The 68,781-nt window shown below is 46.2% G+C and overlaps 4 protein-coding genes across 5 annotated transcripts; all 4 read right to left on the bottom strand.

Moving 5' to 3' along the window:
- Nucleotides 1-11,056: 11,056 nt before the first annotated feature.
- On the bottom strand, nt 11,057-16,316 carry HOXC10 (homeobox C10). The gene is made up of 2 exons (XM_086870440.1): nt 15,668-16,316; nt 11,057-11,334 (listed from the first exon to the last, which is right to left on the bottom strand). Exons 1-2 carry the CDS (start codon nt 16,314-16,316, stop codon nt 11,057-11,059), a joined length of 927 nt encoding a protein of 308 aa, XP_086726566.1.
- A 13,193-nt stretch (nt 16,317-29,509) lies between these two features.
- Nucleotides 29,510-32,543, bottom strand: HOXC11 (homeobox C11). The gene is made up of 2 exons (XM_023943229.2): nt 31,883-32,543; nt 29,510-29,742 (listed from the first exon to the last, which is right to left on the bottom strand). Exons 1-2 carry the CDS (start codon nt 32,541-32,543, stop codon nt 29,510-29,512), a joined length of 894 nt encoding a protein of 297 aa, XP_023798997.2.
- Nucleotides 32,544-47,939: 15,396 nt separating this feature from the next.
- HOXC12 (homeobox C12) lies at nt 47,940-51,905 on the bottom strand. 2 transcript variants are annotated; one of them, XM_086870493.1, is made up of 2 exons: nt 51,404-51,905; nt 47,940-48,196 (listed from the first exon to the last, which is right to left on the bottom strand). In XM_086870493.1, exons 1-2 carry the CDS (start codon nt 51,903-51,905, stop codon nt 47,940-47,942), a joined length of 759 nt encoding a protein of 252 aa, XP_086726619.1. The 2 variants fall into 2 exon arrangements, with proteins under 2 accessions (XP_086726619.1, XP_086726621.1); XM_086870495.1 differs by having other exon boundaries at nt 47,940-48,178.
- An 8,714-nt stretch (nt 51,906-60,619) lies between these two features.
- On the bottom strand, nt 60,620-65,537 carry HOXC13 (homeobox C13). The gene is made up of 2 exons (XM_086870405.1): nt 64,829-65,537; nt 60,620-61,412 (listed from the first exon to the last, which is right to left on the bottom strand). Exons 1-2 carry the CDS (start codon nt 65,535-65,537, stop codon nt 61,156-61,158), a joined length of 966 nt encoding a protein of 321 aa, XP_086726531.1. The 3' UTR covers nt 60,620-61,155.
- Between the last annotated feature and the right edge of the window lie 3,244 nt (nt 65,538-68,781).

Here is a 68,781-nt window from a genome sequence, read left to right as displayed (position 1 = left end):
AAAACAAAAATAAAAACAAAAAATAAAACAAAAAATAAAAATAAAAGCAAAAATAAAAAGTAAAAGTAAAATAAAAATAAAAATATAAATAAAACCAAAAATAAAAATAAAAAAAATAAATAAAAGCAAAAATAGAAACAAAAATAAAAATAATAAAAATAAAAAGTAATATAAAAATAAAAAGTAAAATAAAAATAAAATAAAAATAAAATAAAAATAAAAATAAAAATAAAAATAAAAATAAAAATCAATAGAAATAAGAAAATAGAAACTAAACCAAAAATATAAACAAAAATAAAAATAATTAAAAATAAAAATAAAAATAAAAAGTAATAAAAGCATCCCCGCTATCCTCTCATTTATCCCGGTTTTCCAAACGCTTCCCGGTGCGGAGGAAATGGGACGGGAGGAGGAGGAGGAGGAGGAGGAAGGATGAAACCCGGCCGGGTTTTCCCGTTTTTAGGGGAATATTTTGGGGAGGAATCCTGAGAAAAGCGGCCGGGAAGGGGCGAGAGGAGGAGGAGGAGGGAGCGAAGCCGGAGCGGGGCTGGGGAGCAGCGGGGGAATGGAAAAACTGCGGGAATTGAGCCGGGAAAGCCGCGAGGGAGGAGCGGGAGCGGAGCCCGGGCTGGGATCGGGGCGGTCGCGGGAAGGAGCCGCTGTCACACAAAGGCGCCGATTCCTTGGATTTCCACGTGGGAAAAGCGGGATTTATCCACCCCCTCCCTCATCCGCTGGGGAAGGGACTCGTTTTTCCTGAATTCTGATTTTTTTTTTAATTAAAATCGCGCCGCGGGGAGCGCGGGGACGCCGAGGATGAGGAGGCACAAAGCGGCTTCACCCTAAAGCCAATTCAAATCCTCCCCTCGGAGGCTGCGCTCGCCGGGCTGCGGCCAAAAAACGGGATTTTGGGCTCCGGAGCAGCGGCTTGGGGATAAAAAAGTGACTTTGGGGTTAAAAGCGAGGCTGGGGGAGCGTTTCCATCCCCAAATCCCGCAAAATTCCCCGCGGTGGGAATTGCCCCCCTCCCCCCCCGATAAAATCCCGATAAAATCCCGATAAAATCCCGATAAAATCCCAATAAAATCCCAATAAAATCTTTATAAAATTCACAGAAACTCCTGAAAATCCGAATAAAATTCCTATAAAATTTGAAGGTGAAAACGCTGCGGTTGGAGGGGGCGAAGTTTGAATTGAAATAATTTCTGGGAGGGGGGGGAAAGGCTGGGAGGGAGCAGCGAGCCCCGGAAATTCGGGAATTTTCCCTTTTCCCGGCTGGAATTCCGGGATCCCGCGGCTCCCGGGGTGGTTTTTTGGCGGGGATGGGGGGAGGATTTTTGGGAATGGGGGGTGAAAGTGGCGGATCCCGGATCCTTCGCTCCTGGAATCCGAGGGAAAAAGGAAAACTCCGACAGCGCCGAGCGAGCTGAGCCCGCGGCTTTGGAGATTTATTATTTCCTGGAGGAGATAACGGGGAGGGAAAAAAAAACCCAAAAAACATAAATTCGAATATAAAATAATAACAATAAATAATAAAAATAATAATAAAAATAAAAATAAATAGGATGGAGAGGGGAGACGCGGTTAAAGGAAATCTCAGCCTTTGTCTGAGCCTTTCTCGGCCACTTCTGGCACCTTTTTGGAGCTCAAATTCTGCCCTTGGCGCCTCAAAAATTCTCCCGAGCCGGGCTCGTCCCCCTCGCTCCCGAATCTTTCTCTTTTGCTCCCAGAAATTCCGCCCTGAGGGGGAGGAACGGGGGCGGAAAAATAACCCGAAGGGGGAAAAAATTAAATTTAAAACAAACAGGAAAAAATTTAAATGAAACAAAAGGAAGGGGAAAAAGGGCAGGAGAGGGAGGACGGGGAAATGAGAGGAATAAACGCGCTCGTGCTGAGGCTGGCGCTGCTTTTGGGGGGATTTTTTGGGTTATTTTCCGTTGTTTTGGGGATTTTTTTGTTGCCGGTTTTGTTGGGGTTTTTTTTGCGGGAGGAGCCGTCGGGATTTGGGGAATTTTGGGGGGTTTCGCCTTTTCCCGGAGCAGCTCCAGACCCCGAGCGGGGTCCCCAAAACCCCCCGGGACCCCCGAGGTGCCCCGGGGGAGGGGGGAACAGCGAGGGGGGGGGAAAAATTCCCAAATCCCCAATTCCCAAATCTCCGCGGCGCCGTTCAATTCCCACAGTCAAGGTCGGATTTTCCCCGAAATTCGGATTTTGGCTCCTCCGGCCCCAGCGGAGCCGCTCGGGGAGGGCGAATCTGCCCCGAGGAGCCCCCGGGCCGCTTTTCCAACCTTCATCCCGAATAAAATTCCCTTTTCCTGCCGCTCTTTGTGTCCCTTTTTTCCTCTCCTCCTGCCCAAGTTCTCGCTCGCTCCCTTTTGTTCCTCCTTCTCCCTTCCTTTCCTTAAAGAAAAACCCAAAAAAGGGGGGAAATCTCCCCAAAACGGAGCCGGAGGCTGCGGAACATTTCCCGGTGATCGCGATTATCCCGGGATCGCCTCTGGGAGTGAAGAAATGCGGGGTTTGGGATAAAAATAAATCTGAATTTCCCGGTGATCGCGATTATCCCGGGATCGCCTCTGGGAGTGAAGAAATGCGGGATTCGGGATAAAAATAAATCTGAATTTCCCGGTGATCGCGATTATCCCGGGATCGCCTCTGGGAGTGAAGAAATGCGGGGTTCGGGATAAAAATAAATCTGAATTTCAGCCCGTCCGCGGATCTCGCTCTGCCTTTCCCATCCGAAAGCGACAAAAACAAACCAAAACAACAACAAATCAACAACAACAAAAAAATCGGGATTTACCCCACGAAACCCGGGATTTCCCGGCTGGAAAACGAGGCGGAGGTACCGAAAATCCGCCTTTTTTTTTCTTTTTTTTTATTTTTCCGCCGGGGGAAATTCCGCTGCGGGAGTTTTTTACCTGCTCGGCCGCTTCTCCCCCCGCTCGCGTTCCCCCCCTCGGGTGTGAATTCCTCCAGCGCCGCAGCTCCGCGGCCGCGCAATAAATTCCGAGCCGCAATTAAAGCTCCCAACCTTTTCTTTAAGCGCGTTCTGCTTTTTTTTCCCCCCCCCCAAAAAAAAAACCCCAAAAAAATTTTCAATTCTCCGCCAGCCTCCCGAAGCGGAAAAATCCGATTTTTTTTTTTTCTCCCCGTTTTCGCCGGGAGGGTTTGAATTTTTATTTTTTTTTTATTATTTAAATAGAATTTATTCAAACGCGGCGCGCGCGGCGGGTCGGGAGGAGAAAAAGGGAGAGGGGACGGCGAGGCGGGGTGGGGAAAAATATATATAAATAAAAATTAAAATAAATAAAATAATAAAATAAAACAAAAACCTCAAACCCCGCCAACCCCAAGGACAAAACGCAACGGAATTAAATATATAAAAAAAAAGGCAAATAAACGAAAAATGAGCGGGGAACAAGCCTGAACCCAGAGAGGCGAGGCCAACAGCGCCTGGAGAAACATTTTTGCGTCCTTTCCGCCGCCGCGTTTATTCATTTATTAGCTGGGAGGCAGACAGGCTGTAATTAGCATAGATAATCAGCGCGGGCGCGAGTTGTGTCTGCGCCTCCGCTTTGTCTGCGCCCCCCGGGCCCGGAGCTGTCGGGGCAGCGCCCTCGGAGGACACAAAACAACCCCAAAACGGCCCCAAAATAACCCCGAACAGCTCGGAAATAACCAAAAAAAGCTCCAAAATAACCCCAAACAGCTCGGAAATAACCCAAAAAAGCTCCAGAATAACCCCAAAAAGCTCCAAATAACCCCAAACAGCTCGGAAATAACCAAAAAAAGCTCCAAATAACCCCAAACAGCTCGGAAATAACCAAAAAAAGCTCCAAATAACCCCAAACAGCTCCGGAATAACCCCAAAAAGCTCCAGAATAAACCCGAACAGCCCCAAACAGCTCCAAAATAACCCCAAAAAGCTTCAAAATAGCCCAGAACAGACCCAAAACAGCCCCGAACAGCCTCAAAATAACCCCAAAAAACCTCAAAATAACCCCAAAAAGCCTCACAATAACCCCAAAACAGCCCCAACCAGCCCCAAAATAATCCCAGACAGCTTCGAACCGCCCCAAACAGCCCCAAAATAACACCCAAAAGCCCCAAAAGAACCCCCAAAAGCCCCAAAATGACCCCCAAAAGCCTCAAAATAACTCCAAAAGAGCCGCGCCGGGTCCCAGCTCCGGCCTCTGCTCCCGCGCCCCCCAAAACCAGCCCCACCCCGGTCGGGATTCCATTTTTTGGGGTGATTTTTTCGGGATTTGGCGCATCCCGAGCGGGTCCCTCCTGCCCGGGCCATTCCTGCGCTTTTCCCACCGCTCCCGGCGTTTTCCAGCCCCTTTTCCAGCTTTTTTCCCCTCTTTTCCTCCTCTCTCCGCAAAGACCTTGAGGGGTTTTCCCCCCCAGGGACCGATCCAACCCCCAAAACCAAACCCCAGCTCCCCAAAATTCCACAGAATTCCCGGCGGGATCTCCCCGCCTCCTTTTTCCCGTGGTTCGGGTTGGTTTTTTTTGGTGGTTTTTTATATTTTTTCATTTTTTTTCGCCATCCTCTCCCTCCCAGAAAGGAGAAAATCCAGCCCAGGGCGCTGCTCGCCCCCACAGGAACCTCCAGGATTTGGGATTCCACCTGCTGGGAGCGTTCCAGGAAAAAAAAAAAACAAACCCAAAAATCCCTCCAGGAAATGAAAACAAAACCCAAACTGGAGACATCGCCGGTTTTTCACCCCGGGAAAGCGGAATAAAGGCGGAGGACGGAGCCGAAATGAGAGCAAAAAATAGGAAATAAACCCCGCGGAGGCGGCGTGGGGTCCCCGCCAGCGCTCCCGCTTTTCCATAAAATATCCCAGGAAAAATCGCCGAGCCATAAATCCCCCCCCCGCCGCTCTAATTTCATAATTAAAAACCAGTGGGGGAGATTTTAACATTTTTTTTTATGGCGTTTCTGGGGTTGGGGTGGTTGAGCGTATTTTAAATTCCACTCCTTTATTTTTTAATTATTATGATGATTATTATTTGGATTTTTTTTTGGTTTTTTTTTTTTAATTTATTTTTATTTTATTCCTCTCTCCATGGGTGGCTCGGAAATAAAAATCAATCTTAATATGCGGAGAATAGAAATTGGTTTGTCTGCTTCACGCTGCTGGAAAGGAGGAACAAAAAATAAAAAAAAAAGGGGAGAAATCTGCAGATTGTTAATCCCGAGAAGGCGAAACTCATCATAAATGTAATGAATCCTTTAAATCATTCAATTATCACAGCACTAATATCAAATAATTATGGTTAAACCTACCAGTAATCAACATTGTCCCTGTTGAAATATTAATTTAAAGCAGCGCGGGGTCGTTTTTTTCCTCTTCTTCTCCTTTTTTATTTCCTTTTTTTTTCCTTTTTCCGCTTCTTTCGCCCTTTCAGCGACTTTTAAATCCAGTTTTTTGCCCCCAAAATGATGAAAATCCCCCCCAAAAGCAGCAAAATCAGCGACATTCCCCGCGCTTCAAACCGAGCATTTTTAACACCAAACAGAGCATAAAAAGCAGATTTTCAATGATTCATTCATTTTATTCTCCTTTGGGTCACAACCCCCAGCCCATTTTGAGGAGAAAATCGCGATTTTTGCAATCAATTCCTGCCTCAGCCGCCTCAAATCGGCCAAAATCGGGGCAAAACCCCCCAAAATCACAGCACCAAAAATCACAATTCCTGCCGAGCCTCCAGCCGCCCGCAGCCAAAATCCCAAATATTCCCAGTTTTGGGCTCAATTCCAGCGCGATTTTTGGGAATCTCCAAATCCACCGCAAGCAGCAGCAAAACCTCCCCAAATTCCCGATTTTCCGCCCCAAAATTCACTCGGCGCTTTCCCGATCCTTCTTCCCCCGCCATTTTCGCTTCTTTTCGCTCCTCAATTTTCCCTTTTTCCCCCTTTTTTTTGAGGATTCAATGCTGGCGCAACTCCCCCAAATTTCCCAGCGCGTTTTTAGGGGGAAAAAGGGGTAAAATCCCAATTTTTTTCCCCCCCTCTGCTCGTGGAATAAAGTTCAAATTTCCACGTTTCCTCCAGCCCAAATTCCCGAGTTTTTTTTTCGTGTTTTTTATCCCAGAGGAATTCCCAATTCCGCTGAAAATCCGGATTAAATTGTGAAAAATAAATATAAATTATTTAAAATTTAATCCCTGGCTGGAGACAGCGGCAGCAGGAGGAGCTGAAAGCCCCCAAATTCGGCTTTTTTCCCCCTTTTTTTCACCTCCCCGAAACGCTGCGAGGTTTTGGGGTTTTTTCTTTAGGGGATCCTCAGGAAAAAGGGGGCGCTTCCAACACAAACCCCCCAAAAATTCCCTAAATCGCCTTCCCGGCTGAAAAAATGGGATTTTTAAAACATTTCGGAATTCAAAATTCCACGGGGAGGGAGGGAAAGAGGGGATTTTTAACATTTTATGGTTTTTATTATTAATAATTTCCTTTTTTTCTCTCGTTTTTTTTGCTTTTTTTTTAAAGGCGTCGCCCCTGCTGGGGCTCCGCCGATCGCCGCTGATAATTTGGGATGGAAAAGCGCAAAAAAAAATGCGCTGCCTTTGTCCTCACCATTCCAGCAACAAAAGGGGGGAAATTGGGGGCCAAAAAAAAAAAATAAAATAAAAAGGGGGGCCAAAAAAAAAAATTAAAAAGGGGGCAAAAATCAAAGAGAAAAGGGGCAAAAAAATTAAATAAATAAAAAAGGGTGGAAAAATATCAAAGGAAAAGGGCAAAATATCAAAGAAAAAGGGTAAAATATCAAAGGAACGGGGCGGAAAAAATCAAAGGAAAAGGGAAAAAAAATCAAAGGAAAAGGGGAAAAAATCAAAGGAAAAGGGGAAAAAATCAAAGAAAAAGGGGAAAAATCAAAGAAAAAGGGGAAAATATCAAAGAAAAAGGGGAAAAAATCAAAGGAAAAGGGAAAAATTCAAAGAAAAAGGGGAAAAATAAAAGAAAAAGGGGAAAAAATCAAAGGAAAAGGGAAAAAATCAAAGGAAAAGGGAAAAAATCAAAGAAAAATGGTAAAAAAATCAAAGAAAAAGGGAAAAAACCCCGGGAGGGGCGCGCTGGGGGGGTCGGTGCAGGTTTGAGGTCGATCCCCGGCAGGACGGGGATTTTTTTTTGGGGGGAGGTGGGGGGACGGGATTTTGGAGTTTGGCGTTTTATTTCATTTTTCTATTTTATTTTTCTTTTATTATTTTCTATTTTATTTTTTATTTTCTCAGGGCGCCCGGCGGAGCTGCGGGTGCTGCCCTTGATGAAGACGAACTGACGTAATTAAGGCAGTTTCTTGTTGCCGAGCTAAAAGCCCATCCCAACAACATGAAACTACCTAAACCACAGATCAGCTGCGAAATCCACGGATTTCTGTCAGAGCCGGCGGAAAAGGGCAAAAAAAGGAGCGCGGGCAGCGAGAGGAGCCGGGAGGGAGGCGGGGATGGGAGGAAGGTGCGGGGAAAAGGGGGAAATTCGGGATAAAAAAGGGAAAATTCGCCCCTTTGTTGCTGGTCCCCCCTCCCCGCGTCTCTGCCCCGGATTCGCGGCTCGGTTTGGGGGAGCCTGGAAAAGGGAAATCCCAAAAAAATTCCCAATTCCGGAGCGGCGTTTTTGAGGAGTGGCCGTGGAAGGGATTTAATCGCTGGCTCGGTGCCGCGTCTGGGGGGGATCAGCCCTAAAACCAGCTCTAAACCAGGTCTAAACCAGACCAAAACCAGCTCTAAAACCAGCTCCAAACCAGCTCCAAACCAGCTCCAAACCACCTCTAAAACCAGCTCCAAAACAGCTCCAAAACCAGACTTAAACCAGCTATAAACCAGACCTAAACCAGCTCCAAAACCAGACTTAAACCAGCTCTAAAACCAGACTTAAACGAGCTCCAAAACCAGACTTAAACCAGCTCCAAAACCAGACTTAAACCAGCACGAAACCAGACCAAAAGCAGCTCTAAAACCAGACTTAAATCACCTCTAAAACCAGACTTAAACCAGCTCTAAAACCAGACTTAAACCAGCTCTAAACCAGCTCTAAGCCAGCTCTAAGGCTCGGGATTCCCGCGTCCCGAAATTCCCGGCTCAAACCTCGCGGATCCAGCCCAAAAACGCTGCCCGGAGCTTGGGGGCAGCGAGATCCGCACCCGCGCGGGGCTCCGCGGCATTCCCGCAATTCCCGGGGCTCCATGGAATACACCCGCAATTCCCGGGGTTCCGCAGCATTCCCGGAATTCCCGGGGCTCCGCCGCCCCCCGAGCCGCCCCCACGCCGGGAATTTCGGAGGAAAAGGCGGCTCCGCCTGGGAAAACCGGGAATATCCGAGATCCTCCCCCTGCGGAAATCCCGAGCGCGCCGGGAGGAGGAAAAAAAAAAACAACAAACCCCGCAAGAAACCCAGAAAAAAAAAACCAAAACCCCCCCAAAATAAACCCAAAAAAAACCCACAAAAAAACAACAAAAAACCCCCCAAAACTTCCAAAAATCCACAAAAAACCGCACAAAAACCCCCCAAGAAAATGAAAAAAAAACCCTCAAAAAATGAAAGCCAGGCGGAGAAACCTCGCTCCGCTCTTACCTTGCCGCCGCCATCCCAAATCCCGGCGTTTTTTTTTTTTATATTTCTCTCCTGGAGGTGCGGTTCCCTGGGCAGCTCCCCCCCCATCCCCAAAAAATCAAAAATAAAAAAATAAAAATATAAAAAAAAAAGCCCCGCGGAGGGAGTTGCGCATCCCAAGGTCGCCGCGCCGGCTCTGCCTCCCTTCCCTCCCGCACCGTCACCTTTAAATGCATCTTTTACTGCTGCGGCACATTATATTTGCAGATCATAAAATCCACCTCCAGCGCTCGCCGAGACTGTCCTGACATTACTGTTTTATGACCTTGACTTATTGTGGTCACCTGGATAATATTTAAATCAACGTTATGGGCTCGCGCTTTATATTAAAATCCTCTCTCCACCCCCCCCCCCCACCCCGAGCGGGCTCCTGGAAGCCTTAAAAGGATGAGTCTTGGGTTAAAAAAAATATATATATATATATATTTATATTTATAGGGGTGGGGGAGAAGCGGTTCGTGGTGGTTCTCGCCCCACCCGGCGCGCCAAAAAAAAAAAAAAATATTAAAAATTAAAAATTTAAAAATAAAAAATTCGAAATGTAATTTTTTTTTTTTTTTTTTTTACACTTTAAGGAACCCCCACTCGTCCACGGTTCTGTGAAATTTATTTTGGCTCGGTGAAGGAAGATACATGCACAGGATAACACATACAGGATATATTTAAATACCACAGCCACGAGAAATGGACTCTTTCCCTTTTTCTCCTTTTTTTTTCCCCCCCATCCTCAGATCACCCCATAAACTTTGATTTTTTTTTTTTTAATTATTTTTTAACCTTTTTTTATTATTTTTTTTTCCTCCCCCTCCCCGTTTTTTCCTCTATTCCCATTAAATATTTTATTTTATGGATGGCGTCGCTTTCCCTGGAACTGCACAAACCCTGAATTCACAGACACTGATACCAAACCCTTTTATTTATATTTATAATTTTTTTTTTGTCGCTTTTTTCACCGTTTTTATTATACAATAGGCAGGCTACGCTAGGATTTTTGGGGAAAAAAAACCCAAAAAAAAAAAAATAATAACTTTGGGATGCATTTATTCCCTCCTAAACATAAAAACCACACCTGGGGGAAAAGTCCTTCTGCTTTGTGCTGCGCGGAAATAACTTAAATATTCGGTCAGGGCGGGATTTTGGGGTTTTTTTTGCGTTTTTAGCCACCGTCTCCACCTTTTATTTCCCCTCCGAGGAAGCGCGGGGGGCGCAAAAATCCCCTCAGAGCGCAAAAACCACTCCAGGTCCCTTTTTTTGTTTTATTTTCCGACCTTTTCGGCGTTTTTTCGGTTTTTGCGGGCGCGCGGGGATAAAAATAAAAGCGGTCAGGCCCTGAAGATAAAATAATAAACTAATAAAATAATGAAATAAAATTAAAAAATAATAAAATAAAATACTAGAATAAAATAAGAGAATAAAATAAGAGAATAAAATAAGAGAATAAAATAAGAGAATAAAATAATAGAATAAAATAAGAGAATAAAATAATGATGGGAGAAAACGGTGGAAGAAAACGATGAAAGAGGAAATGGTGAAACAAAATAATAAAGGGAATGGGTGAAATAAAATTTAAAGGAAAAAAACAAGGAAAAATTAGATACAGGGTAATAAAGCGGTGAAATGAAATGAAAAATAAAACGGGGAATAAAATAAAAGGAAAATAAAAAATAAAATGGGAAAGGAGATAGAGCAGAATGATAAAATGAAATGAAATATGAAAGAGAAATGAAAGAAAAATGAAAGAAAAATGAAAAAAAAATGAAAGAGAAATGAAATAAAAAATGAAATAAAAAATGAAATAAAAAATGAAGTAAATAATAAAGTAAAAAATGAAAGAAAAATTAATTAAAAATAAAATAAAAATTAAGTAAAAATGAAATATATAATAAAGGAAAAATGAAAGAAAACAATGAAAGAAAAAAATGAAAGAAATGGAAGAATAAATGAAATAAAAAATGGAATAAATGAAAGAAAAAATGAAAGAAATGAAAGAAAAAAATGAAAGAAGAAATGAAATAAAAAATGGAAGAAATGAAATAAAAAATGGAAGAAATGAAATAAAAAATGGAAGAAATGAAATAAAAAATGGAAGAAATGAAATAAAAAATGAAAGAAGAAATGAAAGAAGAAATGAAAGAAGAAATGAAAGAAAAAATAAAATAAAAATAAAATTAAAAATAAAATTAAGAATAAAATTAAAAATAAAATAAAAAATAAAATAAAAATAAAATAAAAAATAAAGAAAAATGATAAAACACACCAATAAAACAAAGCAATAAACCAAAATAATAAAACAAAACGATAAAATAAAACAACAAAATAAAACGCTGGGCTAAACCAACCAACTAAAACAACAAAAAATACAATAAACCAGGGATTAAACAGCAAAAAAACCCCAAAAAAACGCCAGGAAAAGGGGGGAGACGCCGTGCGCGCTCAGCTGAAGCTGAAGTTGGAGGTGAGTTCGCGGATCCGGTTCTCCCGGTTCATCTTCTTGAGCTTCATGCGGCGGTTCTGGAACCAGATCTTGACCTGGCGGTCGGTGAGGGCGATGCTGCGGCTGATCTCCAGGCGGCGCTCGCGGGTCAGGTACATGTTGAACAGAAACTCCTTCTCCAGCTCCAGCGTCTGGTGCTTGGTGTAGGGACAGCGCTTCTTCCTCCCGGAGCGAGCGCTCAGCCACGTCCCGCCCGCGCCCTCGGCCTTGGGCTGCTCTGCCAAAACAACCGCCCGAACCCCGAATTGGCAAAAATCGGGGCTTTTGGAACCCCAAATTGGCTAAAATCGGGGCTTTTGGAACCAGATTCGGGTTCAAAATGGGCTTTTGGAACCCCAAATTGGGAGAAATCGGGGCTTTTGGAACCCCAAATCGGCTAAAATCGGGGTTTTCTGCAGAGAAATCAGCGCTCAGCCACGTCCCGCCCGCGCCCTCGGCCTTGGGCTGCTCTGCCAAAACAACCGCCCGAACCCCGAATTGGCAAAAATCGGGGCTTTTGGAACCCCAAATTGGCTGAAATCGGGGCTTTTGGAACCCCAAATTGGCAAAAATCGGGGCTTTTGGAACCCGAATTTGGGAGAAATGGGGCTTTGGAACCCCAAATTGGCTAAAATCGGGGCTTTTGGAACCAGATTCGGGTTCAAAATGGGCTTTTGGCACCCGAAATTGGGTAAAATCGGGGCTTTTGGAACCAGATTCTGGTTAAAAATGGGCTTTTGTAACCCGAAATTGGCTAAAATTGGGGGTTTTTGAACCCGAAATTGGCCAAAATCGGGGTTTTCTGCAGAGAAATCAACCTTCAGACACTTCCCCCCTCCCTCGCCCTCAGCCTTGGCCTCCTCTGCCAAAAACAACAGCCCGGTCAGACCGGGCCGGTCCCGAGCCAAAATCGGGGTGAAAAGGGGGTTCGGAACCCAAAAGTGGGTAAAATCGGGGCTTTTGGAACCCAAAATTGGGTAAAATCGGGGGTCGGAACCCAAATCGGGTTAAATGAGGGGTTTCTGCACCAAAATCCTCCTAAATCAGGATTTTTCCGCACCAAAATCCTCCCAAGTCCAGCTTTTTCCCTACCGAAATTGGTTTAAATGCGGTTTTTCCGCACCCAAATCCGTTTAATTATCTTATTTAATTATCTTAATTATATATTAATTTTTTCTGCACCAAAATCGGGTTAAATGGGGATTTTTCCGCACCAAAATCCGCCTAAATGCGGTTTTTTTCCTCACCGAAATGGGGTTGAATAAGGGTTTGTCCGCACGAGAATCGGGTCAAAATAAAGATTTATTCGGCACGAAAATGGATTTTAAATAGTTTTGGGGTTTTTCCGGCCCAAAATCGGGTTTAAATAAAGGTTTAACCGGGTCGAAATGGGGTTTGGAAAATGGAGTTTTCAGGCTTGAGAATGGGGTTGAAATAAAGGTTTATTCGGCACAAAAATCGGGTTTTAATAACGGGGTTTTCGGCCCAAAAATGGGGTTAAAATGGAGCTTTTGTTCAGCACAAAAATCGGGTTAAAATAAAGGTTTATTCGTCACGAAAATCGCTTTTAAATAATGGGGTTTTCGGCACGAAATGGGATTAAAGGAAATGTTTTCTCGGCCCCAAAACAGGGTTTAAATAAAGGTTTCTCCAGCCTGAAAATGGGGTTAAAATAAAGAATTTTTCCGCCCAAAAATGGGGTTTAAATGGAGGCGCTGCGGGATTTTGGAGCCGGAGGTGCTGGGGTTAAAAAAAGATGCGAGGCTGGGTTGGGGTGATGGGGTTGGGGAGATAAATCGGATTTTGGGGGGATAAATCGGATTTTGGGGGGATAAATCGGATTTTTGGGGAGATAAATCAGATTTTGGGAGATAAATCAGATTTGGGGGGGATAAATTTGGTTTTGGGGGGAGAAATCGGATTTTTGGGGAGATAAATCGGATTTTGGGAGATAAATCGGGGTTTCGATGAGAAGAATGGAGTTTGAAGGAGAAAAATCGGGGTTTTGGGGGAAAGAATTGAGTTTGGAGGAGATAAATCAGTGATTGGGGAGGGAAATGGGGTTTTTGGGGAGAAGCATCGAATTTGGAGGAGGTTTGGGGGGACGGAAATCAAGATTTCGGGGGAAAGAATCGAGTTTGGAGGAGATAAATTGGGGTTTGGGGAGAGAAATGTGGGTTTCGGGGAGAGAAATGTGGGTTTTGGGGAGAGAAATGTGGGTTTTAGGGAGAGAAATGTGGGTTTTGGGGAGAGAAATGTGGGTTTTGAGGGGAAGAGTCGAGTTTGGAGGGGATAAATCGAGGATTGGGGAGGGAAATGGGGATTTTTGGGGGGAAAAAAAGGGTTTTTTTGGGGGAAGAATCGAGTTTGGAGGAGATAACCCGGGGTTTGGGGACATAAATCGGGGTTTGGGGAAGGAAATAAAAGGGATTTCATTTAATAAATTCTAAATAAATCCGAAGGCGCCTCCACCGCAAAGGTCGCGGGGTGAAGATCTCCTGCCTCCCCCACGGCAATTAAACTCCGCTAATTAAAAGTTCCCCGCGGTCAGGGGTGGATTTTGGGGTTCCCCGCAGCCCTGGGGGCTCCCCCGGCTCACCCCAAACCCCGGAGCCTTTCTGGGCGCTGCCGGGGGAGAATTTGGGGTGGAATAAATCCATTTTCGGGGATTTTCCCTGAGCGGCGGGGGCAGGAATTGGGGGAATTGGGAGGAATTTCGGGCGAGGCGCCCGCGGTTCGCACGCCCCTAAATAAACAGCGGCGGATCCTTGAATTTGGTCATGAGGAGGAAAAATCCGGGCGGGATCCGAGCCTCAATCCCGGGGAAAACCCGAGAGAATCGCAGCAAATCCTGGGGCCCGCCTTTGGGGCAATTCCGGGAAAATTCGGGGTCGGCCCCAGAACCCCCTCCCAAACGCTGAAATTCCGCCAGAAAATGAGTTTTTCATTAAAAAACCACCGAAATTTGGGCTCGACAGGAACGAAAAGCGCACCTTGGAGAGGTTTCCAGGAGCGCAAAACACCCGAATCCGCCCCAAATCGCCTCCAACCCAAATTTCACCGACAACGACCCCAAAAAAATCTCCAAAATCCGCTCAGCCCCAAATCCAACTCCCGAGCCCATGAAACCCTTTTTATTTATTTCCATTTCCATTCTTTCCGCCCGCAGCGCAGATCCAGCCCAAAATAACCTTTTTTTGGTTTTTTTTTTCCCCACCAAAACCTCTCCCGGCGCGGGCGCTTTGGGGCAGATTCGCCGCGTTTTGATAACCTTGACTTTGCTTTTTTCCCCTTTGTTTTGGTTTGGGTTTTTTTATCCCCCGCAGGGTTTTTTTGGGGGGGTGGAATCGCAGCTCAACCCTCAGATTAAAACAAAAATAAATCTTTTTCCCCAAACCAAAACCGGGAATTATTCAACAAAATAAAGAGGGGGGAAAAAAAAGAGAATTTCTGATTTTTGCTCCCCACCAAGGCCGGTTTTGGTGGAGAGGTTTTGTTGGGGCCGGGATTTTTTGGGGGTGTCCACGGAGCCGGAATTTTGGGATGTTTTAATCCCCCCAGCACAGGCTAAGCCAGGCTTAGATCCGAGCGGGATTTCCCTGAGCGTTTTTGGGGTTTTTTTCCCCCAGAAAATCCAACCCCGTCATTCCCGCTGCCCGAATCCGCCTCTGGATTTACCCGCTCCGGGGTTAAAAGGGGGATAAACCCCGAATATCCCAAATTTTCAGGCTCTGCAGCGAGAATCCAACAGCTTTCCGTGCGAGCCGAGCCTCGGGGAAATCCCAAACCCAAAACATCTGCTCGGCACAACTGGAACATTTTTTTTGCCTCCGCAAGCGAGACCTCGATCCGGCAGGAACAAAACAAATTAAAGTTAAATGGAAAAAAGCTTTTTCCTCTCCCGGAGCCTCTTCCCAGCCCTGGAAGGAGCCGCAATTCCCGCCCGGAGCTGCGGATTCCGCTCCGCGCCTTTGCATTTCCATTATTTCCATTATTTCCATTATTTCCATTATTTCCATTATTTTCATGATTTCCATGATTTTCATTATTTTCATTTGAATACATTTCTCATTTCTTTTTTTTTTTTTTTTCTCTATTTTTTTTCTTTGGTTTTGGTTTGGTTTTGACCCCGAGCCAAGGCCAGAGGAAACCAATTCCCGCCCCGCGCGCTGAAACCAAGAATCCCCCTCAAAAAAAAAAAAGGGGGCGAAAATCGGGGTTCGCCCCTCGGGGAAACCACAACGAGCGCCCCCCCCAGAGCCCCCCCGAGCCCGGAGCCCCCCAAATCTCCGCGATTCCCAAGCGAACTCTCCACAAACTCCCATTTTCCAGCCTTTTTCTGCCTCCAAACTCGGATTTTCCGCCGCGCTCCCCGCGCTCTTTCCTCCCCTCCAGCCCCGACGCGCAAAAACCACATTTTCAATCGCCACCATCGGGGTTTTTTCCCGTCCCGAAGCGATTGTTTCAGCCCCGATTTCCGCGGGGGAAGGCGGCGGAGCCCGGAGCATCCCCCGCTGCAATTTAACCTCTCCAGCCCCGGAGCGGAGGGACCCGGGCGGATCCTCGCCTACCTTTGGCCTCGCTGTCCGAGTTGTCCGTGCTGCCGGTGTCGGTGCTTTTACCCAGCTCCTTCTCCGCCTCGCCCGCGCTCGATTTCGTTTTTTCCCGTTTGATTTCCCCCGGCGGCGGCTGCGGCCGCTCCGCGCCGGCGTTTTCGGGGAGATTGGCCCGGAATTGCGGCGAGCCCCGCTCGGGGGGAGGCGGCGGCGCCGCTTCCAGCTGCTCGCTGCGGGCCGGGAACGGCGCCGGGAACTCCTCGGGGCTTTTCTCCAGCGAGGGGAAGCGATAATAACCGGGCACGGGCAGCTCGGGCCCGCAGGGCTCGGGGAACAGCGCGGCCTCGGGCGGCTCCTTGCGCCGCTTCTCCGCCGCGAACAGGCAGCAGCCGCTCTCCTCCTTGACGGCCGGGAAGGAGCAGCTGGGCCGGGCTTGCTCCAGCCGGAACGCGCTCTTGGGCTCGGCCCACGAGTCCAGCTGCGCCAGGTAGGACGGGAAGGAGCCCAGCGAGGCCTCGTCGCGCTTCGGGAGGGCCCCGCAGCCCCGCAGGGCCCCGAAGTCTCCGGGCGGGCCGAAGAGCCCCGGGCCGGACGGGAAATTGTCGCCGCGGCCCAGGGGCTCCATCAGGAAGGCGTTGGGAGCCGCGCTGTTGGGACATGACATTTTCCTCGGGAGCGCTTGGCGGGAGGAATACTCCAGCCAGGGGCTGACATCTTTTTTTTAGCGAGGGGGGGAAGGAGGAGAGAGAGAGAGAGAGAGAGAGAGAGAGAGGGAGAGGGAAGGGGAGAGAGAAAAAAAAAAAAATAAAAAAAAAAAAAATAAAAATGGAGTCCCGTAATTACCCGCGCATCGCTTTTCACCCCCCTCCGCCCCCGCCTTTTTTATTTTCTTTTCTCTTCTTTTTTTTTTTTTTTTATTTTTCCCTTTTTTTTTTTTTTTTTTCTCCTCCTTTTTTCTGTTTTTTTTTTTTTCCCCCTCCATCCTTCACCCCCACGTGATGTTCAGGCCAATGAGGATTGAAAATGGCCTTGATGATTCAGACGGCGGAGACGTCACGGGGGTCAAGTTGTCGCCGCCGGGAGCGGCTCGGTGGAGCAACAGCGACATCTGCCCGCTCCGGGCCGGGACCTTCACGTTGAACAAAGCCCCGAGCCCGCCCCGCTCCCCCGGCCAAAAAAAACCGGGCAAAAAAACTCCATTTCCCAGCCCAAATTCGCCCCCCGGGTGCGTTTTTATTGCGGTGATAAACGGGGGGGGGTGTTAAAAAAATTGTGTCTTTATTTTTATTTCTTTTTATTATTATTATTTTTATTTTTTTTCTTTTTATTTTTTTCTTTTTGTTTTGGTGTTTTGGGGTTTTTTTCCCTTTAGTTCTCTCTCCCGCGCTCCGCTGAAAAAACCCGCTTTTTGTGGCCTTAATTAAGTGGGGTTTAATTATTCCTCCTCTTCCTCTTTCCCCTTCCTCCCTCGGCCGCTCCTTCCTCCTCCTCCTCCTCCTCCCGATCCCGCTCGGGGCTCGGAGCCGCCGCTTTTTGATTTTTTACCCCGAATTTTCGGGCTCTGGAGGGGCCGCGGGCGCTTCGGGAGCCGCGCTCGGTTTTTCCCCTTTTGGAGAAAAAAACGCGGCGGGGGCCGGGACAGAGAAATTTGGGGAATTTCCCCAAAATCTTCCCCCGGCCGCAGCCCTCGGAGCAGCTCGGATTCTCACCCAGAGACAGAAATCCCGGTTTTTGGTTTTCCTCTGTTTTTGTTGCATCTTTTGGGTTTATTTTTAAATTCCGGGTGTTTTTTTTTTAACCCGCGGCTTCGCCTCCCCTTCCCCTGCCCCGCAGCTTTTTTTAATTATCCGCTCTCATTCCCGAACTCTCTGGAATTTGTGGGATAAAACGGAGTCGGGGGGAAGGGGGATAAAAATCCCGGTGGAGAAAGGGGGGAAAAAAGCTGGGATTTGGGCAAAAATGAAGAATTTGGAGGGCGCTGCGCTGGTTCCGCTCCCGCTTTTTCTCCGGGAATTCTCCGCTCCAGCCCAAACCACGAAAAAAAAAATTCAATTTAAAGCGAAACTCTCCGGATTCGGGCGGATTTTAATTTAATTTAATTTTCATTCTTTCCCTTGCATTTTTTAAATTGAATTTCCATTCTTTTCCCTCGGCGAATTGGGCAGTAAAGTTAATTTTTTTTTTTTCCTCCCCGATTTTTTCCTTTCTCCTCTTTTTCCGCAGCGATTCCCATCGAGGGCTCCTCAAATTGGGAATTTTTTGGGGGGAGAATTTTAAATCTCCCAGCGAAAATTTCATGCTCAAAACCGCCGGAATTGGATTTTTTTTTTTCGCCGTCGCCTCCGACTTTATTTCATTTATTTTTCCTAAATCGCGCCGGAATTGGGATCGAGGGGTTTTTTTTGGAATTTGGGGATTGGGACAATGGGGGATAAATGGGGGAAAAAAATGGGAAATGGGGCGGGAATTTCAAGATCATTGTGGGGGAGAAAGAGCCGGGTTCAGAGTCACCTTCAAGGGAAACAGAGAGAAAAACTTCATTAAAAAAAAACCAAAACAAACCAAAATCAACAACAAAAAGCGCGGGAGAACGGGAAAAAAAAGGGGGAAAAATAAAAAAAAAAGTGAAGAAAGGGCAAAGGGTTAAAAAAAAAAAAATAAGAAACGGAGGGAAAGAAAAAAAAGTGAAAAAATCGCGGGGAAAGGGAAAAAAAAAAAAAAAAGCAAAGTGGAACTTGACCGTTTGGGGCGATTTGTGACGGATCAGGGCAAAGCCTGGATTTGAGACATTCCCACGTCTCCAGAGCTCCTTTCCCAAAGATTTTCCCGAGTTTTCCCAAGGATTTCCCGGAGCTGGGGCTGTGAAATCCCCCCCGAGCCCCGAAAACCGAGAAATTCCCGATTTTTCAGGCCCAAAAGCGCCGATCCCAAATCCCGCTTTCCCGGGATTCCGGCGCCGTTTGGTTCCCTCGGAAAGGGGCAGGGAAAAAAATAAAAATGCGATTTTATGGCCTCAATTTGTGGGATCCGCGCAGGATTTTGGGAAGGGCTTTGATAGGAATCGTTGGTTTTTATGGGATCCGGGCAGAATTCCGCCTGGGATTTATCAGCGCGGGATAAAAGTTGAGTGTGGGAGCCGAAATTTCCTCATTTATGGGCGCTGAAACCAAAGCCCAGCGCCGGATTTTCATTTTATTCCGGTTTTTTTTTTTCTCCCCCATCCCATTTAATTTTTTATTTTTTTTAATTAAATAAAATAAATTTTTTAATTTTTTTTCCCCCAGGTTTTATTTTTTAATTTCCTTTTTTCTTTCTTTTTTCCCCATTTTATTGCAATTTTTTTCCTCCTTCCCCCCCACTGGTTTGGTTTTTATTTTGATTTTTTTTCCCCTCGTTTTTAGCAAAATATTGGCGCATTTTTGGGGATTTTCCCCGCTTTGTCTGCCTGGGCATTAAATTCAATTTTTCCCCAATTTTTTCACCCTTTTTCCCGGAGTTTTTCCCGATTTTTTCACCCTCTCGTCCCGGTTTGACGGAAATATAAAAAAAACCGCCCGGAGCCATTGAAATAATTTGAATTTTCTCCTCCATGCAGGAGAAACTCCCACAAAAAAATGAGTGAAAAAATGGGGGGGAAAGTGCTGAAAACCTCATTTTTAATTAAAAATCCGGATTTCCCGGGAATTTTGGGGCGTTTTTTGCCATTTTTGAGCTCCCGGGGTGGAATTTGAAAGGTTTTGAGGCCCCGATCGGCGCCGCGGGGGCCGAGAAGCGACGAATAAATAAAAATAAAATCAAATTATTCCTAAATCAGGAGCCTCGGGATCCCAAATTTAATTTTTTTTTTTTTTTTAGGGGGAAAAATGGAGAGGGAATCGCGGATAAAGACGCGAATAATTAAAAACTCCAATTAAAAACTCATTAATGAGCGAGAGGAATAAAATTCATCAGCCTCAACGGGACCCCCGTGGGGAAAAGGGGAAAAAGAAAAGGAATTCCCTGGAATTTCCCCCAATTCCAGGGAATTCCAGGGAATTCCGGCCTTTCCCAAGCAGGAATTTTTGGGGTAAAAAAGAAAAATCCTGGGAAAAAATGAAATTTTGGGGGTTTTTTTTCCCCCTTTCCTCGCGCCCTTGGAGGTGCGGGACAATTTTGGGGCCAAAAATTTGGGGGAAAAAAGGATTTTTTCCCTTTCCTCACAATTAAAGAGGTTAAGGGACAAATTTTGGGGTCACTTCGGGGGTTTTTCTCCAATAAACCAAATAAAAATTGGGGATTTTTCCTCTCCTCGCCCTCCTGGAGATGCGGGACGATTTTTGGGGCAGTTTTTTTTTTGGGGGTTTTTTTTTTATCCCGCGAACACAAAAACTGGGGATTTTCCCCTCCCGCTGCTCCTTTTGGGTCACTTCAGGACGATTTTGGGCCATTAAAGCCTTAAAAAAAAGAGGATTTTCCCTTCCATGTCCCCCCGGGGCCACATTTGGGGTCACTTCGGGCATTTTTGGTCCAAGAAACCCTAAAAAAAAAGGGAATTTCCAGGGAATTTCTCCTTTCCTCGCCCCCTTGAATATCGAGACCCAATTTTGGGTCACTTCAGGACGATTTTTGGCCGAAAAAAGGAGAATTTGGCTCTTCCCATCCCCCTGGAGCTGGGGACGCGTTTTTGGGGCAGTTTCGGGCGGTTTTTGTCCAATAAACCCTGGGAAAAAAATGGGATTTTCCCTTTCCTCCCCCCCTGGGGCCGAAAAAGGAGGAATTTCCCCCAAAACAGGGCCGGGAGAGGAGATCCCGCCCCTCATCCCAGGAAAATCCCCAATTCCCAAAGAAAAATCCCGGGAATATTTTCCCTCTCCCCCCTTTTTTTAAATTCCCCTCCTCATTTATTTAACCCTGAATTATTTCCCCAGCATCCTCGGTTTGTTTATTTTTTTCCCTGAATTTCCCCGTTTTATTCTCATTTTTTTCACCGCAATCATTAATTTAATTTCCCCCTCCAGGAAGCTTTTGGGTGCCTTTAATAATCCCATTAAACCCGAATTTTCCCCCCTTTTAATTCTGATTTTTCCCCCCTCTCTAGCAAGTTTTTATCGCCTTTAACAACCGCATTAAATCCGCTTTTTTTCCCCAAAAAAATCGCCTTTTTTTACCCCAAATTTCCCCTATTTCACTCGGATTTTTAATGGCAAAAATCCATTTTTTCCCCTCCTTTCTAGGAAGTCGTTCCGCGCCTTTAACGATCACCTTAAATTTGTATTTTTTTTTTAACCCAGCGCCGGAAATAATTCTGATTTATGGCCCGGGGGGGGAAGAACAAAAACAGCGACGCCAAAAAATAAAAAAAAAAAAACAAAAAAAAACCCTCAACGCCTTTTTTTTTTTTTATTTGTTGGCTCAGAAACTGTAAACTCTCAGCACCAGAAATCCATCAAAGTTTACAATCGCTCCTTCCTGCGCCGCCGGGAATCCCAAATCCCGGGAATTACGGAATCATTTTCCAGGGGTTTTATTTCGCCTCCCACCCCGCGCTGATTCCCCCTCAAATCCCCCCCAAAAAAACGGAATTTTGGGGTTTTATTCCCATTTTTAAACCTCGTTTTTGTCTTAAAAAATGAATAAAAATTGGATTTTTTTGTTTTTGGATCAGAGGGAGGTGCAGAAATGCGGGCGGGACCTTTGGGAATGGTTGGGAAATTCCGATTATTTGGGGATTTTATCGCGTTTTGTTGAGCCGGGAGGTGACGGAAAATGCGGCTTTTGGAGTCAAAATCGGGAAAATGATGAAAAATCACAAATTCAAACCAAAAACGAAGGCGAGGAGCGGCCGCTGAAAGGAAAATCTGAGAACAACGAGGTCAGAAACGCGGCTCTGCCTGGGGAATTGGGGAAAAACTCCCAAAATTCCCATTTTTCCCCTCTCTGGCCACAGGAAAATGAATTTTTTCCGCCTCAAAATCCCCGTTTTTTGCACCAACCCCAACCCGAGACGCCAAAAAAACCGCTGGAAAGGGGAAAAAATTCCCCAAAAAATGGAATTTTCACACCTTTAGCGCCTGGTTTAAGGTCGCGCTTTAGCGACCGCAATTTAATGGGAATAAATTGAATTTCGGCCTTTTCCAGGCGAGAAAAGAGAGCGAGAAATCCGATTTGAAGGGGGAAATGGACGTTTTGAAGGGAAAAACTGATATTTTTTGTAGATTTGAAAGGATTAATTGATTTATTAAGATCTGAAGGGGAAAACTGACTTTCCGAAGGGGGAAAACTGAATTTTTTGAAAGGCCCGAATGGGGGAAAATTCACATTTTAAAGGGAAAAATTTGAATTTTCGCTAAGATTCCGAGGGAACAACTCAACCCTTTCAACTTCCAGCGCTCGGATGGAAACTTGGGCTGGAGATATGAAATTTTGGGGGTTTTTTTTTCAGGTTTTGGGTGTTTTTTGGGGATGTTTTGGCGTCCCCGCTGAGGATCCTCGCTCCTTTTGCCGCTCGCAGCCGGTTTCCATCAGGGCCGGGCTCGGGAGCGGCAGCCGCGGGGTTTTGGTGTCAAAACGCGGCCGGGAGGCGCCTCCGGAGGGGGAAAAATTCCGATTTTCCGCCTTTCCCGCAGCCCCCGCCGACCCCGCTCCTTTTCCCCGCTTTAATTTCATTTTTGGGGTTTTTTTCCCTGCCCCAAAATCGCTGTTTTTTGCCGGGATTTGCCGGCGGAGGCTCCCGGGAGGATTCCAGCCGCATTCCCGTGGTTTTTGTGGAATTTTCTCGCTCCCATCTGCGGAGCAGCCGCGGCTCCGCCGCCGCCATTTTGGGGCAAAACCCGCGGAAATTCCCATTTTTCACCCCTCGGAACCCTCGGGAATCCCGGATTTCCCCCAAAAGCGCCTTCGTTTCCTCTCCCCAATTCTGAAATTATCTTTTCATATTTTTTTTGCTTTTTTTTTTTGCAATTTGGGGCTCTAATCTGACTTTTTTGGGGGTGTATTTTTATTTTTACGGCGCTGTTTTGAGGGGTTTTTAAAATATTTTTATTCTCTTTTTTAGGCGCCAATTGGGGGGCGATTTATTTGCCCGTTTATTTCTCTGTTTATTTATTATTTCTCAATTTAATTTGCTTATTTAATTCTCTAATAATTTATTTATTTCGCGCGGGTTATTTATTTAATTCTCCAATTATTTATATATTTATATTTATATATTTATATATTTATATATTTATATATTTATATATTTATATATTTATATATTTATATATCTATATATTTATATATTTATATATTTATATATTTATATTTATTAATGTATTAATATATTTATCTCCATATATTGATCTCCACGTATTTATTTACATATTTAATTCTTTAATATTTATTTTTAAATGTTTTTAATATTTACTTTAAAACATTTTTAATATTTATTTCTATTTTCTATTTCCAGGTTTGTCTATTTGTACATTTATTTATACAATAATAAATTGTTTTCTCTCTCTGCTTTGTTTATAGGTTTTATTTTCGGTTAATTATCTCTTTATTAATTAATTACCCGACGTCTCCTCTTCCTCCCCGCGGTTTTCTCCAATTTTGGGGCGTCTTTGAGCATTTTTAACGGGAAGGGGGAGCGCTCTAAAAAATCACATTTTTAACATCATTTCTCCCCAAATCCCTGATTTTCTTCCCCAAAATAATTCCCTCCCTCCTTTCCCTCTCCCCCTTTGTTTTTCCCGCTGGATTCCCGATATTCCAGCGGGAATTCTCCAGGAAATCCCAATTTCTGCGCGTTTTTACCCAAATTTTGCTCCTTCCTTCCTTCCCATTCCCGAAATTCTCGCCCAGCTCCCCAAAATCCGGGAATTCCCGCAGGGATCGTCTCGGCCTCCCAGCCCGCCTGCCAAAAAAAGACATTTTTCCCCAAAAAATTCTACTTTTCCCCAGAAAAATCAAATTTTCCCAGAAAAAGTCTCTTTTTTTCCCCCAAAAAATCCATTTTTTCCCCAGAAAAATTAGGTTTTTTTCCCAGAAAAAGCCATTTTTTTCCCCAATCCCGCGGATTTTTCCCCCAAAAAAGCGATTTTTTCCCTCCCGGCCCTGGCCGATCCCAGCTGCGGGAATGCTCCGAAATTTGGGAATTCTTTCCTTATAGATACATAAATAGATAGATAAATGAACATATAAATATATAAACAAATAGATAAAATAAAAATATATAAAAATGAAAATAAAATAGATAAAATAAAAATATATAAAAATGAAAATATATAAAAATAAAATAGATAAAATAAAAATATATAAAAATAAAAATATATAAAAATAAAATAGATATAATAAAAATATATAAAAATAAAATATATAAAAATAAAAATATATAAAAATAAAATATCTAAAAATAAAATATGTAGAAATAAAATATGTAGAAATAAAATAAAATAAAATGTAGAAATAAAATAAAATGTAGAAATAAAATAAAATAAAATAAAATAAAATAAAATAAAATAAAATAAAATAAAATAAAATAAAATAAAATAAAATAAAATAAAATAAAATAAAATAAAATAAAATAAAATAAAATAAAATAAAATAAAATAAAATAAAATAAAATAAAATAAAATAAAATAAAATAAAATAAAATAAAATACATAACCGGCCAGGAATTAAAGAAATAATAATAATAAAAAAATACTGGAATCGGCTAAAATGGGGAAAAATGGGATGAGGAAGAAGCTCCCGGGGGATTTGGGGTGAGAAAAGGCGGAATTGGGGTCGGGGCGGGGCCGAAGGGGTTAAAGGTGACCTTGACTCGGCTGAAGTTCAAAGACAAAAAATTCCCGAATTTCCTCCCAAAACCACCGGGATTTGGGGGAAAAATCCGAATATTTGGGAATTTTGGGGGTTTTATTCCCCATCCCCGTTTTCCCGGGAATGCGAAACCCCAAAATGATGAAAATATCAATAAAAAATCAATGAAAATCGGTAAAAATGGATAAAAATGAATAAAAATGATTAAAAATTGATAAAAATGAATAAAAATGAACCAAATTGGAGCCGGGCCTGGGCTCCGGGAGCGGCGGGAAAAGAGCGGGAACCGGGAAAGGGCCGGGAAATGGGGAAAAAAGGGGGAAAAATGTGAAAAGTGGGGAAAAAAGGGGAAAAAAATGAGGAAAGAAAAGGAGAAAAATGGGGGGAAAGGAGGGAAAATGAGGGAAAAAGGGGGGAAATGTGAAAAAATGGGAGAAGTGAGAAAAGGGGGAGGAAAAATGGGAAAAAAGGAGAATAAATGGGAAAAAAGGAGAATAAATGGAAAAAAGAGGAGAATAAGTGAGATAAAGGAGAAAAAAGGATGGAAAATGGGAATAAAAGAGAAAAAATGAGGGAAAACGGTGGAAAAATGAGAAGAAAAGGAGAATAATGAGAAAAAGGGAGAATAAATTGTAAAAATGGGAATAAACGAGGAAAATAAAGGAGAAAAAATGGAGGAAAAATGAGGAAAAACTGGGGGAAAATGGGGGAAAATGGGGAAAAAATGGGGGGAAAATGGGGGGAAAATGAAAATAAAAGGAAAAAATGGGGGAAAAATGGGGGAAAAAATGGAAATAAAGGGAAAAATGGGGAAAAAAGGAGAGCAGGGAGCCAAGGCCAGGGCGGGCGAGGTTTAGTGCGGAAGCGGTAATTGCCAAAATTCAGATTTTAGTGCCTCAAAGCCTTTATGGGCTTGTCTAGACTGGGGCCTTTGTCCCGCGGCTTTCCGGGCTTTTAACCCCAAAATTCACCGCGAAACGCTCGGGAAAAACGGGATTGGGGGATTTGGGGGATTTGGGGGATTTGGGGGATTTGGGGGTTTTATTTGGCTTTATTTTGGGTTGGGGTTTTTAATTTTTTAGGGATTTTTTTTTTGTTTTATTTTGGTTTTTCTGTGAATTTTTTTCCTTTTTTTTTTTTTCACGACTTTATTTGGCTTTTTAAGCTTATTTTGGGTTTTAAAAAATATTTAATTTTTTGCTTTTTATGCTTTATTTTTTGCCTTTTTTCCTCCCGTTTTTGCTTTATTTTTGCTTTCAAAAAAAATATCCATTTTTGCTTCTCTTACCTTTTTCTTCCTCTATTTTCCTTTTTTCTGCTCTTCATTTCTTCACCTTTTTTTGACCTTTTTAAAGATTTGTTTTTACTGTTTCGGGCTTTATTTTGCTCATTTCGGGCGGGTTCTTTTCCACCCCCCCAGGCCTCGAATCTGCCTCTGATCTTCGGCTTTTTATTTTCATTTTCCCCCTTCCAAAAATGGGCTGAAAAATGCAGATTTTTGCAGGTTTTGGGCCTGGCAGAAGCGGCAAAAAAGGAAAGAGAAATAAAAATAAAGAGAAATAAAGAGAAATAGAGAGAAATAAATAAAAATAGAGAGAAATAGAGAGAAATAAATAGAAATAAATAGAAATAGAGAGAAATACACAGAAATAAAGAGAAATAGAGAGAAATAGAGAGAAATAGAGAGAAATAAATAGAAATAAATAGAAATAAATAGAAATAGAGAGAAATAAAGAGAAATAAATAGAAATAAAGAGAAATAGAGAGAAATAAATAGAAATAAAGAGAAATAAATAGAAATAAAGAGAAATAATGAGAAATAAAGAGAAATAAATAGAAATAAAGAGAAATAATGAGAAATAAAGAGAAATAAAAAGAAATAAAATTACTTTTCCCCACTTTAATCAGATCCATCCCGGCCTGGTCCCTCCGAGCTCTTGCACGGAAAAATTTGGATTTAATTTGGGTTTAATTTGGGTTTAATTGCGATTTAATTGGGATTTAATTGGGATGGACGCGAACCCCGAGGATTTTTGTGGTTTTTTTCCCCTCCGGTTTTCGCTCCCATAAAATCCGAGGCCGCATCGGGGGGTTCGGGGTTGGTTTTTTGGGGTTTTTTTGGGGCTTTTGGGTTTTTTTTGGTGTTTTTCCCTCCTTTGGCAGCGCCGTGCTTTTAAGGGGAGCTGAGAATTTTACAGGAACGCGCGAATAAATGGAATAAATGGGATTTTTTCGGGCTTTTCCTCCCCTTTTATCCCCCCAAACTCCATAAAATCCCAGCGAGGCCGGAATTGGAGTTTTCGAGCTCTTTGTCCTGCCCGATCTGGGGGAAAAACAACAAAAACTGGGGGAAAAAAAACAACAAAAACTGGGAAAAAACAACAAAAAAAGTGGGAAAAAACCAACAAAAAACTCGGGAAAAACAACAAAAAAGTGGGAAAAGCCCCAAAAAGGCAGAGGAGGGTTGGCGGCTGCGGGCGGGAGTTGAACTTGTTTGGATTTCCCAGGAAAAACTTGACTTTGCATTTGGAGTTTGGGTATCCTTGACTGAGAGGGGCCGAGCTCGGGAATTGCCGGAGGATTTCCGCCGAATTCTCGGGGTTTTCATTCATTTTTATTATTTTGTTATTTGATTTTTAGCGGGGAAAGGTTCTGGAAAGGTTAAAAGTTTGAAATAAGGGAAAATGAATTAAATTGGATTAAAAGAGGTGCGGAGGGAAAAGGGGGAGGGGAGATGGGGGAGGGACCGGGAGGGGCGAAAACAGTAATAAAATAATTAATAATTAATAATCATTAATATTCATAGGAGGAATAATAATAAAATTGAATAATAATAAAATAAGAGGAAGGAGGAGGAGGAGAAGAGGGAGAAGAGGAAGAAGAAAATAAGGATAAGAAAACAGTAATAATAATAATAGTAATAATAATAATAATAATAGGAATAATAATAGGAATAATAATAGGAATAATAATAGGAATAATAATAGGAATAAGAATAGGAATAATAATAGGAATAAGAATAGGAATAGGAATAGGAATAGGAATAGGAATAGGAATAAGAATAAGAATAAGAATAAGAATAAGAATAAGAATAAGAATAAGAATAAGAATAAGAATAGAAGAAGAGGAAGAGGAAGAGGAAGACGATAAGGATGATTTTAAAAATAATAAAGATAATGAAAATTTAAAAATAGAAAATGAAAATTGAAAATAAAATAGAAAATAAAAATAGAAATAGAAATAGAAATAGAAATAGAAATAGAAATAGAAATAGAAATAGAAATAATAGAAATAATAGAAATAGAAATAGAAATAGAAATAGAAATAGAAATAGAAATAGAAATAGAAATTAAGTTAGATAATAAAAATAGGAATAAAAATAGAAATAAAAATAGAAATAAAACCAGAAATAAAAATAGGAATAAAAATAGGGATAAAAATAGAGATAAACGTAAAATAAGATTCAAATAAATAAAAATAAAATAAATAAAATTTAAAAAAAGCAGAAAGCCAAAGCAAAGCAGAGAACGCTGCTGAAAAGGAGAATCAGAGCCGCAGTAAAGCTCAGCCCGGGGTGGGATTTGGGGTGAATCCCAGGGAATCGGAGCTGGAGGAGGAAATTCCCGTTTTTCTGCGGGCTCTTGGCAGGCGCGGCCGGGAGGGAACCCCCGGCCCTTTTAAAGAGGGGAATTCCTATAAAATGGTCAAATAAAAGCCTGATGGAGAACAGCCCGAGCAAGGTCTTTATTCCGCGAATTCCCGGGGCTCGCTTTACACAAACACAGATCCCAGCTTTGGGGCTTTTTCATCCTTATTCACCTTTTTCGGGATTTTTTTGTTGTTGTTTTTTTTCCCTTTTCCTCTTCTTCTCCGCCTCCCTTTTCCCGAAAAACCGACGGAAAACAAAAACAAATCGGGATCCGAAATAAAGCCGGGTTTGTGGCCCAGCGCTCCGGCCTCGCTGGGAACGGGAATTTGGGGATTTTGCCCCAAATCCCAGCCCGGGGATGCCCGGAAATTGATTTTTGTTCTCCCCAAAGCTGCGGAATTCGGGATTTTGGCTCCTTTTCCGGGCCCTGAATTTGGGATTTGATCCAGCGGGGAGATTTGGGGGCGAATTGAAACTTTGAAATTCCCGCGTGCCTGAAGGAGAATAAAAATTAAAATTATAATAATATAATATAATAATAATAATTATACATATATATATTTATAAAAAAAAAAAGAAGTCGTGACCTGTTCGGGGTGGGGGGAAAAAAATGGGGGGAAAAAATTAAAATTAAATAAAGTCCGCGGAGTTCAAGTCCTGGAAAGTGGGAGGAAGGGGGGGGGAGGAAAAAAATGAAATAAAAATCAAATAAATAAAAAGCAAAGGAAAAATTAAAGGAAAAATTGAAGGAAAAATAAAAAATCAAATAAAAATCAAAGGAAAAATCAAAGGAAAAATTAAAGTGAAAATTAAAGCGAAAATTAAAGGAAAAATTAAAGGAAAAGTAAAAAATAAAATAAAATAATGGAATAAAAATAATAAATAAAAATAAAATAAAATAAAATAAAATAAAATAAAATAAAATAAAATAAAATAAAATAAAATAAAATAAAATAAAATAAAATAAAATAAAATAAAATAAAATAAAATAAAATAAAATAAAATAAAATAAAATAAAATAATATAAAATAAAATAAAATAATATAAAATAAAATAAAATAAAACAATATAAAATAAAATAAAATGAAATAAAATAAAATAAAATATTAAATATAAAATAAAAATAAATATAAATATAAAATATAAAATAAAATAAAAATAAAAATAAAAATAAAAATAAAAATAAAAATAAAAATAAAAATAAAAATAAAAATAAAAATAAAAATAAAAATAAAAATAAAAATAAAAATAAAATAAAATAAAATAAAATAAAAATGAAATAAAAATGAAAATAAAACTAAATAAAATTAAAAATAAAATTAAAAACAATAAAAAATCAGGGGCAAAAAGGAAAATTCTTCAACTCCGAGGTGGCCGCCGTCCCCTCCAAGGCTGCGGCGGCTGCGGGGGGGTCGGAGCGGGGAATTTCACAACAAGGGGTTCCCAGAGAAATACTGGAGTCGGTCCCGGCTGAGCTTTTTCTCCTTCATGCGGCGGTTCTGGAACCAGATCTTGACCTGGCGGTCGCTCAGGTTCAGCATCCGCGACAGCTGCAGCCGCTTCTCCTTGTTGATGTAAACGTTGAAGAAAAATTCCCGCTCCAACTCCCGGATCTGGAACTTGGAGTACGGGCAGCGCTTCTTCCTCGTCCTGGGAGCGCCTGGAAAAACCGGGATTGGCCCCGAAATAACGGGAATTCAACCCAAAATAACGGGGATTCAACCCAAAATAACGGGAATTCAACCCAAAATAAAGGGAATTAACCCTAAAATAAAGGGAATTCAGCCCAAAATAAAGGGAAATAAACCTAAAATAAAGGGAATTAACCCTAAAATAATGGGAATTCAGCCCAAAATAAAGGGAAATAAACCTCAAATAACGGGAATTCAGCCCAAAATAAAGGGAATTAACCCTAAAATAAAGGGAATTAAACCTCAAATAACGGGAATTCAGCCCAAAATAACAGGAATTCGGCCCAAAATAACGGGAATTCGGCCCAAAATAATGAGAATTAAACCTCAAATAAAGGGGATTCAGGCCAAAATAAATGGAATTAACCCTAAAATAAAGGGATTTCAGCCCAAAATAAAGGGGATTCTGCCCAAAATAAAGGGAATTCAGCCCAAATAAAGGGAATTCAGCCCAAAATAAGGGGAATTAATGGGCTGAAAGGAGAAATACTCCCGGGAGGGAGAAATGTCTTAAAATAAAGGGAATTTATCCCAAAATAAAGGGAATGAATGGCCTGGAAGGAGAAACAATCCCGGAAGGGATGAGTAGCCCGAAAAGGAATAAATATCCCAAAAAGGAATAAAGAATAAATAACCTAAATAGGAATAGTTAACCCTCAAAAGGAATAAATACCCCGAAAATGAATTAATACCCGAAAAGGAATAAATACCCTGAAATAATGAATACCCCAAAAGGAATTAATACCCAAAAAAAGGAATTAATACCCAAAAAAAGGAATTAATACCCAAAAAAAAGGAATTAATACCCCAAAAGGAACAAATACCCGGAAATGACAAACACCCCCAAAAGGACTCAAATCCCCAAAACCGAATAAATCTCCCCAAAACCCCGCGCTGGGAGGGCTCCGAGCGGATTTGGGAGGAATTTCTGCCGGGATTAAGGCGGATTTGGGGGTTTGGAGGGAAAAGCCGGGTCTGGAGCGACTTTGAGCTGGGTTTGGGAAAGGTTTGAGCTGGGTTTGAGCTGAGTCTGGGGAGGGTTTGGGAGGCTTTGAGCTGGGTTTGAGCCGGGTTTGGGGAGGATTTGGGGAGGGTTTGGGGAGGGTTTGGGAGGCTTTGAGCTGGGTTTGAGCTGGGTTTGAGCTGGGTTTGAGCCGGGTTTAGCCGAGGGAAGGGGATCAAAGGCAGAGCCGCGCTCAACTGAGCCCGGGTTAGGTCGGGATTAGAGGAACCAGAGATTCGGTTCCGCACGAGGTTTTCATTAATTCCAGCCCTCGCCACACACGCGAGGGAAGGGGAGCGGGGAAAATCCGGGAGAGGGGGATTGGGATCCTCGGAGGCAAAGAAAAAAAATCCTCAAACCAAAAAAAATCCCCCCCAAAACCGGCCCCGGTTCCCGGGACAGCAAAACAACAACAAAAATAAAAATAATCCGAAATAAACCCGGGAATCCGCCTTGGAAGGAGCCCTGGAAATCCTCCCCTGACAAAAGCCCGGCTCGGGAGGGGAGGGAGCGCCGCTTCCAGCGGGAGAATCCAGGGAAATTCTCCTTTTCTCCCCCCGTTCCGCCCGTTCCTCCCTCGGCCCCGCGCCCGCCCGGGGACAGGAGGCTCCGCAGAGCGTTTTAATTAAAAAATGATTTCCCAAACCGCAGCAAAGCGCCGGGGAAGCGGCGGGGGAAGCCCGGGCGGCCCCAGCGCGTTCTGCCCAATTGCCTTTTACCCTCGGCAACCCCGATCCTTTAAAACGCCCGTGTAAGTTCATGATCAAAGTTAATATTTGTCACTCGGCCGCGCTTTTAAAATTTCACAGACTCCGCCGAGAGAGAGAGAGCGAGAGGGAAGCGGCTTTAACATCTCCATTTTACATTTTAGCCGCTTTTCTTTTTTTTTGTTCTCCCAGCGCTTTTATTTTCTTTTTTCTTCTTTTTTTTTTTTTTTTTTTTTTTTTTTTCCGCCATCGTAAAAAGAGGAGAAGAAAGCGCTTCGGAGCTTCTAATAAAATCCTGGGAGCGCTTATAAAACCGCACATAAAAAAGCTCGGCCCGGCAAAGCCCGGCCGGGCTGGGTCCCCCCCCCCGAGCCCCGGGTTAAGCTCGGCTCAACCTACTCTGAGCGCCGCTCTTGGAGCCGTCCTTGGCTCCCGACGAGGAGGACGCCGAGGCCGAGCCGGGGTTCGTGTTCTCCTCCTCCTCCTCCTCCTCCTCCTCCTCCTCCTGCGCGTTGCCCTCCGCGCCTTTCCCCTCGTCCCCTTTGTCGGGCGCGCTCTCGGCGCCGCAGAACGCGGAGTTCTCGAAGAATCGATCGAAGCCCTGCGGCAGGACGGAGTTTTTGCCCACGCCGGGGTAGAAGGCGGGCGCGGGCGGCGCGGCGGGGCCGTGCTGGTGGTGGTGGTGATGATGATGATGGTACCCCTCGTTCTTCAGCAGCATCTCGCCCACGCCGGCGCCGGGGAGGCACTCGCGGTGCATCAGCTCCTCGGCGGAGTAACACGCCGCGTAATTTCCGCGGGGGTGCCATTTCCCCGAGGGCTCCAGCGCGTAGGGAACCTCGCGGGGCACCTGCGGCAGGTTGGGGTAGGGGTAGGAGAGCTGGCGGCCGGGGAAGGGCGGCACGGCCGGGAACTCGGGCACGTAGTAGGTGCAGCTGGGCAGGTAAAGGTTGGAGGCGCAGCCCGGCCGCTCCGCGAAGTCTCCGCCGCCGCCGCCGCCGCCCCCGCGCTCCTTGCGCGACTGCGAGCAGAAGTTGCCGAGGTTCACCGAGTTAAACATCCTGGCCCCGGCGCGCGGGGTCGGCTTTTGGAGGGGCTTTTTTTGGGGTTTTGTTTTTTTATATATAAGCCGCGCTGCTCGGGGTTGAGGGGGATTTTTTTTTTTTTTTTTCCTCCCTTCTCTCTCTCTCTCTCTTTTTTTTTTTTTTCCTCTTTTTTTTTTTTTTTTGGCGGCGGGTGGGGGGGGAGGGGAGGGGGGAAGAGAAAAGCGCGAGGGGCGGTAAAAAAAAAAAAAAATTAAAAAAAAAATAAAAAAGGGAGGGAAAAAAAAAAAGCGGCGATTTTTTTTTTTTGGGGAGAGGCGAGGATGACGCGGGCTCGGTTCAGTCGCTGCCGCTCCCCACGTGATCCCAAAGTAGGAATTGGCATTTCCCGGCCGGGAGCGCCGGAGCAGCGGGGCCGCATTTAGGTAAGAGAGAGCCCCGGAGCCTCCCGGCATCGCCTCGGCTCCGCCACAGAAAAAAAAACCGGCAGCAAAATTTGGGGGGAAATGGGGAATTTCTGAGCCTCCCTCGTGTCGCTCCCACAGCAGCACAAGCACAGAGCCCGCGGAACTCGCGGCTTTTTCCTCCTTTTCCCTCTCTCCTCCTCTCTTCTCCCATTTCTTTCTTATTTTAATTCGTTTTTCCCCCTTTTTTGCTCTTTTGGGGTTTTTTTTCCCCCTCTCTCCTCTCCCCTCTCCTCGCTCTTGTTCTTCCCATTTTTTTTTATTATTTTTTTTCCTCTTTATCCCTTTCTTGTTCTTTTGGGGTTTTTTCCCCTCTCTCCTCCTCTCTTCTCGCATTTTTTCTAATTTTTTTTTTCGCTTTGCCCCCTTTTTGCTCTTTTGGGTTTTTCCCCCTCTTCTCGCTCTTTTTCACCCAATTTTTACTTTCCTTATTTTTTTTCCCTTTTCTCGCTCTTTTCCCCCCCTTTTTCCTTTCCCCTTCCCCCTTTTTGCTCCACTTTTTCTCTCTCTTTCTCTTTTACTTTTTCTTCCCTTTTTCCCTTCTTTTTCTTCTCCCTCCCCCTTTCCTTGCTCCTTTTTTTCCCTTTCTTCCCCTTTTTCCCCTTCCCCCTCCCCGCTCCTTTTTTATTCTTTCCCTCATTTCTTCATCTTTCCCTTTTTCTCCCTTTTTATTTCCTTCCCTCTTTTTTCTCCCTTTTCCCCTTTTCTTTTTCCTTCATTTTTATTTTCCCCCTTTCCCTCTCATTTCCCCAATTTTTTTTTTCCTTTTCCTTTCTTGTCTTTCTCCCCCCTCTTTTATTCCTCCCCCTTCTTTTCCCTTTTTCCCCCCTTTTTCCCCCATTTCCTTTCCCCCCAGCGGGGTTTGGAGCCGCGCTGGAACCCCCAAATTCGCCTTTTCCTCAATATTTTAATTACTCTGATTATTCTAATTTATTATCCCGGCCCTTCCCATCCCTGGAAAAGCTTCAGGCAGCTCCATAAAATCCTCAGGAGTTTCAGGACGAACTTTTTTTTCCCCCAATAAGCGGGAATTCAGAGAAATTACAAATCCCTCCCGGCAGGGGGAATTAGCGCTAATTAACAAGCCCCTAACAAACGCTAATTACTCCTTCTCCACGTGATATTTTTATTTATTTTTTTTTTTTTATGGAATAAATTCCAGCTCGGCAGCGCCGGGAGCGCGCGAACTTTCCCAACTTTAAATCCCGAGCAGGCCCGGGGCTTTTTAATGAAATTTAAAATTAATTTTTTAAAACGAATTTGCGGCCGCGTTTTCCAACGGAAATTTAATTTTTTTTTATTATTATTATTATTTTTTAATGAATTTTGAGGCGGAACCCGCGATCCGTGCAGGGAAATAAAGGAATCCAATCCCTGCCTGCTCAATATTCCAAACTCCCCCCTTTTTTTTTTCCCCTGAAATATTTATCCCGGTATTGAATATTTCATGCGCGGGGTTTATTGGCGATCGATGGATTCCCGAATTAAAAATAAACACAATTCCGATTAAATTCTGATTAAAGTCGTTTGTCTCGCGCCTGGAATCCTCCCCCGTCCCGCTGGAATTGATCCCGAAAAATAAAAACTCCCGGAGATCCGAGCGCTGCTGGAATTGCCCAAAATTCACCAAAAGGAGGAAAAAATTCCCCGCGGGGGGAAAAGGAAAAAGGAGAAATCCTGCGGGATCGGGGCTGTCCCGCAATTCCCCGGGAAGAATTTGGGTAAAATCGGGATTTCACCTGCGCCGGGGATTCTGAGCCGGGGAACTTTCCCTGTTCTCATCTCCCGATGGAAAAATTCCCGAGAATTCCGGGTTTTTTGGGGGTTTAATTTTATTTTTTTCCGCCCTTTTTTTTTTATTTCCAGGATGCCCCTCGGGAATCTTCGCCGTCCGCTCTGGGAAAAAACAAAAAAAAAATGGGAATTTTGAACGGGATTGAAGCAAAATTGGTGGAATTGGCCAGGAATTTATCCCGGGCTGGGAATTGTTTGGAGCGGGATGAGAATTCCAGGGAAAAGCGGGAGGGAGGAGAAGGTTTTAGAGGGGAATTTGTCCCAAATCCAGCCGGAAATTTAAGGGAAAAAAGGGGGGAAAAGGGAAATCTCCGGATCTCGGCGGCCGCCGTGGGCTCGCTTCGCTCCCTGGGACAAAAAAATCCACATAAAACAACAAATCCACCCCAAATAATCGGAATTTCACCCCAAAACCACCCGGGTTTCACCCCAAAACAACAAATCCACCCCAAATAATCGGAATTTCACCCCAAAACCACCCGGGTTTCACCCCAAAACAACAAATCCACCCCAAATAATCGGAATTTTACCCCGAATAATCCGAATTTCGCCCCCGAATCACCCGAATTTCACCCCCCAAGTGAAGAATTCACCCCAAAACGGGGGGTCCCGGCTCTCCCCTCTTTAATTCCATTTATTTCGCTCCCGTCCTCGCCGCAGTTGGGATTTTTTTCCAGGGGGGGTTGCCGAATTCCTGGGAAAATGCGGGAAAACCGGGAGCAAAGCTCCCCTAATAAAATAAATAAAATAAATAAAATAAATAAAATAAATAAAATAAATAAAATAAATAAAATAAATAAAATAAATAAAATAAATAATATAAAGGAGGTGGAAAATGAAAATATCCCGGAATTCCGCGGCTGCACCGGGATAAAAAAAAAGGGGGGGAAAAGGGAATTTTTTTTTGTGGGGGAAGGAGGAAAAGCCCGAAATTCCCGAGGCAAAAAAAGAAATGAATAAAAAAATCCAGGGAATTCCAGCAGCGCTCCCCAAACGTTTGGGGAATTTTGCCTGAAAAATTCGGGTTTTTCCCGGGAATTTTTGGGGGGATTCACCGGGAATTCTCGGAGTTTGCGCCCTCCTCGCTCCGAGCTTTCCCAGCCGAATAATTCCCATTATTTTGGGGGTTTCCCCACCCTTTTCCTTTGGCTTTGTCCTCCCCATTCCCATAAAATCCCATTTTTTATAAGGGACCGGGGCGGGATGAAACCACCAACAAAAAATAATCCCGGGAATTGCGGGACCCCTCCCTGAAACATCCCAATAAAAATCGAAATAAAACCCCAAATAAAACCCAATAAAACTCAAATAAAAAAAATCCGCGACTCCGAGAGAGAATCCAGGGATTTTTTTAATTTATATTTTTTTTCCCCGTTTCCCATTCCGCTTGATTTTTTTTTTTTCTTTATTATTTTATTTTTATGGCGTTTTGGGGCAAAACTTTTAATTAAAGTGTCAGCGCCGCTTTAAGCGGGGTTTTTATGGGGCGAGATTAATCCCGAACTCCGCACTAACGATCTTCTGGGATTCTTTATGAGCGTAATTATTATTTTTTTAACCCCCCCAATTCCCCCCTCTGGAGCGTCTCCCTCCAAAACGGGAAAAAAACGGCTGAAAAATCCCATTTTTGGGGCATTTTCAGGAAAGTTCTGAGCGCGGGGGGTTCTTTGAGCTCGACCTGAAAATCCCCGAACCCCAAAAATGCCCAAAACCGCCCCAAAACCCGAGCGAGGCCCTTTGGGTCTGGGGAGAAAAGGGATTTAAAGCCGAGCCTGAGGTTTAAAACCGGGTTTTAAAGGCGAGTTTGGGGGTTTAAAGCCGGGTTTTGGGGTTTAAAGAGAGGGTTTTGGGGTTAAATTAGGGACTTTGGGGTTTCATTAGGGGGTTTGGGGTTTAAAGGCGAATTTCGGGGTTTAAAGCCGGGTTTTGGGGTTAAAAAGAGGTTTTTTGGGGTTTCATGAGGGGGTTTTGGGATATCAAAGGCGGGTTTGGGGTTTGAAGCCGGGTTTGGGGTTTTATGAGGGTTTTTTTGGGATTTATGAGGGTTTTGGGGTTTTATGAGGGTTTTTTGGGGTTTCTGTAGGGTTTGGGGGTTTAAAGGTGCGGTTTTCGGGTTTATGAGCGTTTTTGGGGTTTAAAGGCGATTTTTTTGGGTTTTATGATGTTTTTGGGGGGTTTTAAAGAGAGGTTTAGGGTTTGAAGGCGGGTTTGAGGGTTTTAAAGGCGGGTTTGGGGTTTAAAGAGGCTTTTTTTGGGATTTAAATGCGGGATTGGGGTTTTATGAGATTTTTGGGGGGTTTAAAGGCCGGTTTTTGGGGTTTAAAGGCGGATTTTTGGGGTTTATGAGGCTTTTTTGGGGTTTAAAGAGAGGTTTAGGGTTTGAAGGCGGGTTTGGGGGTTTTAAAGGCGGGTTTAGGGTTTAAAGCCGGGCTTAAGGCGGGGATTTGGCCGCTTCCTGCAGGGCCCCAGCACTTGAATTTGACCACCAGAAGTGACCGCCATAAACCGGGAATGGGCCCGGCGGCTCCGATTCCTGAAAAAAAAACGGGGGAAAAAGGAAACCGGGGGAAAAAAAAAAACCCAAAGCAATAAAATTTAAGCACCGGGAGCGCTTTAATCCCGGCTTTTCCAGCCCCAAATCCATCCCCAGCCTGGAAAAAAGGCAGGGAGAGCAGCGCTTGTGGGAACGGGGGGAATAAAGGACGTGGGGGGCTTGGAAAAAGCAGGAAAAATCGGATTTTTGGGGGCGGCTGAAAGCCCTGAGTGGATAAAATGAAATTCCCGCTCCCGGGAGGTTTTTTTCCCTCATTTTTGGGATTTTGCGGCTCCTCAGGGATGGAAAAGGAGGCGGCAGCCGCGAGTTCCAGGTGCCTTTTCCACTGCTAAGGATGGAAATTCCCATTTTTTTCCCATTTTTCCCCATTTTTCCCCATTTTTTCACCATTTTTTCAACATTTTTTCACCATTTTTTCCCCATTTTCCCATTTTTTCCCATTTTTCCCCATTTTCCCTCATTTTTTCCCATTTTTTCCCCATTTTTTCCCATTTTTTCCCATTTTTTCCCATTTTTTTCCCATTTTCCCGGCTGGGCGTTTCTCCCCAGCACAAAACAATGGAGAAATTCCCATTTTTTCCCCTTCTCCCCACCCAAAAAGAACCGGAAATTCCCGTTTTTCCCAGTTCCCGCCACCCGCCGCTTCTCCCCAGCACAAATCCATTCGAAATTCCCATTTTTTCCCCTTTTTCCCATCCAAAATTACCCCGAAATTCCCGAATTTTTTTTCCCCTATCCCAAAATTCCCACCCAAATCCAGCCGGAACCCCCCAAATTCCAACCTCGCTTTTCCCGACAAACCTCGAGCGATTCCCAGATTTTAAAAGCGATTTTAGCACCTAAAAAACCCCAACCCAAATATTGGGAATTTGGGGATTTTTCAGGGATTTTCAGGGATTTTCGGGGCCTTTGTCTTCCAAAAAAAATTCCCTTGGAAATTGTGGAATTTGGCTCGGGAAACATCCCAGGTTTATTTTGGTTTAGGTTAAGCCTAGACTTGAACTTTTCCCAATAAATCTTTTTTATTTTCCTTTTTGTTTTTTCCTCTTTTTTTTTTTTTTTTTTGTTTATTTTATTTTCTCCAATAATATTTGATTTTTTTTTTTTTTTTTCTCGCCCTGAGCCGGAGTTAAATAAATTTATTCAACCCAAAATTCGCCTCGAGAAGTTTTTTGTTGGTGTTGGAATAAAGGATTCTTTGTCCTGGATCGTGGGGTGGGGGAAAAACGGAGGAAAATATTTAAAAAATGAGATTTAAGGGTGTTTAAAGGGCCGAAAACCGTAAAAAATTATATTTAAGGGAGTTTAAAAGGGAAAAAAATATAAAAAATGGGGTGGAGCGATTTAAACGCCCCAAAAAGGAATTAAAAATCCAAGAAAAAAGAGATTTGAGCTCAGCTGAAATCTGATTTTAAGCTGAAGTTTGGCTGCTCGGCCGGGATTTGTTTTGCCTCCGCTTTTGGGGGAAAATAAAGCGATTTTAGGGCCTGAAAAGGAGCGGCGAGAGGGCGAAAAAACCGATTTTTTTTGACTAATTAATGAAAAAAAGGGGATTGAGCATTAAAAATAAAATGGAATAAATTATTTTAAAAAGAAAAGAAATAATAAAAAAATGAAAGAAATAATAAAAGCGCGAAATGAAGGAATTAAAAATGAAATCAACACTAAGAAAACCAAATAAATTATGGGAAAAAAAATTAAATATAAATAGAAAAGAAAATAAAAAACCCGGAAAACAAAAGAGGGAGAGAAGAGATCCCGGGAATTCTTTGGGAAGCGCCTGGAAAAAAAAACCGGGATCTGCCCCAAATTAAATTCGGCTGCGAGAAGGGAGGGAAAAAAAAAAAAAGAAAATAAATCCCAAAGGCTCCGAGGGGCCCGGAGAATTCAAAGGGAAAAGGGAAAAATCCTGGAGCGGCTCCAGGAACCGCGCTCAGATCTCCCGAGCGATTCCATGTGGATCCCATCAGGAGAAAAACCGGGAAGCGCCGCTCGCCCAGCGGGGCCCGGCCTGGGAAATTCGGGATCGGGATCGCCTTTTCCTCTCTTATTCCCACTTTTTCCTCATTTATTCCAAATTTTTCCTCATTTATTCCAAATTTTTCCCTATTTATTCCCACTTTTTCCCCATTTATTCCAAATTTTTCCCTATTTATTCCCACTTTTTCCTCATTTATTCCCAATTTTCCCCCATTTATTCCAAATTTCCCCCCATTTATTCCCAATTTCCCTCCATTTATTCCCACTTTTTCCACCGTTTTTCACCATTATTCTCATTTTTTTTCACCGTTTCTTCTCATTTTCCACCCTTTATTCTCTTTCCACCCATTTTTCCACCCCCCATTCCCATTTTTCCATCCTTCATTCCCATTTTTCCACCCTCCATTCCCATTTTTCCCTATTTCTCCTCAATTTTCCCCCATTTCCCTCCACTTTTCCTCATTTTTTCCTCATTTTCGCGCATCCCCGGCCTCGGCAATTCCCAATTCCAGCTCATTCCCGGTTTTTTATTGGCTTTATCCCCCCCTCCGAAATTTTGGGAATTCGGGTCCAATTCCCGGGAAATTGGGCTGGGAATGGAAGAAAGCGAAGCCTCCCCCTCCCCCCAGCCCCGATCCCGCCGCTTTTAACCCCAAAACCCCCAAAGAAACCACGCGAAATCCTTGGAAAATCCCGGTTTTCCTTTATTCTCCAGCGGTTCCTCGGGAATTCTCCGGCAGCGCCGCTAAAATGGGGAAAAAAGCGGAAAAATCGGGAACCGGGGTGGGGAAAATGGAGATTTTTTTAAATGCGGGACCCCAATTCTGGGCGGAATCGCCCCAAAGTGAAAATCGGGGAATAAAAGCGGGAATTTCCAGCGCATTCCTGGATCCCGAAAATCCCCAGGAAAGAATTCCCAAGGATTCGGCTTTTAATGGCTTTTAGATTTCCGTTATTTTTTTCCTTCAATTTTGGGGTTTCCCCCCATTTTTTCCCGCCCCGGGGTTGGATTTCCCTGGATCCCGAGGGGTTTTTTTTGGGATAAACTCCGGGAATTTGGGATCTCCCCGCATTAAATGGGAATAAAACCACCCCAAATCCTTCACGGGGGGATTTTTCCAGCCCTTAAGGGAGAAATTTTTGGGGGAAAAGAAGGAAAATTTCCCCTTTTCCATCCATCCTTGGATCCCATGGAATTCCCGGCCCTTTTTCCCAATAAAATCCGCGTTTTCCACCCCAAACCCGCCCCCAGCTCTTCCAAATCCTCTGGATTAGGGGCGGAAATCCCTTGAAAATCAGATTTTTGATTGATTTCTTTATTCCCCCGCAAAATTAAAAATTTTATTGGATTTTTCCCCCGCCCCCGTCTCATTTAAAGCGGGAAAAAAATTCCTTTTTTCCTCCTTTTTCCCCTCTTTTCTACTCTCCTCTCTCTTTTCCTTCCTTTTCTCCCATTTTTATTTAAAAAAAATGTGAATTCCTCCCCCGGGCACCTCGGTAAAAACCCGAACCTCGTTGTTTTTCCCCCGAAATCCACATTTTATTCCATTTCTCGTTGTTTTCCCCCCGTCCCGCTGAAATCCCGGGGGATTTCCAAGCAAAATTCCCCAAAATAATTCGAATTTTGGGCAAATTTCTGCCGAACCCGTTTTCTTTGGTTCTCCCACCTCCTCCGCGGGTTTAATTCGCATTTTTTTTAGGTTTTTGAGTCTCTCCAGGGGTGAAAATCGGGGGATAATTGGGATTTTTGGGGGGAAATTGGAGTTTTTTCCCATTTTTTTGCTGCCGGTGCCGAGGAGGGAAAAAAAAGGGGGGAAAAATCCCCAAAAAAGAGGAAAAAATTCCCCAAAAAAAAGGAAAAGCCCCCAAAACAAAGAACAAAAAGCGCCAGAAATGGGAATTTCCCCATTGTCCGTCTTCGGGGTCCGGCCCCACCCGGGAGGCGAAATCTGGGATAAAATTTTGGGGCAAAATCCCCCAAATTCCGCTCCCGGCCGAGCTTTGTCCCGGTCCTTTCGTTCCTGCGGGATTTGGGGAATTTTCTCCTCATTTGGGGGAATTTTAACCCCCCAGCCCCATTTTTAAACGGATTTTAAATCCCTTTTAATTCCTTTTTTCCCGGATTTCGGGGTGGGATCAGCTCGGGGGGGGGAAGGGAGGGACACGAGGAGATTTTGGGGGGAATTCTGGGGATTTTTTCCCATTTCCTCCCTGGATTTTCCTCATTTAACCCAAACCTTTTTCCCCCAAGCCAAAAATTACCCCAAAATCCGCTGAAAATCTCCTTAAAATCCAAATTATTCCGTTCCCTCCGCGCTCCCGCCGGGCTGGGCGCGACCCCAAAAATCCCAACCCCCCCAAAATCCCATTTTTCTTTTAGGATCGGAGTTTTCCCGAGGTTTTTTTTTTTTGAGGGAATTTCCCCCTTTTTCCTCCCTCCGCCCTTTTTTTTTTCCTCTCTTACCGAGCGAATTTCGTTGTTTTCGGGTTTTGAACCCTAATTGGGATTTTCCTGATGATTTTCCATCCCCTCCGCGGCGAAAATGGGGGGAAAAGAGGGAAAAAAGGGGGAAAATGGGGAAAAAACGGCGGGAAAAAGGAAAAAAAATGGATTTGGAGCCTCGTGGAGGGGAGAAAAATCGGGGAAAAATCGGAATTCGGAGGGAAAATCTTCCGTAAAATCCCCCGGGAGGGGTTTGGGGGTGCGGAAATGGGGTTTTAATTAAAATAAATGGAGAAAAGCGGGGAAAAAATGGGGGAAAATGGGAAAAAATGAGGAAAAAAGGAGTTAAAAAGGAGGAAAAAAGGAGGAAAAAAGGGAATCGGCGCAGCCCAGGCTGAGCTTAACTTGACCTTCACTTTGCCCGCCCACCCAGACGGAAAAATCCCGGCGGCTCCTCCCGCGGGCAGCGCGGAAATCCCGGGAAAAGGCGGCGGAAAGGGAGCAAAAATCGGGAAAAATGAAATTACAACAATCAGGATTTTTACAGAAGCCAGAAAGCCGCGGCTGGGGGCGAATCCCGACCCCCAAACTGCGGGAAAATGGGAATTTTATCCCATTTTTTTGTCGGGTTTGGGTCGAGCTGGAGGGGAAGGGGGAAGGGAATTTATGGAATAATTAAAATTTAGGGGTTTATCCTGCGGATTCTTCCTTTTCCCCCCCAAAAATCCGCTCTGACCCCTCAAAAAAACACCGAGATTTTCCCCCAATCCTCGTTTTTTTCCCCAAAAATTCTTCCCTAAAATCCATTTTCCCCCTAAAACGACAACAAAGCCCCGCTGGAAAACATCGGGAATTTTTTGACTCCTTTTAGGCCAAAAAAAAAGGAGAAAAAAACACAAAAAAATCCCAATTTTAGAGGATTTCGTTAAATTTAAGGCGAGCGCTGGGATCGATGGATTTGGGGCGGGAAAAAAAAAAGGGGGAAAAAGGGAAAAATGTGGAAATTCCGGGATTTTAGGGAGGAGCAGATGTTTTATTTCAGCGGCGCCCCATAAAGAGAATTTCGGAGCCATAAAAAAACTCCCCGGCCCCAAAGGCGGGGGGGACGCGCGGGATAAATCCCAATAAAATCGGGATTGGGATGGGCCCGGAAAAGCGGGAATTCGGGAATTCGGGGGTTCGGGGGTTCGGGAATTCGGGAATTTGGGGGTTCGGGAATTCGGGAATTTGGGTTTTGGGGGTTCGGGAATTCGGGAATTTGGGGGTTCGGGAATTCGGGAATTTGGGGTTTGGGGGTTCGGGAATTCGGGATTTTGGGGGTTCGGGAATTCGGGAATTTGGGGTTTGGGGGTTCGGGAATTTGGGATTTTGGGGGTTCGGGAATTTGGGATTTTGGGGGTTCGGGAATTCGGGATTTTGGGGGTTCGGGAATTCGGGAATTTGGGGTTTGGGGGTTCGGGAATTTGGGAATTTGGGTTTTGGGGGGTTTAGGAATTTGGGGAAATGAAGGAAGGGGGAGTTTTAAAGGGAAAAACCGGGGCGGGAGGGCGGGACCCCAAAAAGGGATCCGGGGGCGCTTTGGACCCCAAAAATGGAGCCACAAAATCCCCAGAATCCCCAAAATCCTCCCCGGTCCCTTCAGGAACCCCAAAAGAGCCCCAAGAGTCCTTTGGGGTCCCCCAAAACGCCCCCGGTCACGTCTGGATCCCCCCAAATTTGAGAGCAGGACCCCAAAATGTCCCCCTGGACCCGCCAGGACCCCAAAAAGGCTCCCGTGACCCTTTCAGGACCCCAAAAACGCCTCCGCGACCCTTTCAGGACCCCAAAAATGCCCCCATGACCCTTTCAGGACCCCAAAATCACCCCCAGGGTCCCTTCAGGACCCCAAAATCGCTCCCTTGGTCCCTTTGGGACCCCCAAAACCGCCCCAAAGTCCCTTCAGGACCCCAAAAACGCCCCCGGGTCCCTTTAGGGGGAAAAAGGAGGAAAAAGGGGAAAAAAGGGGGCAAAAAATGGGGGAAAAAAAGGAATAATAAAGCGGAAAATGGGGGGGAAATTGGAGAATACAAAAGGGGAGAATTTGGGGGGAAAAAGGGGGAAAAAGGGAATTTTCCCAGCTCCGAGCAAACGCCCAGGAACAATCCCGGGGCTTTTCCCGCAGCGAGAGCGGAAACCCAGCGGGATTTTCTTTAATTTCGGGTTTTTATCTTTAATTTCGGGATTTTCTTTAATTTCGGGATTTTCTCTTTAATTTCGGGTTTTTATCTTTAATTTCGGGTTTTTCTCTTCTTCCCCGCCCCCCTTCCCGCGGCCGGGCTTTCATCCATCTCCCTCCAACGAGATCCGTTCATTAATTAATTAATCCCCGCGCTCATTAAATCCCCGCCGGGGCTCCTCGAGCCCAGCGAGCCAGAAAAAAAAAAAAGCGATTTTTTCTCTCCCCGATTTTCCCCGTTTTTTCCTCATTTCTTCCGCTTTTCCCCGCGAGTTTCCCGCTGGAATCGATGCTCCGAAAATCCCAATTATTCCCGATTTTTGGGGAGGTTTCGGCCTGGGCTGTTGTTTCCCTTCCCGCGGACAAAAGGATCCCAAATTCACAAAAAAAACCCCCAAATTCCGGCTTTTTTTCCCCTAAAAATCCGAATTCCATCTTTTTTTTTCCCCTAAAAATCGAAATTCCAGCTCTTCCCACCCCCGGAAATCCCGATCTGGGGAGGAATTTTCTTCCCAGTTAAAGCCGAATTCCCCTTTTTTGTTTTCCCGGGATTTTCCTCTTTATTCCCCTCGGGATTTTGAATTTTATTCACATTTTATTTCATCACTTCTTCAAATTATTTTCACCCTCAAAAAATAAAATAAACCCTCCAATATTTTTATTTTTTGCCCTCTTTTTTGGATGAGTTTCAGGCGCGATTTTTCATTCTCATGGCGAATAACAATAGTAATAATAATAATAATAATAATAGCAATAAAAATAATCGATAAATTAACAATAAAGCAATAATAAGAATAAGAATAAGAATAAGAATAAGAATAAGAATAAAAATAAAAATAAAAATAAGAATAAAAGTAAAAATAAGAATAAAAATAAGAATAAAAATAAAAATAAAAATAAGAATAAAAATAAAAATAAAAATAAAAATAAAAATAAAAATAAAAATAAAGTAAAAAATATTCAAAATACTAAAAATACAACAAGAGTAGTAATTATAATAATAATTAAGTCATAATAATAATAAATAACAATAACAATAATAATGAGCACGGCGCGGTTTTGGGCTGAGTTTCTTTATTCTTCTCCTCAGAAATGACACCAGAACACATTCATTAATTGGTTCATTAATTAATTCAGCATTAATTACAGATATCAGCCGGAAGCGTTGCACAGGACAGACATTGCATAGGACTCACCCCTCGGACCCGCATTTCTCGCTAATTACGGCCGGCAATTAACGCCGGGAATTAATTAAAGCCGGGCCAGCGCAGGAGGAAAAGCCCGAGCGCGTCTCGGGGACGGGAATTGGGCCCAAATTCCCATTTTCCGGCATTTTCGCTGCTGCTGCCTCGGGGAATTCGAATTTCCTTTTATTCCCACTTTATTCTCATTTTATCCTCGTTTTATTCTCATTTTATTCTCGTTTTATTCCCATTTTATTCCCATTTTATTTTTCTTTATTCCGTTTTAATTTCTTTTTTACTTTTCCATTTTATTCTCCCATTTTCGCTGCGTTCTCAATTCGCTTTCATTTTTTCATTTTATTCTCATTTCAGTTTCTCCTTTTCCTCTCCTTTTATTCTCATTTCCGTTTGGTTTTTAATTCCCATTCTCGATTTATTTCCGTTTTATTTTCATTTGATTTCATTTTATTTGGATTTCCCGGGCGGGACAAGAAGGACGCGGCTCCATTTGGGGTTTTTTTGGGGATGAATCCCAAAATTCCCGAGGTTCCGCCCTCCCCTCTTCCGCCGGGAGCGCTTCAGGACCCAAAATTCAGCAAAATCCGCGCGGATTTGGGGTTTTGGGAGGAATTTCCAACCCCCGAAATCTCCTGGGAGAGCGCCCGAACCCCAAAATTCCCCCGAAAATTGAATTTTCCCATTGCACGAGCTGGGGCTGGAGCGAAAGTGTCCAAAAATGGGGATTTGGAGACGTTTTGGGTTTTATTGCACGGCCCCGCGGCGGCTCTGGAAGGGAAAAATGGGAAAAAATGGGGGAAAAAGGGAAAAACCAGGGGAAAAGGGGGACCCTGAGCCCAAAATTGGGGTCCAGGGAGGAGTTTGGGGGATTTTTTTTCCCGGCCGAAAAACCTCGGGAAGGGAATAAAAATGGGAATAATTGCGGTGGGAATGGGAAAAACGGGGAAAAAGGGGAAAATTGGGAAAAAGGGGGGAAGAGGAGGGAAAATTGGGGAGGAAAAAAGGGGGGAATGAAGGGGGGAAAAGGGAGGAAGAGGGAAGAAAGGGGGGAAAGGGGGAAAAGAAGGAAAAAAGGTAAAAAGAGGAAAAAGGGAGGAGGAAAAAAAGGAAAAAATTGGGAAAAATGGGGGAAAAAAAGGGGAGGAAAAGAGGAAGGAGAAGCTCAGGATGGCGAGAGGAGGAAAAAAGGCGCAGGAAAAGAGGGAAAAGGCTCCTGCCAGGGATTGTTTTGGTTTTTTTCCCGGTTTTTTTTTCGGGATTCGTCCATAAAAGCGGCGCCGGCCGTGACCGTGAACGCGGCGCGTGGGAACATCCCAAAATAACCCCAAAATAACCCCAAAATAATCCCAAAATTACCCCAAAATAATCCCGAAATAACCCCAAAATAACTCAAAAATAACCTCAAAATAGCCCCAAAATAACCCCGAAATAACCCCAAAATAACCCCAAAATATCCCCAAAATAATCCCAAAATAACCCCGAAATAGCCCCAAAATATCCCCAAAATAATCCCGGCCGCTCCTCTGCTGAAAATTCCCGATTTTCCCGAGCTCTTCCCGAATTTCCCGACCTTTTCCTCAGCCCAAAATCTCCATTTCCCGGCAGGAAAAGCTCCCCCCGAAATCCCAAAAATCCCGAAAGTGCCTGCAGCGCAAAACGCAACCGGGAATCACCAAAACTCGGGGGTTTTATCCCAGGAATTCCCGGCTCTGCTGCGCCGGGGGGGCGAAAAAACCTGGGAAGAGCTTTGGGATCCCATTCCTGGTCCCGAGAAGGGCAAAAATCGGGATTTTTCGGGAGAAAAAAGCGACGTTTTTGGTAAAACCCGCGGGGTTTTGAGCTGGTTTGGATTTCTTTCCAATCAAGGGAATTTTCTCCTTTTTCGGGGGTTGAAAATCGCTTTTGAGGGGGAAAAAAGCGCCCGGGAATATCCCGAGTTCTGGCAGGATTCGGGAATGAACCCCCGGGAAAAGGGATTTTCTTCATTTTCCAGCCCAATTTCCAGCGTTTCCAGCCCAAACTCCACATCCCAGAGACGGGAAAAGAATAAAAAGAACAAGTTCTGGAAGGAGGGAAGGCGGAATATCGGGACACCCCAAAGAAACGCCGGAAAATCGGCAGCGAGGGAAGGAAAAATCTCCAGGAAAAGTTGAATTGAAGTGGAAAAAATTCCGGTTTTTTCCCTCTTCGAGGGTGACAGAGACCCCTCCCAATTCCAGGGAAAAATCCAATTTCCAGCCGGAAAAAAACCCCCGATTTTCCCCCAAATCCCCCCATTCCAACAACAAAAACCCCGTTTCCCACGCGGGATTTTTTTTCCCAAATCCCGAATTTTCGCTGCTGTTCCCTCCCGCTGAGCCCCGAATCCTCCCAGCGCGGTTTTGGGGGGAAATCCGGGAATTACCTGAGCTGGGCCTTGGGAAAGCTCCCAAAAAACCTCCCCTGGGTCCTCTCCAACGCCGCCTCCACCGAACATTTTCCTTCCTATCAGCCGGAACATTTCCTATTATTTAGAATTATTTTTTCCTTTTTCCGCTGGCGGGGGTCGCTTTTTCCCTATTTTTAGGCGCGATTTTTCCCTTTTTTTTCCTCTTTATTCCCCGATTTCTCAGGGCGGGACGGGAAGGGATTCAGAGTCTCCGTGGGGGATTTATTTGGAATTATTTTTTTTTTTTTTTTTCATTTTTTTTCCTTTCAATTTTTTTTTTTTTGCCGTTTTTGCTGATTTTTTTTTTTAACCCCGATTCCACCCGGGTTTTATTTAGAAGAAGGAGAGCGCCTGCTCCCTGAGGAGGAGTCTTTTCTTTTTCATGCGGCGGTTCTGGAACCAGATTTTCACCTGCTGATCGCTCAGGTTCAGGCGGTCCGAGAGCTCCCTCCGCCTCTGGCGCGTGATGAATTCGTTCACCAAAAATTCCCCTTCCAGCTCGGCCAGCTGCAGCTTGGAGTAGGGTTTGCGCTTTTTCCTGGATCTCGTGTGCATCGGGTACCACGGAGCGCCTGCGAGAGCCGCCCGCCCTTAAAATCCGCTTTTTTCCACCCAAAAAACACCTCCCCGGCCCCGCTTGCCCTTAAAAAAAGCGTCCCCAAAGCGCCTTTTTTGGTTTTTTGGCGAAAAATAAAACCCCGCGCAAAGCGCTGTTTCCATTTTTTTCCCCAATTAAAGCATCTCCAAAATGCCCTTTTCCACTTTTCTCCCTAAAAATATTCCCCAAAGCGACGCTTTTCCCTTTTTTCCTGATAAAAACATTCCCAAAATGTCCCTTTTTCCCCTTAAAAAGCCTCCCCAAAATTCCCCTTTTCTCCCCATAAAACATCTCCAAAATTCCCCTTTTCTCCCCATAAAACATCTCCAAAATTCCCCTTTTCTCCCCATAAAACATCTCAAAAATTCCCCTTTCCCCCTTTTCCCCCTAAAAGACTCCCAAAAATTCCCCTTTTCCCATTTTTCCCTATAAAACATCCCCAAAACGCCCCTTTCCCCCCGTTTTCCCCCTAAAAAAAGCGCCCCCACAGCGCCTTTTCCTCGTTTTCCCCCCAAAAATCATCCCCAAAAATCCCTTTTCCCCTAAAAAATCGCCCCCGCCCCTCCCCCGCTGCCCCCAAAATTGGGGAATTTGGGATTTGGAAAATCGGGAGACAAACCCGGACCCCCCATCCCAAATCCGGGCCTGTCCCCAATTCCCAGCGCGGGTTTCTTTGGGGTTTTTTTGGGATTTCCCTCATTTTCCCCATTTCCCACCCCTCAGCCGTGACCCCAAAAGAGCTCCCGGAGGGTCGGGGTTTTTTAGGGATTCTCCCTTTTTTTTCCCCCCCGTTTTTTCCCGTTTTTTCCCCATTTTTCCTCCCCTCCGCTCCCTCCGGCCGCTCCTGCCGCCGCTGCCTCTTCCCGGTTGTTTTTTTTTTTTATGGGATATTTACATGTTTATGGCCTTTTCTTTTAAAAGCTCCGGCACCCAATAAAACATTCGGGATTTCGCTGCTACCCCTAGCGGCCTGACCCCACATCGGCGCCGCTCCCGCCGGGGGAACCCCAAATTCACACCCCAAACCCCCCAAAACCACCCCAAAAAAAAAATCCCAAAAAAATCCCAAAGAATTCCCCGTTCCAGGACCCGAGCGGCGCTGCCGGGGCTCAGGGAAGGCACCAACCCCGAATTCCCAGGGAAAACCCTCCCAAAACCCTTCCAGAACACCCCAAACCCCCCAGAAAACCCTAAAATCCCTCCAGAACACCCCAAACCCCCCAAAAAACCCCAAAATCCCTCCAGACCACCCCAAACCCCCCAAAAAACCCCAAAATCCCTCCAGAACACCCCAAACCCCCCCAAAAAAAACCCAGAATCCCTCCAGAACACCCCAAACCTCCCCCAAAAACCCAAAACCCCTCCAGAGCACCTCAAAATCCCCCAAAAAACCTTCCAAAACCCCTCCAGAACACTCCAAACCCCCCCAAAACCCCAAATCCTTCCAGAACACCCCAAAAACCCCAAACCCCCTTTCTTGGACCTTCCCACCGCTGCCGGGGTTCAGGGCTGACACCGACCCCGCCGAACCCCAAATTTCCCCCCAAAACCCCAAAAAAGCCCCGGGTTTTAGGAGCTGCCAGCGCTGCCAGGGTTCAGAGAAGACGCCAACCCCAGCGAACCCCAAATTCCCAGAGGAAACCCCTCCAAAATACCCCAAAACCCCTCAAAACCCCTCAAAAACACCCCCGAAAACCTCCAAAAACCCCTCCAAAACCCCTCCAAAACCCCAAAATTCGCTTCTTTAGCACCTGACCGGCGCTGTTGGGGTTCAGGGGTGCCACCACCCCAAATTCCCAGGGAAAACCCCTCCAAAAGACCCCTCCAAAACCCCAAATCCGTTCCGAAACACCCCAAAACCCCCCAAAAAAACCCAATTTCCCCCTTTTTAGGACTCGAGCGCCGCTGCCAAGGTTCGGGGCTGACACCAGCCCTGCTGCGTCCCCTTTATTCCCAGGGAAACCTTTCCAATCCCCCCTAAAACCTCCCTCGAAACCCCCAAACCCTTCCGAAAGCCCCAAAACCCCCCCAAAATCCCCAAAAAAACCCAAATCCGCCTTTTTTCCAACCTGACCAGCGCCGCCAGCGCTGGGGGCTGACAACAACCCCGCCACGTCCCCTTTCTCCCCAGGGACCCCAAAAAAATCCTTCCAAACCCCCGAAAAGAAACCCAGAACACGCCCACCCTCTGAAAACCACCCCAAAACCCTTCAAAACCCCCCAAACCCCCAAAAAAACCCATTTCAAAACCCCAAAACCCCAAAAATCCCATTTCCAGCCTCTCATCGCTGCCTGCGCTCAGAGGAGACACCAAGCCCGGCGCACCCCAAATTCCCAGGGCAAACCCTTCCAACACCCCTGAAAAATCCCTCTAAAACCCCCAAAACCCCTCCAGAAAACGCCCAAAGCCTCCTAAAAAACCCCAAAACCCCCAAAACCTCCCCAAAACCGCAATTTCCAGGCGCTTCTCCAATCCTCCAGCGCTCAGCGGTGACACCAAGCCCAGAAAACCCCAAATTCCCAGGGAAAACCCTCCCCGAACCCCTCCAACATCCACCAAAAAAACCGCTAAAACCCCTCCAAACCTCCCAAAAAACCCAAAACCCCCGAAAAAAACCCCAAACCACCCCAAAATCCTCCATTTCCAGGCTCTCGCCACCTCTGCCAGCCTTTAGGGGTGACACCAACCCCGCCGCATCCTCTTTATTCCCAGGGAAAACCCTTCCAACACCGCTCCAATATCCACCCCAAACCCCCCCCAAAAAAACCCCAAAACCTCCCGGGAAAACAGCAAAACCTCCCAAAAACCCCCAAAATCCTCATTTCCCGGCTCTTCTCCCTGCTCCCCGCCTTCAGGGGCGACACCAACCCCGCCGCATCCCCTTTATTCCCAGGGAAAACCCTTCCAACACCGCTCCACTACCCACCCCAAAACCCCCCGAAAAAAATCCCAAAAAATCCACAAAAAACCCAAAAAATCCCCCAAAAAACCCCAAACCCCCCTAAACCCCCCCCAACCCCCCTTTCCCTGCTCTCACCTCCGCGTTCAGCGGTGACACCAAGCCGGGCGCGTCCCCTTTATTCCCAAGGAAAACCCTTCCAACATCGCCCCAATACCCACTCCAAAACCCTCCAAAAAATCCCAAAAAATCCCCAAAAAATCCCCCAACCCCCCCAACCCCCATTTCCCTTCTCTCACCTCCGCTCCCCGCGTTCAGCGGTGACACCAAGCCGGGCGCGTCCCCTTTGCCGCCCTCGTTGAGCAGCGAGGACCCCGAGTCGGACTCCAGGGACTGGCAGGACGGGGGGTCCTGGCCCATCCCCTCGGGCCCGGGGTACTCGAACTTGCCGAAATTATTCCCCAAAGTGCCGGCGGCGGGCAGCGGCTCCAGCGGCAGCAGAGCCCCGTCCCTGCCCCGCTCCTTGTCGCCCTCCCGGTAGTAGCACTTGCCCTCGTCGGCGCGGGCGAGCTCGCAGGCGCGGCCGAAGCCCAGGTAGGGCTGCGCGTAGGGAGCGCAGGGCTCGCCGGGGGCCCAGGCGGGCAGGGAGCCGAAGTTGTCCCGGCGCGGGTACGGCAGGGACGGGATGGCCGGGATTTGGCCGCCGGACGCGCGGAAATTGGGGAAGTAGAAGGCGTCGCCCGTGTGGATGTTGACGAGCGGCCCCACGAAGCCGGGGTTCAGCAGGTTGTGCTCGCCCATGGCCCGCGGGGAGGGGGCGCGCAGGGAGCCAATAAAGGGGGTCCGGGGGGCTCGGGCTGCGGCCCCGGCCCGGCCATGGAGCGCGGTTAAAAGGCTCGGCCCGAGCCCATTGGCCCCGGCGCCGCCGTCACGTGAGCCCGGGGGGTCCCCTCGGTGTCCCCTCCCCCCCTTCGGTGTCCCCTCCCCCCCCCCGGGTCCCCTCCCCTCCCCCCCCCGGGTCCCCTCCCCCTTTGTCCCCTCCCCTCCGCAGCCCAGACAAAACACAGCCCGGTTCCTCCCGCTTTCCTCCCTTTTTCCTCCTTTTTTTCCTCTTTTTTTCCACCTCTTTTTCCCTCCCCTTCCCCTTCTTCCTTCTCCTTTTCTTTTCTCCCTCTTCCCTCCCTTTATTCCTCTTTTTTCCCCTCCCTTTTTCCTCCTTTGTTCCTCTTTTCCCCTCTTTTTTCCTCCTTTTCCCCTCCCTTTCCCCTCCTTTTTTCCTCCCTTTTTCCTCCCCTTTCCCCTCCCTTTATTCCTCATTTTTTTCCTCATTATTTTCCTCCCTCTTTGCCTATTTTCCCTCCTTTTTCCCTCATTTTTCCTCCCTTTCCCGCATTTTTCCTCCATTTTCCTTCATTTTTCCTCCTTTTTCCCTCATTTCTCCTCCCTTTTCCCGTTTTTCCTCCTTTTCCCCTCATTTCTCCTCCCTTTCCCCCCTCTCTGAAAACCCAAACCATTAAAAAACCTCCCCAAATCCCCTCCGGCTTTAATTCCATTTTTTGGTGGTTTTGAGTCACCCCAGCTCTGGCCAAGCGCCCGGAAAATCCCATATTCAGCAGGAAAAATTCGCGTTTTTTACCCCAAAACCGCTGCCGGTGTCTGTGTGCGTGTGGGGGGGAACCACGAGGGGCGCGGACGCCGCTCATTAATTAATTAATGAACTCCTTGATTAAGTAAAAGCCGGCGTTGCGGCGTCGCCCCGATAAATCCCCATTAGATTTTGTGTCATATAAACTTTACGGGGCTTTTTAAGGAGACGGATGGGGCTCGGTTCCAGCCGGAGCCGCTCCCGACCTTTCCCACTTTCCCTTTTTTTGGGTCCTTATCCCCTTTTCCTGACGAGTTTTCATCGTTTTTCGCCATTTTTTATCATTTTTTGCTCATTTTTTTATCATCGTTTTATCCATTTCTATCATTTTCTTCGTCATTTTTTATCATTTTTTATCATTGTTTTATCATTTTTAGTCATTTTTGATAATTTCGCGTTATTGTTTTAGCTCCTCTTAGCGTCTTCGGGCCGTTCTTGTGTCAATTTTAGTCGCTTTCATCAATATTTTATCATTTTTGCTCATTTTCCCATCATTTTTATCATCGTTTCACCGTTTTTGGATGGTTTTTCTCATTTTTCCGCTCCCTCTCCCGGCCTCCGCGGCTCTGGGAGGATCCAGCCGCTTCCCGAGCGCTTCCCGGCCTCTCCCGGTTTGGGGTTTTTTTCGGGAAAATCCATTTTATTGGCGAGCTCCGGCTCCGTTTTCCTTCCTTTATCCCCCAACCCTTAAAATCGGGGGTTTTGCCCCATTTTTCCCTGGGAATTACCCGAAATTCCCATTTTTCCTGGCCCATCCCCGCCCCTGGAAGTGGCGCAGAGGGAATTTAATTCCATTTATTCCTCCCTCCCTCCCTCCCTCCCCCTTCTCCCAGGAAAAACCAGGGGGAAGAAATAATAAAAAAATAAAAATAATTAAAAAATAAAAATATAAATAAAAATCGATCCCGGCTCCTTCCAGCGTGAAATAAACTCAAAAAAAATATCCCCAAAAACAAACCTGGGAGGGAAAAATAAACCCTGGAAGGGGAAAAATAAATCCTGGAAGGGGAAAAATAAATCCTGGAAGGGGAAAAATAAACCCTGGAAGGGGAAAAATAAACCCTGGAAGGGGAAAAATAAATCCTGGAAGGGAGAAAGAAATCCTGGGAAAGAAAAAGAAATGCTGGGAAAGCTCCGAGTGGAGAGCGGGACCTGCGGGGGGCTTGGGGTGGAATTTTTTCCTCTTTTTCTGCTTTTTAATCCCATTTTTCCCCCCTTTCCCCACCTTTTCTTGGCTCCCCCTCGCTGGAATTTCGCGTTTCCCTCCCCAGAATCCCGGGAATTCTCCCCGGAGAGGCGAAACCGCCGCAATTCCCATTTTTCCCTCCCCCCCCCCCGCTGGATTTCAGGCATTTCCCCCCAAAATAAACTCATTTTTCTTTCCCCTCTCCTGGAGGCTTCCAGACCTTTGGAAAAATCCCTGAAATCCCCCAAAGGAATCAGGTGCGGCTGCTCCGGGCGGCTTTTCCTTCTGCGGAGAGGTGGAAAAACCCGAAATTCCACCTTTTCCCAGCGTTTTTCCAGCCTGGAACGCTCCCCTGGCTCCTGGCGCACCTTTCCCTGCGGAGGAGACAAAACCCCAGCCAGAAATTTCCCGAAACGCCCAAAATTCGCTTTTTTCGGGGGCTTTTCCCTTCTTTTGGAGGGGGATTTTTATTTATTTTTCATTTTTTTCTCTCTTTCGGGGCGTTTTTCAAGCCCTGCCAAGGAATTTTTCCCCCTCCAGGTAGGAGGAGGGAATAAAAAGCTGCTGGATGAGGGGAGGAATAATTTCAATAAAATCCGCGCACGTGATGCCCCGCGGAGCCGCCGGAATTGGCTTTGTTCGCTCCCTTTTGCTCATTTTTTATTATTTTGGAGGGAAAAAAAATTCCTTCCTCTTCCCTACGCCCAAAAATTCCTGTCCCGGCTGCTCCGGGGCTTTGTTCCCTGCTGGAGAAAGGGAATTTCTCCAAAATCCCGGGATTTTGGGGTTTTTTTCCGCTCTCCGTTATTGGAAATTTGTGGTAAAATATTCAGTGAAAAATCGCATTTTTTGCGGGGAGGCTCGGGGTGAGAAAAGCGATTTTTTTCTTGGGGTGTTTGGGGTTTTTTTCCCGTTTTTTCCCGGTTTTCCAAGCTGGGAAGAGCCGCGGGATTTCGGGAGCGGGGCCTGGAACTCTGGGAGCGGATCCGAGGCAGAAATAAAAACCAAAACAGAAATAAAAATAAACCCTAAAAACCCTTCGGCGGCGCTCCCGCCTTTCCAGCGGGAATTCTTTTCCCATTAAAATCCCATTTTCCAGCTCAGGGAATGCTCGAAAAAATTACTTTAAAAACCCCCGGGACGTCTTTCCACAAAAAAAATAAAATAAAATAAAATTTTAAAAATCCCAATTCCCACTTCAAGCGCTTGGAAAAACCCCTCGGTTCGCAATTCCCATTTTTTAACCCCAAAAAAAAACCCCAGGGGGAAGAGAAATAAAAGAAATAAAATAAATAAAATAAATAAAAATTCCCTCTTTTTTTTCCCAGCTGGAAAAATCCCGATTTTCAGGCAAAACCTTTCCATAAAAATGATTTTTTTTCACATTTTCCCTCGGGGTTTTTTTTTTGGGGAGGAAAAGGAAAATTCCCAGCCTGGTTTGGGGGGGAAAAAAGCCCGAAAATCATCAAATTCCAGCGGCAGAGCCATAAAAAATCCCGGGAAAGGGGGAGGGAGGCGGCTGGAAAAGCGCAGTTCAAGGTCACTGTCTCGGGCAGTAAAAAGGGTCGGCATCCCATGCAAATGAGCCCCGGGAAAACATTCCCAACTTTTGGGCTCAATTCCCGCTCTTTCCGCGCTTTTCCCCCCGCTTTTATCCCCGGCATTTCTCCTCTTTCCCTTTTCCCTGAAAATCCCATTTTTGCCTTTTTTTCCCCACTCCTGAATTCAATTTTTGGGGGTTTTTTTCCCCCCCTCGGCCCGGCCTGGATTCGGGATTTTTATTCCCAAAAAAAATCTCCGATCCCGCCTTTTCCAGAATCGCGAATTAAAAGCGGAATCAAGAAATGGAAATATCCCGAATTTCTCCGGCTCCCACCCAAAAAATGAAATTTAACCATTCCGAGGCCAAAAAAAATCCCGATTTTTCCCAGCTGGGAGAAAAATTTGGGAGGGGAAAAGGGAATTGAAAGGGATTTTGGGGAGTCCGGAGGTTGGAAAAACAAATCCCGGTTTTATTTTCTCCCAAATCCATCGGGAATTGAGCAAAAAGGGTGGGGGGAAATAAAGAAAAAAGGATTAAAAAAAAATTTATAAATTTAAAATAAATAGATTTAAAAATCCAGGATTTGGGGAATAAATATGGAGAGGTCCGGGGAAATCCCATGGAAATGGGATTTTTGGGATGGGCGAATGTCCCCGGGGTGGAAAATCCGCTTTTCCCACCGATTTCTGGATTTAGTGCAGGGTTTATCCGCACCTGGGAAAGCTGGAAAAGCGGGATTGGCCCCAAAAAGAAAGAGAATTCCATGGAAAAGCGGGAAATGGGGATTTCCCTCAGCTCAGCCCGAATCTCTGCGGGTCCCAAAGAGGGAAGTCCCTGGAAAATCCCATTTTTCCCCAATTTTTTTCCCATTTTTGCCAGGCCGGGAAGGGAAAATCCAGCCCCAAAATCCAGGGAAATTCGGGTTTAACTCCAGCTCCGCTTTGGGGGGAAAAATTGGGATTTTCCCCCCTGGAATTCCTAAAGAAACCCCAAAAACCGGGAAGGGAAGGGTGGAATTCCCGAGTCGCGAGCGAGTCGCGATAGGAGAAGCCCAGAGGAGGCGATTTGGATCCGATTTTCCTTGGGAAATGAGGAGAAAAAAGGGAATTTCTGGGATCCTCGCCCTCGCTGGGCCCCGCCCGCAGCGCGGCCGCGATTTTTCGGGATGGAATTCCCAAATATCCATAAAAAAAGAGGGATTTTCCCCACTTTGAGGCGGAGCGGCCAAAAAAAGCCGGGAAGCGGCGGCGCTGGAGGCGCCTCGGGAAAAATTCCTTGGCAAAGCCTCTGGGAGCTCCCAAAAATAATCAAAAATCTTCTTTTTTCCCTTTTTTTCCCCTCTTTTTCTTTTGTCCTTTCCAGGCCAAGTTTTTGTGGAATCGGGAAAATGGGAGCCGCACTCACCTCGAGCTGGAAGGAGAAAAATTCCCGGTCCTGGGGGGGGTCGATCCTTAAAAAAAATTGGATTTTTTTGGGAAAAAATAAATGGGGAAAAGTCGGATTGGGAGGGGAAAAAAAGAAGGGGGGAAAATGGGGCAAATAAAGGGAAAAATGGGAAAAATGAAAGGGAAAATAAAGGGGGAAATAGGAGAAAAGAAAGAAAAGAAATATAAAAGAGAAAATAAAATGGGAAAAGGGAGAGAAAAATAGAAAAGAGAAAGAAAAAATCGGGAGAGGGAAAGGGAAAAATGGGAAAAGGAGGGAAATGATGGGAAAAAGGAGAATTTAGAGATGAAAGGAAAAAAGGGGGAAATGGAAATAAACGGGAGAGGAAAAAACAGGAGAGAGAAAGGGAAAACGAGGGGAAAGAAAGGGAAAACGGGAAAAATCAACGGGGGGAAAATGGGAAAAAGAGAAAGGGAAAAATAGGGGGAAAAAGGGAAAAAATCGGGGAAAGAAGAGAAAGAAAAAAGGGGAGAAGGGAGAAATTGGGGGGAAAAAGGGTAAAAAAGGGAAAAATGGGAAATGAGGAGAAAATTCCCGAAGGACAAAGGGAACAAAGGGAGATCGGGAAGAGCCCAAAGCGGGAAGGAAAATCCCGGGAAGGGCCGGGAACAAAGGGCAGGAAAATCGGGAATTCCCCCGGGACCCCCGTCAAGGTCAAGGGGAACAGCCCGTGACGTCACCGCCTGTGACGTCATCATCCGTGACGTCACCCGGCGCCCAGCCCCGAAAATCCCGAATTGGTCCCGTTTGGGATCGGGAGCGGCTCGGGGCAGAATTCGGATTAAATTCCATTTTCCTGCCCGTGTTTAATTCATTTTCATTCATTTTCATTCATTTAATTCCATTTAAATTCATTTAAATTCATTTTCATTCCATTTCAATTAAATTTAATTCATTTTAATTCATCCCAGTTCATTTCAATCCCATTTTGATTCATTTCAATTCGTTTTAATTCATTTCAATTAACTTTAATTCATCTTAATTCCATTTTAATTCCATCTTAATTCTATTTTCATTTCATTTTAATTCCATTTTAATTCCGTTTTAATTCCATTTTAATTCATTTCCCCCCCTCTTCTCTTCAGCGGGGAAAAATTCCATTTTTGCCTTTTCTTTTCCCCCTGGATTTCATTTTCCCAGCGCTCAGCTCGGCCCGGATCGAGATTTTTATTCCCGGAATTCCGCGGGGTTTCCAAATTTTCCCACCAAAATCCCAAAAATCCCAAAAATCCCAACCCGGGGTGGAACCAGGGAAGGAATTCCTTGGATTTCCTCCTTTTTTTTGGTTTTTATCCCGGATTTTGAAATCCTCGGGAATGAAGGAGCCGCCAGGATGAGGAAAAAGGAGGCGCAGGTGGAAAAATCGCCCTGGAATCGCCAAAAATGAACCCAAAATGACAAAAAATGAACCCAAAATGACAAAAAGTGACCCCAAAACCGACCCCAAAAAACTTAAACCAGAAGTGATAAAAAATTAATCCAAATTGCTCAAAAATCGAATCAGAATCGACCAAAAATCAAGCCAAAAGTGACAAAAATGAGCCCCAAATGTCCCAAATTCCCCAATTTCCCTCCCGATTTCCCGGGAAAATCCGAGCTCCGTCCCCAGGGACGAAAATCGGAAGATTTTTCCCCATTCCCAAATCCCTTTATTTTCTCTTTCCAATCCGAATCCCGAATTTTCCCGCCCGGGGGGAATCTGGGAATGTTTTCCCGAGGAATTCCGCCTCCCATCCCGATAAATTCGGATTTTTCCCGCCCGAGCAGCTCCGGGAATGAATCAAAACCTGGAAAATTCGGGATCCAAATCGCTGAAATTCCCCCCAAAAAATCCGGGAGAAGCCTCGGGATCAACGTCTGGGATTTTCCCGCTGGGAGAATTCCCAAAAAAACCCAAAATTTTCATTTTCCCACCAAAAACTGGGGAAAGGGGCGGGTCCGGCGGAATTCCCGGGGTTCGGGGATCCCAAATCCACCGGGAGCGACCTCGGGGAGGGAACGGGATTTGGGATCCCGGGAAAAATTCTGGGAGGGAAAAAACCCCCAAAGGCTAAACCCCCATTTTGGGGTTAAATTTGGGATTTTAGGGTTTAATCTGGAATTATTTGGGTTTATTTTTGGAATTATTTGGGTTTATTTTTGGAATTATTGGGCTTTATTTTGGGATTTCTGGGGATTTTTTTGGAATTTTCGGGGGTTTTTTTTGGGATTCATTTGGGATTTTCGGGTTCGTTTTAGGATTTTTATCCCTTTTTTCCTGGGAATTTTGAGGATTTTCAATATTTCCATCCTCTCTTTATGGAAATTACTCAATTTCTCTCCTTTTCCTACAAATTTCTCCATTCATCCCAAATATTTCCAAACATTCCTATAAAGCACAGCCGGGAATTCCCATTTAGGGCGGGATTTAAGGGGAAAAGCCCAAAAATGAGGTCCCAGAGCTCCCCAAAATCCGAATTTCTGGAATTCCGCCCTTCCCACGGCCCCAAATCCCCGAAAAATCCGGGGAAAAATGAGAAATCGGCTCGGAAATCCTAAAAAAATCCCGAATATTGGGGGGACAGGAAATGGATGTGGAATAAATATTAAATGCATAAAAAATCTCTATTAAATCTCTATTAAACCTGTATTAAATCTGCATTAAATCTGTATTAAATTGGATATTTTGCCGCCCTCACGAGCGTTTTTCAGCCTCAAAAATTCCCATTTTTCCCCCATTCCCATCCCGCCTCTCCCCTCGGTTTTTGCCGCACTCCCGGCAAATTGAAACCTTCAAAAATCGGGATTTTAAAGCCCTTTTTGGCCCCTTTTTCCCCTCCCCTCGGGCGGGTTTAAGGAGGGAAAAAACAAAGAGAGAGAGAGAGAAAAAAAATGAAATAAAATTTAAATGAAGAATGAAATGAAATAAAAATATATTAAATGTATAATATAAAAATATATTAAATAAAAACATATTAAATAAAAGTCTATGAGATGAAAACGCGGTTAAATACAAATATATTGAACTGAGATAGATTAATTGAATTAAATTCAGTGAAAAGACCTTAACCAGGAAGAGATTCAGTAAAAAAAAACTCTAATAAAAAGAGACGATTAAATAAAAATAGACCGAATAAAAATTAAATAAATAAAATCCATTCCAATTTTTAAAAAAATAAATAAGAATTAAACGCAACAAAAATCCAGTTTTAACCCTCTCGCTTCGCCCCCCTCGCGATTCTTTTCTCCCTTTCCCATCCTCCAATTTTCCCGGTTTTTCCCCCCAATTTTCCTGCATTTTCCTCCCTTTTTTTTTCCTACTTTTCCCTGAAAAAGAAGAGTTTCGGGTTTGTTTTTGTTTTGTCCTCCAGGCAAAACAAGGACGGGGAAAAAAAAGCGATTTATTTCTAAGGAATGGTACAAGGCGGACACCACGAGCTCGGACATCGACAGGACAACCCCAAGAAATTCCAAATTCAAATTAAAACCCCCCCAAAAAACCAAAAAAAAACCAACAAAAATTCGCTTTCACAGCTCCAGGAACGGCCCGAGAACCCCGAAACCCCAAAATCCGGGCGGGAATTTCCGCTTTTCCCGCAAAGCCGAGCAAAACCCGCGGGAGAAAATTCCCTCAAATTCCCCCGAATTCCCCAAAATTCCCGGGAGCGGCTCCGATCCCGCCCCGCGCCCCCAGCCCGGCCTCGGGCAGGGAATTCTGCCCCCCATTCCCGATTTTTCCATCCTCAAGAAAACCGGGAAAACGCGCAGCCAGCCCTGCCCGGGATGTTTTTTTTTTGGGAATTTTGTTTTTCCAGGCGTTTTCGCCACGCCGGGAATGCCCGAGCTCAGGATACCGGGAAAAATGGGGGGAAAACCCGGGAATTCCGCCGCGCTCTCAGCTCCACATCCCAAATTCCCCTCCGCAAAATCCCAAAATCCCGGATTTGGGCGGGGGGGGGGAGGAATTTCCCAACGGGGAAAACCCAAACCCGGATTTCAGAGATTCTGGGGGCTCGGATTTCTTAAATTCTTTCAACACAAAACCAAAAAATTTAAACTTTTTTTCCACGATAATTCTCTTTAAATACCCCAAACCCAGCAGCATCCCGGCGGATAAAAACCCCCCAAAAATAACCCCAAAAAAACCCCCAAAATCACAAAAATTTCAGCTCCTCCGCCTTCCCTCTTTCTGCGGTTATTCTGAATTATTTTTTTTTCCGTTCCGGGGGGTTTTGGCGGCCGCGGGGTCCCCTCAGGTGGGGTGGAGGTGTCCGGGCTTGGCTTTGCTGACCACTTTCTTCTCCTTGACGCGGCGGTTCTGGAACCAGATGGTGACCTGGCGCTCGGACAGGTTGGTGCTGGCCGAGATGCGGCGCCGCTTCTCTTTGGTGATGAATTTGCTGCTGGCGTATTCCTTCTCCAGCTCCTTCAGCTGCAGCTTCGAGTACGGGACGCGCTTCTTGCGGCCCCGGCGGAGCGCGCCGGCCTCGGGCTGCAGCGGCACCACGTCTGCGGCGGGGGAAACGGGTCAGAAACGGGGGGAAACGGGAAAAAATGGGGAATTCTAGCGAAAAAATGGGGAATTATAGAGAAAAAATGGGGAATTCTAGAGAAAAAATGGGGAATTCGGGGTGGGGAATGCGCTTCTTGCGGCCCCGGCGGAGCGCGCCGGCCTCGGGCTGCAGCGGGACCGCGTCTGCGGCGGGGGAAACGGGTCAGAAACGGGGGGAAACGGGAAAAAATGGGGAATTCTAGAGAAAAAATGGGGAATTCTAGAGAAAAAATGGGGAATTCTAGAGAAAAAATGGGGAATTCTAGAGAAAAAATGGGGAATTCGGGGTGGGCAATGCGCTTCTTGCGGCCCCGGCGGAGCGCGCCGGCCTCGGGCTGCAGCGGGACCGTATCTGCGGCGGGGGAAATGGGTCAGAAACGGGGGGAAACGGGTCAGAAAAGGGGGGAAATGGGTCAGAAAAGGGGAATTATAGCAAAAGAAATGGGAAATAATGGGAAAAAGCCGGGGTTTGGGGTGAAATGGGGCTGCAGGTCGGTGTGGGGAATGCGCTCCTTGTGGAGCGCGCCCGCCTCGGGCTGCAGCGGGACCGCGTCTGTGGCGGGGGAAATGGGTCAGAAACGGGGGGAAACGGGAAAAATGGGAAAAAACGGGTTTTGGGGTGAAATGGGGCTGCAGCGGGACCGTGTCTGCGGCGGGGGGAGAGGAGAAATGGGTCAGAAATGGGAAATGATGGGAAAAACGGGGGATTGGGGGTTTGGGGTGAAATGGGGCTGCAGCGGGATCACATCTGAGCGGGGGGAGAGGGGAGAAATGGGTCAGAAATGGGTCAGAAATGGGTCAGAAATGGGTCAGAAATGGGAAATAATGGGGGGAAAAATGGGGGATTGGGGGGAGGAATGGGAATAATGGGAATGGGGGAGGTGGGGTTTGGGGTTTGGGGGTGAAGTGGGGTTGGAAAGGGGGAAAGGGGGGAAAATGGGGGGAATGGGGAAAAAACCAATGGAAATGAGGGGAAGAAGAGGGGAAATGAGGGGAAAAGAGGGGGAAAAAGAGGGGAAAGGTCGCCAGAGGAGAGGGATAATGGCTGATCATATTCCGGATAATGGGAATGAAAACACACCAGGGATAATTCCCTGTTTTCCTTGGCCGCGGATAAAGGAGGAGCATCCGCCCTCAAAGCCTCGCACTGAAAATGGGGCATCAAAGGCACCTCAGACCCCACTTTTTGGGGCGATATTTCGACTTTTCCCCTTTTCCCTCCTTCCTTTTTCTCGCCCCATCCTGTTTTTCTCTTCCCGCAGCAGAAAATTTGGGATGAGCAGCCCCAAAACCCCGCCAGGCGCGGACACAGGAGCCCCCAAACCCCAAAAATCCCCTCGGGGGGCACAAAATAATCCGGATTTCCCCCTCTCCAGCAGCTTTTTGGGGATGCGGGGGAAAGGGAAAGGCTCCGGGATTGGGGAATGGGATCGGGGATTTGGGGATTTGGGGATTCGGGGACGCCCCCAGCCCCGCTCTGGCGCTGCCGGGAATTCTGGCTCCCCCCGGAATTTTGGGAGCCCTCGCAGGGTTTCGAGGGGGAGCTGAGCCCCGAAATTCGGGGCAGGAAGATGGAGGCGAGCGCTCTTAATTACGGCCCGGGCGTTAATTGGGGAGGCTTCGGGGGCTCTTTTGGGGTCACAAAGGCGAGCGGGGTCCCCCAAATCCAGCGCCCCCCCAAACCCAAGCCCCCACACGCAGCCAACACCGCGCGCCCGAATTCCCCTTCCCCAAGTGCCAAAAATTCCCGGAAAAGCTGAATTTTGGTCCCGATAAAGGGGGGGGATAAAGGGACGCGCCCCCCACCCCGAAAAACGCGCCCCCCTCGCTTCTCCCCGGCCCAACAAACCCAAGTTTTTTGGGGTTCTGGGAGGAGCAGCCCCCGGGGTTCTGTGGCTTCCAAGCTGCTCCAGAGGGGGAATTTGGGGCCATTTCCCCCTTTTTCGGGCTCTTCCCACCCCTCTGCGCCTCCCTCCTGCCCCAAACAGCTCCGCTCGTCACTTGACACCTCTGCCCTTAATTGCGCTAATTGGGAGCGCATTTAGCGCCCGGCCCCGCGCACCGAGCTCCCCCCAAAGCGTTTTTGGGGAGGATTTCCATTTCTTTCCCTTTTTTCTGGAGCGCCGAGCAAATCCCGACGGGAGCGAGGGGAAGGAAGGGAAGAAATGGGGAATTGCGGAGGGATTTGGGAGGTTGGGTTGGACCGGGATTGCTGCGGGAGGAATCAGGGAATTGCCGAGGGGATTTGGACCGGGATTGCTGCGGGAGAAAAGGGCAGGATCAGGGAATTACGGCGGGGTTTTGGATCGGGATTGCCTCACCCCGCCGAGCGTGCCCGTGCACATTGCCCGCTCCCGAGCATTCCTGAGCCGCGCTTCCCTCTAATTACCCAGCCCGGAGCTCACGCGGCCCCGCACGGGCGCTTGGAATACACGGAACAAATCCGGGAGTGCGGGAAAGGCGGGATACAGCTACCGGGATAGAGGGAAACTACACGGAATACATCTGGAATATACACGGAATAAATGCGGGATATACATGGAATAAATGTGGAATATACACGGAATAAATGTGGAATATACATGGAATAAATGTGGAATATTCGTGGAATAAATGTGGGATATACACGGAAAAAAAGCGGAATATATCTGGAATGTATCTGGAATATTCCCGGATAAATGGGATATAAGGAATAGACCGGAAAAAAATGGAATATATGGGATGTATGGAACACACCCGGATATCCGCAGTGTATGGAAGACATGGAATAAACGTGTGTGGATATGCGGAATAGATGGGATATATTGAATACATGGCACAAATTCATCGGGATGTATGGAATGTGCGGGATGTGGGGAATGGATCCGGATATAGGGAATGGGTGGGATAAATACATTGAATATATGGGATAAATAAATCCGGATCTATGGAATGGACGTGGAAGAGATGGAACAGGAACAGACCCAGGGAATAGACCCGGATACACGGGTGGAACACACGGGATACAAGGGATGGATGGGAAGTGTGGGATGGATGGGATAACCGGGATGGATGGGATAATCGGGATGGATGGGATAATCGGGATGGATGGGATAACCGGGATGGATGGGATAACCGGGATAAACCTCTCTGGAATAAATCTATTGGGAATGAACCTCTCTGGAATAAATCTATGCCGAAAAATCTATTTGGAATGAAACTCCCGGGAATGAATGTATCGGGAATGAATGTATCGGGAATGGATCTCCCGGGAATGAATGGATCGGGAATGGATCTCCCGGGAATGAATGGATCGGGAATGGATCTCCCGGGCCAGAGCCGCGCTCACTGCGGGCAGCCGGCGCGGGGCGCGGAGCCCTTTTCCAGTTCCTACCTGGGAACGGCGACTTCCAGAGGTGCGCGGACTGCGATTGCTCCTTGGAGCAGTAAACCTGCCCGTCCCAGGCGTTGGGCAGCGCCCAGGGCTGGTAACCTTCCATGGGAAGCAAAGCCTCGTGCCGCGGCTCCGGGTGCGCGCCCAGCGCCGGCACCACCGACACGTCCAAGTAGCCGGGCACGGCCTGGTAGGAGCCGGGGAAGCCGGGGTAGAAGGCGGCGAATTCCTTGGCCCTGGCGGGCAGCTCCTCGCTCGCCAGGGAGCCGCCGGCCTCGGGGAACTTGTCCGCCGGGTGGAAGCCGCAGGGCTTCTGCTGCAGGTTGACGCCGGCCAGGCGGCAGCCGTAGTAGCCCCCGCCGAAGGCGTAGCCGTAGCCCAGCGCGGGGGCTCCGGACGGGCACTGCCGAGGCGGCTCCGCGCCCGCCAGCTCCGCGAACGCGGCTCCGTCCGGGGCGGCGGCGGCCGGGGGGGCCACGCCGTGGGGCAGCATCTCCCGGCAGGGTCCCAGGCTGTCCCGGCAGGGTCCCAGGCTGTCCCGGCAGGGTCCCAGGCTGTCCCGGCAGGGTCCCAGGCTATCCCGGCACGGGCCCAGGCTGTCCCGGCACGGGCCCAGGCTCTCCATGCGCGGCTTCTCCCGCGGGGCGTCCTCGCAGCGGCAGCCGAGCGCGTCGGGCCAGCGCGGGGGGAGCCCGAGCGGCGCCGTCATGTCATGCCGCGCTGCCGCCGCCTCCTCCTGCCGCTGCCGTCCTTCCTCTGCCTCCTCCTCCTCCTCCTCCTCCCCGCGCCGCCGCTGCCCCGGGCTCGCCGCTCCTCCCGCTCCGGTGCTGGCGGCGGGGGCAGCTCCGCGCCGCGCCCCGGGACCCCCCCGCCATCGCCGCCCCGAGCGCGCATGCGCCGCGCGCCCGCCGCCGCCGCTCCATTAAGAAATCCGCGCGGACCACGCCCCCTTTTACTACACCGGGCCACGCCCCGAGGGAGACGCCGCCTTCTGATTGGCCGCCAGCCGAGGCCACGCCCACCCCGCCCCCCCTTGGGGATCGCCCCCCCCCTCCGTGTTCTCCCCCCCCCCCATTCCCGGTTTTCCGCGGTTTTCCAATGGGAAACGCGGAGCCCGTCAGAGGTGGGGATAAAATTCCAGCCCCCCCGCGCTTGTTTTTAATTGTTTTTAATTGTTTTTAATTATTTGTAATTTTTATTAATTTTTTTATTTTATTTTAATTTTGGTTTTCTGGAGCTCCCGAGAGGTTTTTAGGGGATTTTTCCCCCCACCATTCCCAAAAATCCATTAAAAAACAAAAAACATTAATTTTCCTGCCGGATTCCCGAAGAATTTGGTTTTCCCCCCCAATTCATTGGATTTTGCCCCGTTCCGCCCCAAAATCCCGGGAGTTTCGGGGGGGGGGGGGGGAGCGGGGGGGGCTCCGGAGCCGCGCGGAATTTGGGGGGATTGATGGGAAAATGGGAATGAATTCCGGGATGTGGAATTGAGGGAAAAACAGGGAAAATTGGGAGTGATCTCGGGGGGGGGGTCGGAAGGAAGGGAGGGACCCCAAAAAATCCATGGAGATCGGGGAAAAATGGGGAAAATGTGATTTTTTAAGGATTTTTTTTGTCCTCAGCGTGTCCCTAGCTCGGACCCCCCCGAGCTTCCCCAAAAATCCCCAAATTCCCCCAAATCCCCCCCGGTGCCGCTGGTTCGGGGTCTCCCCCTGGGCCGGGATTCTCATCCCGCTCATCCCAGCGGGAAAAAAAAGGCTGGAAAAAGGAAAAATAAATAAAACAAATTCCGGGAGAAGGGAATTGGGGAATTTGAGGCATCCCAAGTTCAAGGGGAAAGGGAAAATTCCCGGGGTTTGGGATAAAAGGGAAAAGGGCAGGGAAAGGGGGGGAGTGACGGGGATGGAGAGGGGTGGGAAGGGATGGGAAAATGGGAAAAAATGGGGGAAAATGGGGGAAAATGGGAAAAATGGAATAAAATGGGAAAAGAGAGGGATGAAAAGGGGGAAAAAAAGGGAAAGAATGGGATGAAATGGGAGGGAAATGGAATTAAATGGGAAAAAATGGAATTAAATGGGAAAAATGGAATTAAATGGGAAAAATGGAATTAAACGGGGGAAAACGTCAGAGGAAGGAATGAAATGGGGAAAGAACGGAAAGAAATGGGAAACAAAGGCTTGGGATGGGAGGATCGGGATAAAAGGAGCGGATAAGGAGAATAAAAACCAGCTCGGAATAAAAACCGAACAAAACCCAACCAAAAAGGTTTCAAAAATTCCCGACAAAAGCCGGGAATTCGCCTCCTTTGTGCTCCGAGCGCCGGGCAGGAAAATTCCCGTCCCCATCCCGAGCTGCACACGGAGAAAATTCCCAAATTAAATCCAAACGCGACCCTCCCCCAACCCCGCGGCTTTTTTTTATTTTATATATTTCTTTTTTTTTTTTTTTTTGCGCCTTTAATTTTTATGAAGTGCTGAACATCGGGCAGCACGTCCGGGATCCAGCGTTAAAATTCCCGAGATTTATGGGAAAAAGCTGGGAGAGAGCGGGAAAAGCCGGGAAGGGCCCGGCAGCCTCGAGGAGGGGCCAAAAACGGCCCCGAAATTCCGATTATCGCCGATTTGGGGAGGTTTGGGACGGGGGGGCTGCGCTCCGCATTCCCGGGAAATATCCTGGGAAATCGGGGTTGGGAATTTCGGGGGTCTGGGGCCCGCTGGGCTTCGGGGGAGGGGGAAAAGACGGGAAAAATGGGGGAAAAAATGGGAAAAATGGGAGAAAACCGAAGGGAAATAAAGGAGAGGAAAAGAGGGAAAAATGGGGGAGAGGGAAAGAGGAAAAGGAAGGAAAGGAGGGGGAAAATCCCTTTTTGAGGAGGAAAAATCTCATTTCGGGCCGGGATTTCCCGGGAGAGGCTGGGGAGAGGAACAAAGGAACCTTTGGGGCGAAAAACGAGGAATTCTCCACCAAAAATGGGATTTTCGGGAATTTTGGGAGATTTCGGGGCTCGAGGGGGGCGGGAGGGGCCGGGATCCAGGGCTGGGAGCGTTCCCAAAAAAATAAATTGGGAAAAGGAGACCCCAGAAGCTCTCGGGGAGAGGAAAATTGGGAATGGGAGCAAATCCCGGGGTTTTCCTTCCACCCCTCCCCAAAACCCCCCCGCCAGCGCTTTTCCAGGTCCGATATTCCCGAATTTTGGGGGTTTCTGGGAGAAAAGCTGCGGATTCATGGAATTAAAAGAATAAAGCGTCAAATTCCCGGCGTGGCTCTTTTTCACTTGGGGAATCACGGGGAAAATTCCCTTTTTTTCCTCATCCCGGGCGCAGATTCCTCCTGGAAAAGGTTTTGGTTGCGTTTTTTTAATGGATATTTCTCCTCCCACAACAACCGAGCAGGAAAAAACGGAATTTTCCTCTCCAGAACCCCAGGATGGCTCCGGTTCCTTCCCTTTTCCCGTTTTCCTGAAGGCAGATCCCGGGGAAAATTCCCATTTTTGATTTTCCTCCTTGTCCGTTCCTGGCGAGAGAAGGGAGAGGAAAATCAGATTTATCTCCAAGTTCTCAGGGGTAGAATTCCCACTGATCCTGCTGTTTTCCAGCTCCGTTCCCAATGCTTTCCCTCCGGCGTTTCAGCTGTCGGGATTTCAGGAATTTCCCCGCTTTCCCCCTTTATTTCGGGCGTTTATTCCCGGTTTTTTCCTTTAAAAACAATAAAAACTCGGGGCCCGCTTTCCGCAGGTGGAGGCGGCCGCGGGCGGAGATTTGCGGTTTTCCAGCAATTCCCTTCGGGAAAAGCAGGGAGAAATTCCAGGGAAAGTGGCCAAAAAAAAAGGGAATTCTGCCCCAAAACCGCGGCCGGGGGCGAATCCCGGGGAGCTCCGACCCAAGCGCGGCTTTTCCAGGCCAAAAATCCCGTCCCGGGAAAAGGAATCGGGGCTGGAATTTTATGGGAAAGCG

This window comes from Cyanistes caeruleus, chromosome 32 (assembly GCF_971803275.1).
Source record: "Cyanistes caeruleus chromosome 32, bCyaCae1.hap1.1, whole genome shotgun sequence".
NCBI classification, from domain to species: domain Eukaryota; kingdom Metazoa; phylum Chordata; class Aves; order Passeriformes; family Paridae; genus Cyanistes; species Cyanistes caeruleus.
Note: the sequence above shows the minus strand (reverse complement) of the source record. Positions and strands in the feature narration are given on the sequence as shown.

Coding starts and splice junctions, on each gene's coding strand:
- HOXC13 (XM_086870405.1), bottom strand. CDS start 65,537: ATGACGGCGCCGCTCGGGCTCCCCCCGCGCTGGCCCGACGCGCTCGGC. Junction 61,413..64,828: donor CTGGAAGTCGCCGTTCCCAG/GTAGGAACTGGA, acceptor CCCCCGCCGCAG/ACGTGGTGCCGCTGCAGCCC.
- HOXC11 (XM_023943229.2), bottom strand. CDS start 32,543: ATGTTTAACTCGGTGAACCTCGGCAACTTCTGCTCGCAGTCGCGCAAG. Junction 29,743..31,882: donor CTCCAAGAGCGGCGCTCAGA/GTAGGTTGAGCC, acceptor CGGTTTTTCCAG/GCGCTCCCAGGACGAGGAAG.
- HOXC12 (XM_086870493.1), bottom strand. CDS start 51,905: ATGGGCGAGCACAACCTGCTGAACCCCGGCTTCGTGGGGCCGCTCGTC. Junction 48,197..51,403: donor GCTGAACGCGGGGAGCGGAG/GTGAGAGAAGGG, acceptor GCGGATTTTAAG/GGCGGGCGGCTCTCGCAGGC.
- HOXC10 (XM_086870440.1), bottom strand. CDS start 16,316: ATGTCATGTCCCAACAGCGCGGCTCCCAACGCCTTCCTGATGGAGCCC. Junction 11,335..15,667: donor CTCGGACAGCGAGGCCAAAG/GTAGGCGAGGAT, acceptor TTGTTTTGGCAG/AGCAGCCCAAGGCCGAGGGC.